The 72089-nt window shown below is 34.3% G+C and overlaps 1 protein-coding gene, 1 long non-coding RNA gene and 2 pseudogenes across 2 annotated transcripts; 2 read left to right on the forward strand and 2 right to left on the reverse strand.

The window, feature by feature from the left end:
• The first annotated feature begins 5303 nt into the window (after positions 1–5303).
• Positions 5304–7048, forward strand: LOC116112598 (annotated as a pseudogene).
• A 6942-nt stretch (positions 7049–13990) lies between these two features.
• LOC116112599 lies at positions 13991–15873 on the forward strand (annotated as a pseudogene).
• Positions 15874–16439: 566 nt separating this feature from the next.
• Positions 16440–24930, reverse strand: LOC116112600 (1,4-alpha-glucan-branching enzyme 1, chloroplastic/amyloplastic-like). The gene is made up of 7 exons (XM_031398716.1): positions 24696–24930; positions 23676–23774; positions 23249–23339; positions 22628–22756; positions 21166–21269; positions 20880–21031; positions 16440–16480 (listed from the first exon to the last, which is right to left on the reverse strand). The coding sequence occupies exons 1-7, from the start codon at positions 24905–24907 to the stop codon at positions 16440–16442; spliced, it is 828 nt and encodes a 275-aa protein (XP_031254576.1). The 5' UTR covers positions 24908–24930.
• Positions 24931–29545: 4615 nt separating this feature from the next.
• On the reverse strand, positions 29546–34357 carry LOC116112607. Its single transcript, XR_004125273.1, has 8 exons — positions 34296–34357; positions 34163–34216; positions 33992–34084; positions 32914–33152; positions 31199–31998; positions 30975–31017; positions 30305–30364; positions 29546–29827 (listed from the first exon to the last, which is right to left on the reverse strand). It is a non-coding gene; the product is annotated as an uncharacterized LOC116112607 (long non-coding RNA).
• Between the last annotated feature and the right edge of the window lie 37732 nt (positions 34358–72089).

Here is a 72089-nt window from a genome sequence, read left to right on the forward strand (position 1 = left end):
AAGAATAATACTACACCAATAATCATCTCTCGTAATTTTTTTCTTATAGTCTTGATGTATAGTTCGTAATTAGTTAATTTATAACGGATCTCACATAAATTTTGTATGAATCTCATTAATTAATTATAAACTGATCAATTATAAAATATCAAAGTCAAAGTTATGAAAAAAAAAATTGATTAGAAATATTTATTGGTGTAATATTTCTCTTCGAGAATATACACGAAGGGGAAGCCGTGTAAGATTTGGGTACAGAGTGTATGACAAATTTGGGGTGCAAATTAATATTACAATAACTAGTATTGATGGAAATAGAAATGGGGTTGGTAAAGTGGTACTTGGTCACGTTAGTTCCATCAATATCTTCAGAATGCACCCCATCTGTCTCCATCTGCCAGTTGTTTCTCACATTCTTTTTTTCTTTTACTCTTGTGCTTCCTCCCATTGCCACGCACCATGGCGATATTTTCTTTTATCTTCGTTGGTTTTAAATTTTACGTATTTTTAATTTTTTTGAAAGGGATATAATAACAGAGATATCTTAATTATTACATGGAACAGGCCTCAAGTTTAATGGTAAAGTGGTGTTATATATAAAAAAAAAAAAAAATACTAATGATACAGCAATCGCTAGCTTTCTTATGTCATGTGTTTAATACAAGTATAACATATATTTTATTTTATTAAAAATGGACTTGTAAGGCAATGAGAGCTAGCATATATAACATATAAGGAAATTATTTTATTATCACATCATTTATTTATATTAATTTATCATTTATTGAGTTGACTTTTTTACAAACTCATTTATTTATTCTGTGTTGTATGATGAATATGTACAAAGAATTGGAGTAACTAATTAATTGATTCATGTTTTAAATAATTATGAATAATACTAAATGAACAAACTCTGTTTATAAACTCATATTTTCAGTAAATTTATTATAAAATTTTAATAATTAATTTAATTAATATTTAGATTTATTGATTAGCTTTCATATTTTAATAAATAAATACCACTAATTTTAATATATACTACATATAATGATTAATAAATAGGAAAATATTTGTAAAATTTAATAAATACTTTAGAAATAAAGGTTTGAATTGTAATTAGCTCTCATTTTCCAAATTGAGCATAATTATTCGGGAATAATAAAATTATAGCGAATGATATAAATATTTAATTATTTATAATAAAACAAAATAGTTTGAGTATTGAAAAATAGTTTGAGTTATTATTTAGATGTTCAATAGGCACCAAAAAGCACACACTTAATACTAAAAAATCCCACATTTATCGATATAAATAAAATATTTAAAAAGCAATTTAATTTAATTTCAAATATTAAAAAGATTTAATTAGCTTTGTAAGTGAAATATAATCTTACTTTCAGACTTTCAGTGCTATATAGTATATAGTATGAGTGGGCATACTTGTAATTAACAAGAGATTTATGTGCATTTAGGTAAAGATAGTTTTGACAATTGAGTATTTAATATTTCTTTTTTAAAAAAGACAAAAAGACAAGCATGTATAAGTAAGATATTCTCGGAAGTTATAACAATGATTTGTAGGGACAATAACAAATAACAAAGTACACATGAACACAAAAGCTTCTTATGTAAATGCAGTTACCCACCTTAACCAATCTCTCAAAGTGTCAGGGTGATTGTCTAAGCTTATAAGCTAGTAAATTGACTTAAACTCTAAAATTAGCTAATTTATTTGTTTTAACTTTTTTAAACTTATAAACCAAAAAAAAAAATTGGAGGGGAGGTATTTTTTTTTTTTTTTTTTTTTTTTATGTGCTTATAAGCACTCTGCTATAAGCTAGTTTAACCAAATATATTACCACATTATCCTTGTTTAATTTTAAAATTTCATAGTATACCATTGTTAATATAGTTCCCTTTTTAGTCAGTTTATAATAAAATGTACTTATAAACCACATTTTACCAAACACGTCAACTATTTATCAATCACTTATAAGTATTTTAACCAAACACGTAATTACTTAAAATTTCAATGCTTATAAGCTAATTTTCATAAGCTCAGACAAACAACGCATTAGATTTGTTGGTCGAAAAAGAGTTTTAATGACCATCTTTATTAGTATATAAGAACTTGAATTCAGGATTCCTATGGGATGATTAAATTTCATCTCTCAAGTTTGGTCTAAGTAACGCAGTCTTGTATAATTTCTTAGTAAGTTTTGCTATTTCAACTTCCATCTAAGAATAATTCCATCCCTATAGTTGGGTAATGAGTATGACGGTATGATAGGAACCAAAATGTTACACCAAAATGTTACTATTTTTTTTTTTTTAAGTCTATAATTCACTTAAGCCAAACCTTAGGTACAAAATTTTGTTTTCCCTATTTGTAGCTCACAAAGTAGCTTGAGCCGAGCCCGAACTCTAACAAATATTTTAAAAAATAATGGATGCGTTTGGTTTATTATTTTGGATATGATTTTGGGAATACTATGGATAGTTGAATAGGGGAGTATTACGAGGTAAAATTTAAAATTTTTTAAAAAATCCCCTAGGTTTTCTAATTTAACTAAACATCCCAATATATAAATTTTTTATAAAATGACAAAAACATCCCCACCACCTACATGCCAGATTCCGGCCACCACCGCCAGAATCTGGTCGAAAAATTACATTACGACATAAACCGTCAGATCTGTGTTGTAACGTGTCGATATGGCCTTTTTCGTCCAAGTCCACCACGGTCTGGCCAAAAAGCTAGATCGAAGGCCAGATGTGGCCGTCGACGGCCAAAGATATAGCCGTCGTTGTCGGTCAACGATGGCCAAGATTTGTCGTCGTTGACCGTCAACGACAGCCATTCTTTTGGTCGTCGCTGATGACCAGTCGGTGACTTACCGGCCGTGGTGTATGCCTTTTCCGGTTGTAGTGTAGGCCGTTGTAAGATTCTGGCTACCACCAACGGTGGTTACCGGAATCTATCAAGTATGGTTTAGGGGGTTTTTTTTATTACTTTTAAAACTTTTTTCTGGGGGTATTTAATGAAATTAATAAACTTAAGGGTCTAAAGAATTAAAAAATACAATATATTTCTCAAATAATGTGTCAAACAAATTTGGGGAATAAAATTGGGAATATGGATAATAATATGAACCAAACACACACCATATTACTCAACCCAAATATTTATCCTGAATTTTACATCCTAAATAATGTTAAATACATGACTATTATCATATCATTCAATACTTCGTCGCTTTATTTACAAGTCAGTGCCACATATTGACACATTAAGATATAAATTGGATAATTTGTAGAAAATTAATATTATTGATTTTTAAATGCATGAATAAATTATATCGTTATTTCACCGTCAACTTTATGCTACCATGCATGTTAACACGGAATTTCTTGACACACACTATAAACATGCATATTAAAATAATTAAAAAGTAATTTTTTTTTTTAAATCTTAGTAGTATATTTATTTATAATAGATACATTTTTAGTTTTTTATATTATCTAAATTATATAATTTGTATAAAATTAACTTGTCTCATTGAATCTAGTATATTATTATTTAACATGTTATGGTGTCTAAGTTAATCACCTAACTGAAGTCATAAGCTTATAATTAAGATAAAATTGAAATTATACATTTTTTAATTGTTTATATAATGGGTGTAAAGATAATATTGTTCTCTCAAAACTTTCCTCAATTTGAATAGCTTAAGTGCATAACTATGAGAATAATGATGAATTTATTAAAGTGATATGGTATCAATTTACAAGATACAAAGATGTAAAATAACACGAAAATTTTACTTAAACTAATTTAAACCTTTGGAATCCTATATTAAGTCCTTTAAATGATAATATTTTATGTAATGAAACACATGGAGAGAGATTATGTTTAATATGTCATTATTTAAGTACAATTTTTTGGTTTAACAAATTATCATAGGTTCCTTCACTATTTATTTTAATGATACATATATAACAACTTTAAGAAGATCTGTGTCTAACAGAATTATGTTAAGTGGGTTCAAATCATATTGTATTTGTATTTATATATAAGAATGCACAGTTAGTTAGTTAAGACATCCCGATTTAAAAAAAAAAAAAAAAAAAAAAAAAAGGGTGATTTTATAAAGCTATTTTATATTTCACCTAAACCCAAACGAATTATGTTAATTGAATTATGATCCATAGATATTTAAGTTATCAACTTTTATGAAACAAAAGGAGAGAGTATAATATTTATTAAAATATGTTAAGAATGGATCCCAATGAGAGAAATTATTCTCTCATCTGGAATTTTGACAATCGGGGAGTGCAGTGTGATTTGTCGTGAATCCTCTCAGAAACTGCACAGACAAATGATAATAATCTGAATTTGAAACTGCACTGTCGGTTCCCTCTCTGCATTATCTTCTGCAATGAATCAATTCATATTTAATTTAATTAAAAAGATTTAAAGAAAAGAGTGAGTGGCCCCCTAATATTATAATAAATTGGTGTTATTCAGAATCATTTATAAAGAGTAAGTCAAGCATGACCCATGTTGTTGCTTCTCTCTCAAATGCTATTTTCAAGGCAGAGGCACAGAAAGACTGCAGGTTTATTTTATTTATTTTTATAATCTCTACTAATCTTCCATCTTTTTTTCTTTTTTCTTTTTAATTATTATAATTAATTTGTTAAGGGTTATCTTTTTTTCTCTCAACTGTCTTGTCTGACTGTTTTTTTCTCACAGTACCCTAAGCTCTCCCACTGGCCATAACAAACTTTGCAGTGTTTTATGTCAGAGTAATACATCCCCATTATATTTCTCTTTCTCCACTCTGGCTGTCAGTGGTATACTGGTATCTGCCCATTTAAAAAGAACCTACGGAAACTCATGTAGAAAGCTTTTTCCAAACTTTCCCTTCACAGTTCACATTCATTATACCCAGTCATTAACCAAAACCAAAACCAACCACCAACAAACTTACATAATTTTGATTCTCTCTCCCCCATGGAATTGCATCTGAAGCAATGGAGAGACCACCAGCATGAGTCAGAACAACACACAACCTTCTGCAAAGATACCAAACTCTTTCTTGAGTTACCCCGAGCCTCAACACATCACTCATCTGCTCTTCCTTTGTTTGCACCTAACCCACCAGTAAAGTCAGCAACTTGTCATCATTTCCAGATTCCCCACTAATTTCCCAGTATATTTTGATTTGATTTTGTTCCTTTACAAATAACCCTTCTTTGCTTTAAGTTGTGTGTAAATGAGTTATTTGTTTTGGATGTCAGAGATGGGAAGTTACTTTAGCTTGACTCAATGGCAGAGCTTGAGTTGCAGGCTTTGATCTACAGATACATGTTAGCTGGTGCTGCTGTTCCTCCGGAACTTCTTCACCCAATCAAGAAAGCCTTCTTCAAATTCCTTATTTTCTTCATCACCTCTTCAACATCATTATCCTCCTTATCACCAGCTGCTTGTAGTTCTGTTAGTAACTCTCATTTCATGTACTTGATGAATCAATATGACTTCATTTAACGATTAATCATTGCTGCAATTCTCATTTCGTGTTCTTGATGAATAAATATGACAACATTTAACTATTAATCAGTTGCTGCAATATTTTTAAGATTCACATGCTATTAGTGTGATCAGTGTTGCAATCAGGGTACTGGGAAGGGGCGCGATGGATCCAGAGCCGGGCGGTGCAGGAGGACAGACGGCAAGAAATGAGGTGCTCAAGGGACGTGGTGGCTGCCATAAGTATTGCGAGCGCCACATGCACCGCGGCCGCAACCGTTCAAGAAAGCCTGTGGAAATCCCCACGCCCACGCCCACTACTACTTGTACGGTTGGTTTTGCTGGTGCAGTTGGGACTCTCAACAACACAACAATTTTCTGCTTCTCCACTCGGCCTGGTGGCTAATGGGCCTAATTTTGGTCTTTCAAGACCTTCACCTTCTGTTGATCTTCTTCATTTCAATCAAGGTAAATCTTGATCCATGCTTTGTTTCCCAGATCTTAGTATGAATTTATGCTAGGACTACATAAAATAGCTTAGTTAAATCATATTTTTGTGGAAAGCGAAAAATAATTTTTTTTTTAAACCAATTTGATATAAATTTATAAATAAAATTTTTTGTTTTTGAAAATAAGAGATAACAAAAAATTTGTGAAACTAGTTTTAGTAAAATATATTAAAATGTTTTAAAAATAGTTTTTCAATACAATCTTGTAAAATAAAAATGCAGAAAAATGTTTATCGTTTTTTCCAGTTTTAGAGTTCTTAATCTAAAATCAATGTTTGAGTATTATATGAAACATATAAGCCTCAAAAATTGAAATGGTATAAAAATTATGTTCAAATCATAAATCAATCTGAAAATTTTATATGTAACTTTAATGTTACAAAAGAATGTATCTTTGGTTGGTTTTAAAGAATCTTTTCATGGAGAGCAGAAATTATAGACTGACAGATTCTTGGTAGGACCCAAGAGAAAAGAAACATATTTCATATCCGGAACTGGAAGAGCCTTAGATTTTACAAACCGACCCCAACCACTCTTTTATTAAAATATGATCATTTCTTTTCCTTATTTTTTCTCTCTTGTCCCTTTGTAGTGATTCGACATTCAACCTGTAACAAGGATCTCTTTCAACGCCACAATGGGTAATAATAGTAGATCAGATGGCCATTTTAAGGCATTTTTTTGATGATTGGCCGAGATCACTTGAAGAACCCAACAGTGCTTCAAGCAATGCCAGCACTTGCCTCTCCATTTCAATGCCTGAAAATTCATCATCAGATGTCTCCTTGAAACTGTCAACCGGCAATGGAGAAAACAGATCACCAACACCAACGTGGTGGAAGAGTGGAATCCCAACTGAATGTGCCACAGGATGACCACAAATCAGGTGGCTTCAAGGGGAGCCCCACTGGCAGAGGCTCTGCATCCGCCACATCAATCTTCACCAACAAGCGTTCTTCATCAGTTGCCCAGGAGCTCTACCTCTGAGGCTAGTTTCGTTAGCACCTGAATTTAATTGTTTTTTAACTAAAATAATCTGTTTAATTTTCTTTTTGATGACTCTCTCGCATAAATAGTGTGCACGGGTGTTATTTATTTCTTAGTTAAAAATTCGCCTTTTATTCTAGTAGATGAAGACACAGATTTAGATATAGAAATTATAAATACAGTACAATCTCTGCTGTATGTCCAAGAAACACTTAGCACATACATATTAGCTAGCAAGAAACATTTACACAACTCCCAACTTGGATGATGCTTTGCTTTACCTTGGGCTCATCTTTTACTTGTACGTTGCCAGACAGCCAATGTAATTTGGCGTAGATCTTTCACTACATTTTTTGATTCTCTTACATCATCACGTGTTAGATATCAACTGGCAGATTCCATCATTCTCTACTTGAGCAGTCCCAATTCATTATCTACTAGTGCATAACACACACTGTTCTACTCGGTGCATATCACCAGAAGGAACGAGGCCGGTCTCATACCACCCTCCTGCACAAGCACCATTGATCATAAAAAGTAAAAAGAAACAGATGATTTAAAAATAGAATAAACTACATTATATGGTAAAAGATGATGGGGTGAAAGTTTAATTTTAATTTAAAATCAACCAAATCATATTTTGCCATAGAAATTTGTATGTACTATGTAGTATCCTCCCCAGTGAAATTTCTTACTGAGCTGAAGTACTCGGCATTATGGTCAAGCCTGTTAAAGCCTCCAAATACTGATCATCTGAATCCAAGACAACCTGGAAAGAAGAAAACAAATATAATTTAAATTACAACATTACATAGAATAATGACAATAAATTTAACCATTCTAAGAATATATACAGTATGAAGTTTTAGTTTAAAGTACTTTTGTTTGATATAGAGTACTTAATAAAATACAAAATGTGGGGCTATTATAAAAGCATAAATTCAAGAAGCCTAGAATTTGCGCATGGTTTCATGAAATTTAACTTGTTAAAATACTATTGAACCGATTTTTGAATACATTTCATTGATTTATTAGAATACACTACACCCTAATAGTAAAACAACATCTATAACTAAGAGAAAAGTGAATCTAAGATTAAAACTTTCTATTTAATTGGATTATTACAAAAAAATAAAAAAAAAAATAAAATTTGGGTAAGAAAAAATAACCATATGCATAAATATTTTAAAGTATCAAAGCTAAAAGATGAAAAAGTGAAAAAAATTAAATGCTTACCTTATACTTTCCTGGCTTTAAGCAGCCGATTCGGTAGTCAAAATAGCTGTTACTCCAATGAAAATTGAAGACGAAAACAAGGTTTCCCCTCTCAAAGACAATAATCCTGTCTCCTTCATCTTTACGTGATATGTATTGATGCTCAGAAGTCATAAACTACATCAACAGTTAACTAGTAGATCAATTTTTCATTCTAAAAAGACTTAAAGGTGTACTGGTCATTAAAATAAACCCTATAATTTGTGAAAAATAGCATGAATATATTATAATTCCCTTCATATAACTCTTCGAATACCAGAATAAATATTTAATAGATAAAAATGGATAAATACCATAACATTAACATAATTCCAAATTTTTTTGATATTAATTATACAAGCAAGAAATTTAGTTCAATTAGAACTTACAGTATACTTCTCTTCAAGATGGTGCATCGCCCGATCAAATTCTTGCATTCCGTGATATCTTAAATATTCCGCATCCCCCTGGTTGTCCAACACCCAACAATATATAGTTATTTTTAAGAATTATATAGATGGGCATGTTTGACTTATTATTTTTACCCATATTCCCAATCCTATTCTCCAAATAATGTTTGGCACATTATTCCAGAAATATTACCCTATTTTTTAATTACTTTTAGACCCCATAAGGTTATTAATTTCATTAAATGCCCCCTGAAAAAAGTTTAAAAATTAGCAAAAACACCCCCGTGACCCATACTTGCCAGATTCCGGCAACCACCGTCGGTAGTAACCGGAATCTGTACAACGGTCTACCTGTCGACCAGAAATGGCCGGAAGTTCACCGATCTGGCCGTAACGACGGCCAAAGAAATGGCCGTCGTTGACGGTCAACGACGGCCATATCTTTGGCCGTCGCTAACGACCAAAGATGGCCGTCATTTTGGCCTTTTCCAGCCATCACGGCCACGGCAGGCCGTGGGTCTGGCCAGAAAAGGCCATAATGACGCGTTACGACACAGATCCGACCGGTCTGTGTCGTAACGCAATTTTTCGGCGGTGGTGGCCGGAATCTGGCATTGCAGGTGGTAGGAGTGTTTTTGTCATTTTATACATTAGGGTGTTTAATTAAATTAACAAACCTAGGGGCTTTTTCATAAATTTTTAAATTTTACCTCGTAATACTTCCCTATCCAACTACCCAATATTATTCCTAAAATCTTATCCAAAATAATAAACCAAACACACCCATAGATGTAACCTGTGAAAGTTACTATTACAATGCAAATAAGTTATGTCATAAAAAGAAAAAAAAAGTAACTTCTAATGAAGATAGAATATGTACATCTCATGACAAGCCAATCATATAAATTAGATGACAAAACAATCATATGAATTAAAACGGTATGTTAACTAAGTGATTAGGTTAAATGTAAAAGTAAAATGACAAAGGACTGATAAGTTGAAATAAAATTATAAAAGCACTGAGAAGTTGGAAAGTAGATTAATGGGTTTTGGTTCATAGGAATCCATGGGATAAGGAATTGGATTTCTTTCTCCGAAATATTAAGGATCCCTTCTACAGTTTTACTTAGTCTTGGGAATAAGAACCTTGAGTCCTTACCTTATAAGCGCATTAACTACCAAAAATACCTCATATATTTATGAAATATTAAGATATTTTATATTAGCTTAAATATTAAATATAGATTATAATTTGCAATTCCCCATATGAAAAGATAAAAATATCAAATATTTCTGAGAGAGTGAGCTTGTCCAAATTATTTATGATTTACCTTTTTCCATTACAAAGTTTATGATGTAACCAAATTATGGAAATCTTATTCTATTACTAAGTATCTTCTCATTCTCATTCTCTTCCATGCCATTATACAACCTTTTTCTTTACTTTTCCTTTCCACCAACCAACCATGAGCTAAGAGAATTCATATACACTTAAATACAGTATATAGGTCCATGATTCTTTTGGCACCATATGGTCAAAGAAGGTTTCCATAAGAAGATTTAAAACTCTTTTTCTCCTCATTATGATCAAGAACCATAGCTTGGCCAAGTAATCTTATTTAGCAAACTTTGCACGTGGTTTTCTTCATCATAATATATTCACTGAATTTTTCAGTTATAGTAAGCCTATTCCTGCTAATAATAGATTTAGTGCCTGTCAAATTCATCTATGTCTACATTAAAACTTACGTGCAGGTCATTAATTTAATGATGCCAACATGAAAGTACGNTGTGCTTATAAGCACTCTGCTTATAAGCTAGTTTAACCAAATATATTACCACATTATCCTTGTTTAATTTTAAAATTTCATAGTATACCATTGTTTAATATAGTTCCCTTTTTAGTCAGTTTATAATAAAATGTACTTATAAACCACATTTTACCAAACACGTCAACTATTTATCAATCACTTATAAGTATTTTAACCAAACACGTAATTACTTAAAATTTCAAATGCTTATAAGCTAATTTTCATAAGCTCAGACAAACAACGCATTAGATTTGTTGGTCGAAAAAGAGTTTTAATGACCATCTTTATTAGTATATAAGAGAACTTGAATTCAGGATTCCTAGTGGGATGATTACAATTTCATCTCTCAAGTTTGGTCTAAGTAACGCAGTCTTGTATAATTTCTTAGTAAGTTTTGCTATTTCAACTTCCATCTAAGAATAATTCCATCCCTATAGTTGGGTAATGAGTAATGACGGTATGATAGGAACCAAAATGTTACACCAAAATGTTACTAATTTTTTTTTTTTTTAAGTCTATAATTCACTTAAGCCAAACCTTAGGTACAAAATTTTGTTTTCCCTATTTGTAGCTCACAAAGTAGCTTGAGCCGAGCCCGAACTCTAGACAAATATTTTAAAAAATAATGGATGCGTTTGGTTTATTATTTTGGATATGATTTTGGGAATACTATTGGATAGTTGAATAGGGGAGTATTACGAGGTAAAATTTAAAATTTTTTAAAAAAATCCCCTAGGTTTTCTAATTTAACTAAACATCCCAATATATAAATTTTTTATAAAATGACAAAAACATCCCCACCACCTACAGTGCCAGATTCCGGCCACCACCGCCAGAATCTGGTCGAAAAATTACATTACGACATAAACCGGTCAGATCTGTGTTGTAACGTGTCGATATGGCCTTTTTCGTCCAAGTCCACCACGGATCTGGCCAAAAAAGGCTAGATCGAAGGCCAGATGTGGCCGTCGACGGCCAAAGATATAGCCGTCGTTGTCGGTCAACGATGGCCAAGATTTCGTCGTCGTTGACCGTCAACGACAGCCATTTCTTTGGTCGTCGCTGATGACCAGATCGGTGACTTACCGGCCGTGGTGTATGCCTTTTCCGGTTGTAGTGTAGGCCGTTGTAACAGATTCTGGCTACCACCAACGGTGGTTACCGGAATCTATCAAGTATGGTTTAGGGGGTGTTTTTATTACTTTTAAAACTTTTTTCTGGGGGTATTTAATGAAATTAATAAACTTAAGGGGTCTAAAGAATTAAAAAAATACAATAATATTTCTCAAATAATGTGTCAAACAATATTTGGGGAATAAAATTGGGAATATGGATAATAATATGAACCAAACACACCCAATATTACTCAACCCAAATATTTATCCTGAATTTTACATCCTAAATAATGTGTAAATACATGACTATTATCATATCATTCAATACTTCGTCGCTTTATTTACAAGTCAGTGCCACATATAATGACACATTAAGATATAAAATTGGGATAAATTTTGAGAAAATTAATATTATTGATTTTTAAATGCATGAATTAAATTATATCGTTATTTCACCGTCAACTTTATGCTACCATGCATGTTAACACGGAATTTCTTGACACACACTATAAACATGCATATTAAAATAATTAAAAAGTAATTTTTTTTTTAAATCTTAGTAGTATATTTATTTATAAATAGATACATTTTTAGTTTATTTATATTATCTAAATTATATAATTTGTATAAAATTTAACTTGTCTCATTGAATCTAGTATATTATTATTTAACATGTTATGGTGTCTAAGTTAATCAACTAACTGAAAGTCATAAGCTTATAATTAAGTATAAAATTGAAATTATACATTTTTTAATTGTTTATAATAATGGGTGTATAAGATAATATTGTTCTCTCAAAACTTTCCTCAAATTTGATATAGCTTAAGTGCATAACTATGAGAATAATGAATGAATTTATTAAAGTGATATGGTATCAATTTACAAGATACAAAGATGTAAAATAAATAACACGAAAATTTTACTTAAACTAATTTAAAACTTTTGGAACCTATATTAAGTCCTTTAAATGATATAATATTTATGTAATGAAAACAATGGAGAGAGAGATTAATGTTAAATATGTCATTATTAAGTACAATTTTGGGTTTAAAAATTATCATAGTTCCTTCACTAAATTATTTTAATGATACATATTCTTAAAAACTTTAAGAGAAGATCGTGTCTAACAATGAATTATGTTAAAGTGGGTTCAAATCATATTGTATTGGTATATATGAAGAATGACAAGTTAGTTAGTTAAGACATCCCGATTATAAAAAAAAAAAAAAAAAAAAAAAAAGGGTGATTTTATAAGCTATTTTGTATTTCCCTAAACCAAACGAATTATGTAATTGAATTATGATCCATATATTTAAGTATCAAACTTTTATGAAAAATAAAGGAGAGAGTATTAATATATTATTGAAAATATGTTAAGATGGATCCCAATGAGAGAAAATTAATTCTCGCATTGGAAATTTTTTGACAATCGGGGAGTGCAGTGTGATTTGTCGTGAAGTCCTCTCAGAAACGCCAGACAAATGATAATAATCTGAATATTGAAACTGCACTGTCGGTTCACTCTCTGCATTATCTTCTGCAATGAATCAATTCATATTTAATTTAATTAAAAAGATTTAAAGAAAGAGTGAGTGGCCCCTAATATTATAATAACTTGGTGTTATTCAGAGATCATTATAAAGAGTAAGTCAAGCATGACCATGTTGTTGCTTCTCTCTCACATGCTATTTTCAAGGCAGAGGCACAGAAAGACTGCAGGTTATTTATTTTTAATAATCTATACTAATCTTCCATCTTTTTCTTTTTCTTTTAATTATTATAATTAATTTGTTAAGGGTTATCTTTTTTTCTTCAACTGTCTTGTCTTGACTGTTTTTTTCTCTCAAGTCCTAAGCTCTCCCACTGGGCCAAATAAACAAACTTTGCAGTGTTTTATGTCAGAGTAATAATCTCCATTATATGTCTCTTTCTCCACTCTGGCTGTCAGTGTATACTGGTATCTTGCCCATTTTAAAAAGACCTACAGGAAACTCATGTAGAAGCTTTTTCCAAACTTCCTTCACAGTTCACATTCATTATACCAGTCATTAACCAAAACCAAAACCAAAAACCAACAAAACTTTACATAAATTTGATTCTCTTCCCCCCATGGAATTGCATCTGAAGCAATGAGAGGACACCGGAATGAGCAGAAACAAAAACAACACCTTCTGCAAAGATACCAAAACTCTTTCTTGAGTTACCCCACTGAGCCTCAACAACATCACTCATCTGCTCTTCGTTGTTTGACCTGAACCCACCAGTAAAGTCAGCAACTTGTCATCCTTCCAGATTCCAACCACTATACCCAGTATGATTTTGATTTTGATTTGTTACTTTACAAATAACCCTTCTTTGCTTTAAGTTGGTGTAAATGAGTTATTTTGGTTTTGGAGTCAGAGATGGAAGTTACTTTAGCTTGACTCAATGGCAGGAGCTTGAGTTGCAGGCTTGATCTACAGATACATGTTAGCTGGTGCTGCTGTTCCTCCGGAACTTTTCACCCAATCAAGAAAAGCCTTCTTCAAATTCCTTATTTTCTTCTCACCTCTCAACATCATTATCCCTTATTCACCAGTATGCTTGTGAGTTTGTTAGTAACATCTCATTTCATGTAATTGATTGAATCCAAATGACTTCATTTTACGATTATCAGTTGCTGCAATTATCATTTCGTGTTCTTGATGAATAAATATGACAACATTAAACTATTAATCAGTTGCTGCAATATTTTAAGATCACATGCTATATGTGTGATCAGTGTTGCAATCAGGGGTACGGGGGAAGGGGCGCGATGGATCCAGAGCCGGGCGGTGCAGGAAGGCAGACGGCAAGAAATGGAGGTGCTCAAGGGACGTGGTGGCTGGCCATAAGTATTGGAGCGCCACATGCACCGCGGCCGCAACCGTTCAAGAAAGCCTGTGGAAATCCCACGCCCACGCCAAACTACCTTGTACGGTTGGTGTTGCTGGGGCAGTTGGGACTCTCAAAACCACCACAACAATTTTCTGCTTATCACAGGCTGGTGGCTAACTGGGCTAATTTTGGTCTTCAAGACTTCCACCTTCTGTTGATTTCTTCATTTCATCAAAGGTAAATCTTGATCCATGCTTTGTTTCCAGATTTAGTATGAATATTATGTAGGAAATACTAAAATAGTTAGGTAAAATCATATTTTGTGGGAAAGCGAAAAATAATTTTTTTTAAACCAATTTGATATAAATTATAAATAAAATTTTTTGTTTTTGAAAATAAGAGATAACAAAAACTTTGTGAAATATAGTTTAGTAGAAATATATAAAATGTTTTTAAAAATAGTTTTCATACAATCTTGTAAAATAAAAATGCAGAAAAATGTTTTCGTTTTCCAGTTTTAGAGTTCTTTAATTAAAACAATGTTGAGTATTATATGAAACATATAAGCCTCAAAAATTGAAATGGTTAAAAATTATGTTCAAATCATAAATCAATCGAAAATTTTAGATGTAACTTAAATGTTACAAAGAATGATCTTTGGTTGGTTTTTAAGAATCTTTTCATGGAGAGCAGAAAATTATAAACGACAGATTTGGTAGGACCCAAGAGAAGACGAGAAGAGAACATTCATATCCGGAACTGGAAGAGCCTTAGATTTTGTACAAAACCGACCCCAACACTTCTTTATTAAAATGATCATCTTTTCCTTATTTTTATCTCTGTCCCTTGTAGTGATTCGACATTCAAACCTGATAACAAGATCCTTTCAACGCCACAATGAGGTTAATAATAGTGATCGATGGCACATTTAAGGCATTTTTTTGATGATTGGCCGAGATCACTTGAAGAACCAACAGTGCTTCAAGCAATGCCCCGCACTTGCTCTCCATTCAATGACTGAAATTCATCATCAGATGTCTCCTTGAAACTGTCAACGGCAATGGAGAAGAACAGCTAACCAACACCAACGTGGTGGAAGAGGGAATCCAACTTAATTGGGCCACAGGATGGACCACAAATCAGGTGGCTTCAATGGGGGCCCACTGGCAGAGGCTCTGCGATCCGACACAATCTAATCTTCACCAACAAGCGTTCTCATCAGTTGCCCAGGAGCTCACTCTGAGGCTAGTTCGTTAGCACCTGAATTAATGTTTTTTAACTAAAATAATCTGGTTTGAATTTTCTTTTTGTGATCTCTCTAGCATAAATAGTGTGCACGGGTGTTTTTAATTCTTAGTTAAAAATTTCGCCTTTTATTCTAGGTATGAAGACAAGATTTAGATATAGAATTATAAATACCGTACAATCTCTGCGGTATGTCCAAGAAACATAGACACATACATATTAGCTAGGCAAGAACATTTACCACACTCCCAACTGGGATGTATGCTTGCTTTACCTTGGGCTCATCTTTTAGCTAACGTGTCCAGATCCAGCCCATGTATTTGGGTAGACTGCTTTGCACTAATTTTTTGATTTCTTAACTCATCAAGTTAGATATCAACTGCAAGATTCCAACTTCATTCTCTATTCGCAGGTTCCAATTCATTATCTACTAGTGATAGACAACAACTGTCTCTATGGTGCATTACCAAGTAAGGAACGAGGCCAGGTCATCATACCACCCCTCCTGCCACAAGACCATTGATCATAAAAGTAAAAAGAAATCAGATGATTTAAAAATAGAATAATACTACATTATACTGTAAACGATGATTGGGTGAAAGTTTTAATTTTAATTTAAATCAACAAATATATTTTGCATTAGAATGTTTTATGTATATGTTAGTCCTCCCCAAGTGAAATGTCTTACTTGACTGAAGTATCGGCATTATGGTCAAGCCTGTTTAAAGCCCCAATAACTGATCATCTGAATCCAAGACAACCGCTGAAAGAGAAAACAAATAATTTATAATTACAACATACATTGGAATAATGACCAATAATTTACACATTCTAAGAAATATACAGTACTGGTTGTGTTTAAAGTTACTTTTGTTTGATATGAAGTACTTAATAAAATAACAATGTGGGGCTTTATAAAGCATAAATTCAAGACGCCTACGAATTTGCGCATGGTAGTCATGAAATTTAACTTGATTAAAATACTATTGAACCGATTATTGAATGACATTTCATTATTTATTAGAATAACAGAACCCTATAAGTAAAAACGAAATTATACCTCCCCAAGAGAAAAAGTGAATCTAGATTAAAACTTTCTATTTAATTGGATTTACAAAACAAATCCACAAAAATAAAAATTTGGTAAGAAAAATAAACCATATGCATAAAATTTTAAAGTAATCAAAGCTAAAGATGAAAAAGTGTAAAAAAATTAAATGCTACTATAATATCCTGGCTTTAAGCAGCCCGATTCGGTAGTCAAAATGAGCTGTTTACTCACAATGAAAATTGAAGAGAAAAACAGGTTTCCCCTCTCAAAGAACATAAATCCTGTCTCCTTCATCTTTACGATATGTATTGATGCTCAGAAGCAATAAACTACATCAACAGTAACTTAATCAATTTTTCATTCTAAAAGATCTTAAGGATGTACTGGTCATTAAAATAACACCTATAATTGTGAAAAAATAGCATGAATATATAATATTCCCTTCATATAACCTTCGAATACCAGAATAACATATTTAAATAGATAAAAAATGATAAATACAACATTAAACATAATTCCAAATTTTTTTGATATTAATTATACAGAACGATATTAGTTCATATAAGACTTCAGTATACTCTTTCAGATGGTGCATCGACCGATCAATCTCTTGACATCCCGTGATGATCTTAAATATTCCGCATCCCCTGGTGTCCAACACCAACAATATATAGTTATTTTTAAGAATTATATAGATTGGGCATGATTTGACTTATATATTTTAACCATATTCCTCAATCCTATTCCTCCAAAAAGTTTGGCAATTATTCCAGAAAATTACCTATTTTGTATACTTTTAGGACCCATAATGTTTATTATTTCATTTAATGCCCCCGAAAAAAGTTAAAAATTAGTCAAAAACACCCCCGTGAACCATACTTGCCAGATTACGGCAACACCGTCGGTCGTACCGTAATCTGTACAACGGTCTCCTGTCACCACGAAATGGCCGGAAGTTTCACCGATACTGGCCAGTAACGCGGCCCAAGAATGGCCGTCCGTTGACGGTCAAACGACGGCCATATCTTTGCCGTCGCTAATCCGCCCAAGATGGCCGTCATTTTGGCCTTTTCCAGCCATCCACAGGCCCGCAGGCGTGGGTTGGCCAAAAAGCCATAATGACGTCGTTACGACACAGATCAGACCGGTCTGTGTACGTAAACGCAATTTTTCGGCGGTGCGTGTGCCGGAATCTTGCATTCAGGTGGTAGAGTGTTTTTGTCATTTTATACATAGGGTGTTTAATTACATTACAAACCTGGGGCTTTTCATAAATTTTTAAATTTTACCTTCGATAATCTTCCCTATCCAACTACCCAATAGTATTCCTAAACTCTATCCAAATAATAAACAAACACACCCATAAGATGTAACTTGAAAGTTACTATTACATGCAAAATAAAGTTATATGTATACAAAGAAAAAAAAGTAACTTCTAATGAGATGAATATGTACCTCTCATGACAAGCAACTCATTATTAATTAAATGTACAAAACATCATATGAATTAAAACACGGTATGTTAACGAGTGATTAGGATTAATGTACAGTAAAATGACAAAGGACTGATACAGTTGAAAATAATATATAAGCACTGGAAGTTGGAAAGTAGTATTAATGGGTATTTGGTTCATAGGAAATCCATGGGCATAAGGGAATTGATTTCTTTCTCCGAATATGTAAGGATACCCTTCTAAGTTTTACTTAGTCACTTGGGAATAAGACCCTATGTCCTACCGTTAAGCGCATTAACTACCAAAAAATACCTCAATATTTATAAAATATTAGATAGTTTATATATTAGCTTAAATATTAAATATAGATTATAATTGCATTTCCCATATGAAAAGATAAAAATATAAATATTTCTGAAGAGTGAGGCTTGTCCAATATTTATGATATTGATTTTCATTACAAAGTTAATTATGAAATCTATTACTATTACTAAGTATCTTCATCTTTCATTCTCTTCCATGCCATTATACAACCTTTTTCTTACTTTTCCTTCCACCGACCAACCATTAGCTAAGAGAATTCATAACACTTAAATCAGTATAAGGCCTGAGTTTCTTTTGGCACATAGGGTCAAGAAGGTTTCCATAAGCAAGATTTAAAAAACTCTTTTTTCTCTTCATTATTGATCACGAACATAGCTTTGGCCAATAATCTTATTTAGCAACTTTGCACGTGGTTTTCTTCATCATAATATATTCACCTGAATTTTTCAGTTATAGTAAGCCTATTCCAGCTAATAATGAGTTATTGCCTGTCAAATTCATACTATGGTCTACATTAAAACTTACGTGCAAGGTCATAATTTAATGATGCCAACATGAAAGTACAAATATTTTAGGTATGCCCTTTCAAACACTCTGCAAGATATTGTTCAAAAATTCTAATCGCAGGGGAAACTTACAGCATCAAAACCACGCGTCATATCATAACTGAAAAATTTGTTCCAGGAATACTGCCAGTAGGAAGACGCTGCTGACTCTTGGAAATCAATCCACTCTTATAATTAACAGCAGATAAAGAATAACACAAATCATTTCAAGAGCTTATCAGATTAACACTCAACAAGTCCAAGTCAATGATGGTAGAAAGTCTCAAAGCCATAAACGCAGATATTAATAATCAATTGCACCCAGGATTCCCAAATTCATTGACACTAAAGTCAAATATCCTTTCCGCCAGTCCATATAATTGAGCTGATCATTTGTGGTAATGCTTTCCACGATCTTAAAGCGGGTTGGGTCTGTCCAGTAGCCATGAATCATACATATCCTACAGAAAGGACAAATGCAGATAATTCTGAAAAGTTGAATGAAATCAGCTATTGTATCACATACACAACATTTTTCCTCAATGATTTTATAAAATGACACATGTTACTAAGATTAACGTCCAAATTATGCTACAACAAGAAGAAAATGACAAATCAGAGAGAATGACCACAATTGAGTAGATTAATGACATCAAGAATGATGACTCCATCTACCTGCCCTACAATCATTTAAATTATCAAGGCGACCAAAGTGATAAAAGCTACTAATGACCAATTACCCTAACTCTGTGTGGGAAGATTAAAGATACAATAGGATACAAAGTAGTTTAAGAAGAGAATCAAGACTCTAAATCATCATCCCAACCAGAACCATGTTATCTTTTCAATAAGTTAGTGTAGGGAGAATTTGGTAATTATTTCCGAAAGGAAAAAAAGTTAGACAAAATCAAATCTTACATTTATGTGAAATATTTGTGAATAACTGTTGTATCACTAATTTCTAGTTAGTAATGGTTGAACCATAAAACCTAGGATTGATAGCTTTACAATCAATTAGGAGTTTGACAGGGCTGTTCCCTAAAATAACTTGTAACCCCTCTTATTTACCAGAAAACGAAATAAGAGTGATAAAGATTCTCTTTCCAGAACGTAAAAATTATTGCATTCATATCCAACAACTTTAACTACCATTCAATTTTCTCACTAAAGTTTTCTCATGCAAGTGGTACCAACTGTGCATCGAAAGAAACATATTTGATAACATGCTCTATAATTATTTGAATGGACTTTTAAGAAGAGATATAATGAGGGAATAGGCTTGTAATTTAAATTTCATTAAAGAAATAGTAGCAGCTTCATCAAATAAAGATGTTGTGCAATGCTTATGTGGAAATTAGTTTGTATAGCATAAATAACAAAATTAGTTTGTCAAAACACAAAAAAGCAATGAACTACAGAGCAGAGAGGTATCTGACAATAATTTCATTTAGACATATCCAGTAGCAGATCTAGAAATTTTTGTTAGGGTGGGCTAAAATAAAAACTAATTACACATTAATATTTTTGTTTATTAATATTTTTGTTAGGGTGGGCCAAAATCCAAAAATTATATATATTAGTATTTTTTAAAATAAAATTGAGGGTGGGCCAAAAGTGGGCTGGATCCGCCCCTGGACATATCCAAAGCTGTTATTCTAGAACCAAAAAGCATTTCTATGGCACACGTAAAGGTGTGTATGCTGTGTCCTTCAACGTGAACAATATGTTGATAAGTAAGAGTACGGCTAAGGTCTATGGTATTTTGTATGCTATAAGTAGTAAGAATACAACTAACCTTGTCCATCAACCAGAACGCAATTGTTTTGTCACCAACTAAAGCTTGGTCGTGACTTTCAGCATAAGAAACACATTTTTCTAACCACCTTCTGTTGGTCAGTGTGTGAACAATGTCACCCATTTGCCAGTCTTCATCCCTTTTCCTACACAGTACCAAGACAAGGCACACATATGTATGCCAAATGCATTAATTAAAAAAAAAAAAAAAAAAAAAAAAAAAATTAGCTTAAAGTTTGTTGAACGGGTAACAAGTTTAAGACTCCTAATAGGAACATACTTAAGGAGCTCGATCCATTTATCAGCAATGGCCATTTGTAGACGATAATCAAATCCTACACCACCATCTTCAACAGGAATGCAGAATGTTGGCATTCCACTAACCTGCAAGGAAAAAATTCCATATGTTTAACAGGATAAACTCAGGGCAGAGAGTTGGCATTTTATCACAAAAAGAGAAGTATAAGAATCTTAGCTTGACAAAAAATAAGCTTCCAATAAAGTTTAATCATTTATACACAGGTAGGTTATTCTAACTGAAATTTGTAATACAAATTCTTGGCCATTGTTCCAATAGACAAAGAAAAAGAAGATAAAAGAAAAAGAAGATAAAGGTAGTCATTTTTAATGCCAACTCAGAAACTTCTAAACCATTGAACTGCATTGAATTAATGGTTAAGAATTTGTAGCATAAATTTGAGTTAAAATTTTGTCACAATAGCTTGACCCTTACTTTTTCTATATACTGGCACTCTAGTTTGCTCAATCTTCAGGTCCTGATTATTATATGGATTTTTTGTGTAAAGTGAATATTTTCTATCACACTCTTGTAAAACATTCCAGAAAGGGTTTTCCTTTAATATGGATTCTGACAAATGCTATACAAGAATTCGAAGTATACATAATTAAAATAATAAAAGGGTTTAGTCACCTTCAGAATAGGATGAGAAAGACAAGGAGATTTACTAGGAGTAAACAAACTGTTCACAAAAAAGAAAGACCAGCCCTAGATAACCAAAGGATTCATACAAAATGTGGCATGCGCACAGACATTGTTCAAAACTAGAACAAAATCAAGAGTAAGATTTCAGAGTTTCTTATCAAAAGAATAAATAGATCAGTTGTTAGACAACAAACACTTCCAATCATATAAGGCAGGAAGTGATATAACGTTTTACTGTAGGCCCAAAATACAGAGTTTTACAGCATATCTTGAGACATATTCTAACCCTCGATTAATTTATGGAGATAAACTGTACTAATTTCTAATAATCGGAATTGCAGTTTTTAGTGAATGGAGTTTTCACATTTTTCTTTATATGAAAAAGGTTAATTTAATTTGCGACAAGCACTTAATTATTTCCTGAATATGTTCCACACACAGACTATTATAACTATGTCCCTAATCTATCTGAAAGGTCAAGTAATTTAGTTTTCAGGTGCCCGATGCGAAATTGAAATGTTACAACTTGCAAAATATAATTCAAGAAACTCACTAATTGTCCAAACAGAATATTGGTGAGGGAGGGAACATAGGCAAACACACATATTCTATGATAATATATCATGCATGCAACCTTTTCTGAGAACAATATTTTCATATGATGAAAAAATCATTTAAATTGACTTATCCTGAATAAGAAATAAAATCTTATTAAATTGGAATCCATTCTCCGAAGAAGAAATAAAGTCCTAGAATTAAAAGATGCTCAATATGAATTAAAGGGAACTGTCTAACATACATCTTCTCCAATGGTAACAGCCTGAGGGAAGAGTCCATGAATCAAATCATTGACCAGCATCAGAAAAACAACAGCATCTACATCAGTTGCAAATCCAAAGTACTCATTGTAATTTCCAGTAAATGCCATCTGCAACACCAAACAAATCAAAGAGCCATTGTAAAGGCAGAACGCCAAATAATGTAGTTGTTAAAAATACAAGCTGTTGCAATTCAAGCTTCATGTAGATATGATGCAGTAGTATATTCACCATCTCTAATAATAATGTGCAAGAAGTTTTTTTATGCTATTTTTAGAATAAAATGTAAGAATAGATCTTTTCAAATGACAGAAAAGAATTGACAGTATAAGTGGTGTCTGATTGGAGGAAGAAACAACTACTTTCAGTTTGGGAAAAGAAAGTATAGAGATGAACTCAACTCTTGCTCAATATANACAAATTTTCACCCCAGCTTACATTGTTGATCAATACTTGATAAACCTACATGCTATTTCCTAAATTTGCAAAAATATAAAAGTATTAGTATTAACAAAACCGCAGATGATATCCCTATATGAACACAAAAGGAATGCAAGCGTAGGCCTCTCTATCTTATGGCCAGAATCTGTCACTTTTTTAACCCATGGAACAGCTAGTATTGGCTTGAGCTTAGTCAAAGCAGACTCCAGGAAAAGTAAGACATATCTGTTGACAATGGCCCAAGCAACAAAGCTACAATGGCCAGAATTGTAATTAGTAATGCCAGCTGATGAGTTTGAAAATATTAATTCAAACTCCAGTTTCACCACAGTTTAAATAAGGTTAAGATGTAAAGACTTGATGAAGAATTTTCTATCTTGTTTTCTCTACATAGCATGAGTATTACCTCCATATATTTATTTCATCTTATAATTAATTATTTATTTGCATAAAAAAAAGAGTAATACACATAATAGCACATTGCACTGTGATCACACACAAAGTCACAATCTTATATTTAAACTGTAAAGATACTAAAGATAGAATAATCAAGGAAATCAACCTGTAGAAATTCAAAAGGTGTGATACCTGCGTGTGAAGCCTAACTTTTCATAGCCACGAGAAAACAACTCCAAACCACCTTCATACCTGTCAATATCCTCACGCATTTTTTTGTATTGTCCATACCTGCAATAGGAACAAGACTTTCACCAACCTCAGACAATAAGTCAAGAAAGTGACATTAACAGAAAAATAATACATTAATGAATATATTTTTATTCACAGCATAATAATAAAAAGATTTACTAAGAATAAAATAATCAGACTATAAAAGTTTGTATCATAAATCTATCTTAGAGTCAAACATTTTGGATAATAAATCTTAAAGAACACACAAATATAGACACACAGAAGGAGCGTACACAAGAGAATTTTGTATCCATGTGAGTGAAATGTGTGCTAGATTTTTGTATGAGTTAAAACTAGGGAAAATAAGGAGTTGTTGAAAAACTTAGTTTACTCCTTCATTGTATGCCATATCAGAAACTATAATAGCAAGATTTCATGAGGGAATGTACTTATTAAACTTACAATTAAATTAGAAAAATCCCTATGAAGATTCCTGAATTTGTAATAGATTTAAGTGTTAAAAAGGGTTGTTGTTGTGTGATCAAAAACTGTCAAGAAACTTCAGAGCTCTTATGGATATGGGACTTGAATTCAAGCATTATTATTAACTAAAGGTATTTATTTAACCATAGTATAAAAGAAAAAATAGAGCCATAGGTTGATTTGTTCAATCCGACATAAACATTAGGGAGAAAAAACAAGAAGCACCATCTTCGTAAGCAAGCTATTTATGTCTATTAAGTTCAAGCTAGGATGGAGGATAGACTCAAATTACTGCATTCTGATAAACAAAAGTGAGGAAAGAACGTAAAAACACAATAGGAAGAAGCCCACTAAAACTGACCAGAATGCATCCATACAAATATCAACTAAGAGAAAGAAATTAATTTGCTCCCACTACTTTTAGAGCCCAGGTCACTGAGTCATTCAAACAAATTCTCAGTGTTCATTGTGTAACAGAATAAAATATTATCTCACCTGTAATCAAGATGTTGACGAAAACCTGTCAAAGTTGGATCTATCTCATATATTCTCTGCCCCCTACCAGGTGGAGGAATGGAACCTGGTCTAACTTCAGTTTCAGCTTCACTTTCTTCAGTACTTACTTTCTCTTGTAAAGGGAAAGATGGCTCTACAAACGTGGAAGCAGACACTGTCTCTTCAATCTCAACCTTCTCTTCATCTTCCATTTTAAGACAATCTACATCATGAAGTACCTAAAACAAGAGCATAAAGGTGCAAGAAGCAACAGTGTTAAAATAAGCACTCAGCAGAAAATTAACCTGTCATAAGAATATACAGAAAACAGATAAAAACATGTATTGTTCAAATATAAGATGAGCAATGATAGAATATCTGTCATGACACTTGAGCGATGGTTATTTTAGTCTAGTCAAGTCAGGCCTACAATAAGCATGGCTCCTGATGAGAACCCACTCCCAAAACTCAACCAAAACAGTAAAATAATAACAACCAACAGCCAAGAAATAGGAAGAAAATAGATATGTGTATTAATATTGAACAAACTGATAACAATTGCAGCAAAACAACAAAATATACCCAGCACATCAACCAAAAGGACAAAATCAAAATATGACAGGAAAAACAATGCTAGACTTCGAGGGCTAGCTCCTCCCTAATTGCTAACTCCGAGGGTTAGCTCCTCCCAAATTTCCCTATATTCTTCTCTGCCTCTAATCTGCTCTCTCCCTCTCCTGTTATCCACCAGCTCTCTCTCTCTCTCTCCCTAACTGAATTCCTTTGCTGTCCCAACCCCTATTATTTTAGTTTAGTTATTATTTATTTATTTATTTAATATAGATATAGATATTTTTTTTGTTTTTTTTTACAAACGTCACAAAAACGGTTTTCGTTAACCGTTTTTAATTTTCTCCGAACCTGTAACCGAACCAAAATTCGGTTTTTTGAATTTTTCGAACATAACCGCACCCGTTTTTTTTCGGTTAACCGGTTTTTCGTTCGGTTTCAGTTTTTGCATTTTTTGAACACCCCGCATAGCAGGATACAATGGGAATCCTCACCGATTTAAACAACTCCATCACTCTTCTTAACCCAAATTCCAGGTTACTACTTTTACATAAATTGCCGCAATTGAACCCAGTCTTACAACAGTCCTCAGATGACTCACACATTCAACGCCAGGCCTCTGTAAAACAATTTCTAAAAAGCATAACCTTGAGTCATGATGCCCTTGGTTGGCACATAAAGCAACTGCTTTATGTTTGAATCACATTTCAACAGAGCATCCTCTAAAATAATGATTAGCAGAAACCTGCGAGAACTGTCTCAAGAACAAGTACTTGGACAAGCCAGCTCAGACAAAAGATACATTAATTTACGTGGACGAGTCCATGAGTCTAATATCCTATGAAAAGCCTACAGGCAAAACTGTACAAAGTTTTTTGATGCACAGATAGCCAGAAAGGCTAAATTCAATGCCTGGTAAACTCTACATGACCCAGGTTTCAGGCATAAATGGTATTTTTAGTTAAAGAGAGAGAAAAGTCATTCTTTAAAGCAAGACGGCACATAGAGGAATAATCATTCGTAGGAGCATTCCTAGAAAAATGTCGTAGTTAAGTTATTAGCACTAACCAAATTAAGATTCCAACACTCAAACTCATGTAAAGGGCCGTAACACGCGTTATTTTTTTTTTTTTTTTTTAGTCTTCTTTTTTTAAGGTAACACTGGAGCGGCCTTTTCCAGTGAGCGAATCTGAATACAAATCTAACAAGTAACAGAACTTAGCTATTAACATAGGCAACCCCATAAAACCAATTTATTCTATCTTAGCTCCGCATAAAACACCATATTTTCTTCCAAAAAGATCAAGACTTCACTACAGCAAGTTTGCTCTATTCTCTGTGCAAATGAAAAAGCTCCCAAACTCACAATGTAGTGCAATTAAAGGGCCAATTTGCAGCTCAGTAACTCTGATTTACAGCAAAGAAGATAACTGACCCGGGTATGATATTGCATTGGTATTCAGTTATTGAAGTTCCATCAAAGCATGCTGACTGAAAGAGTAAGCATTACTCTATAAACCCCCCCCCCACAAAAACCCACCCCCCAGACAAAAAAACTAAACAGTTACACAGATTTTGACACGTCTATTACCAGGATTTATCAAACTAATACAATAAGGGCACAAGTTTGAGAAAAGCTAGTGTGAAGGATTTTTGACTGTGAAACATACACAGCTGTCCGTTATCTCGTAATTACCACTAGTAAGGAGTAAACTTGAAAGGGATAAGAGCAGATCGAATAAATAAACTGTCCATGTTCTGATCAATTCCAAAAAGAGTCACAAGCAGCTATACAATGAACTAACCACTTTTAGCACAAAGTATAGGAAGAGCCTTTTCTTTTTTTAAATGAGAGATTAGAAAAGTATTGAAGAGGGCTTACTTCATTCTTCTATTTTTCACGTATCACATAGAAAAAGTATTGTAACATAAATTCCAGGAGAGTTCAGCAGGAAACATACAGGAAAAAAATATTGTTTTCACATAGAGGCACAAAGATTTATGGATCATATAACCATCATACAACCTCTATGGACTATCATCACATTTGAAAATATGTTAGCCCATAACATCCATCCTCAACAAGAGGTAATGAGATCAACAGTTAAATCCTGGAGTAAAAGATCAAACAAACACTTAGCTCCGGCGCCCACTCTCTATAGTTTACCTGTGGCACTGCAAACCAATAGGGACAATCAGCAACCACAACTTCTAATCTTTTAATTACTTTTTAAGTAGATAAACACTTGATTGGAACAAAGAGGCCACATAAAATTTTGACTAGATGTCATTTCAATTTCAGAAAAAAATATGCACAACTAGAAAAACACCCACAAAGAGAACATGACCTGAAAATGAGTAGAATACAACTATTATGCTAATAACACATAGAATGCCAACCAAAAACAAAGTAAACGTTCTATAGGCTGGTACTTATAATTACGGGTGCTTCATTCTTGGTATCCTAACTTAAATAGTCAGAATTGAACCAAGATCAAATATGCAAATAAAGCCAAGTCAAATGTCTAAGCTGAATTTAAGCTTGATTTATATTTGAGTGAAGTAATCTGTTGGGCCTTTAACTATTAACTTAAGTATTTAGGTTAAGTGGTTAACTAACATAGTATTAGAGCTGTGTTGACCAAGTGCTCCTGTGTTCTAATCCATTTATTGTGTTAATTAAATCATAGCATGTTGTGTATGCAGAAATTGTTGTATTTATTGCTGTCATCTGTAGTTATGGTTGATTAATAACTAGATGAATGTTAAGCAACTGGGAAGTGCAAAGAACCCTCAAACACTGGAGATCTAGCAACTAAAAAGATTGTTTCCTCCCCATTTCTAATTCAAAAACTCCTAGGCTATATTGGACCTTAGTATCTTCATAGAGGACTCAAGAAGGACAGCACCAACAACTTTAGATGAACCAGTAAAAACAACCTTTACCTATAAGCTTAATCTTTTGTGTTAAACTGTTATCTAAATGGTACCCAAGCCAATCATATATTTGAACCCTGCTATTAAATTAATTAAATAATAATATGTTGTGTTTATGGTTATGATTACGTTCCTAGTAATGTCTAATCAGGCAGTTAGAAAGCTGCATAGCGTAGGGGTGTTCAAAAGCGGTTAACCGGTTTCCAAACCGAACCGGATTTTCGGTTCGGGAATTTATAGCGTAGGGGTGTTCAAAAGCGGTTAACCGGTTTCTAAACCGAACCGGATTTTCGGTTCGGGAAAATTCCCAAACCGAAACCGAACCGATTTTAGGGAAAACCGGTTAACTGTTTTAAAAAAGCGGTTAACCGGTTTTGAACCGGTTTTCCCCTTTTTTTTAATAAAACATTTTTTTTTTTATTTTGTCCTAAATTAAATTGTAAATATAGACAATACATTGGGAACTAAGAAAAAAAATTTGGGTTGGGATTTTAGATTGAGTGAATTAGGCATNCCAGTAGATATGGGCACCAAAATTATCACTCCAGTCAAGTTCAAGCACTGCTTGAACTTGCTGCATATCAAGTAATCAGGAGTGATAAAGAGCTATGACAGAATGGGAAAGGGCAAGCTACACAAAGAGTCTGTTTCCAATGCTTCCAAGGTGGAGATTGTTAAATATGGAAGCCTGAAACAGCGTCGTTTAAGTAACACTAATACGGCGTCATTTTAGGCATATTAACTTGGGAAAAATTCAGACCACAGGATGCATTTCAGATTGAACGGCCAGGATCACTCAAAGAGTCAAACCATATATAAGCGTATGTTCATTCAGTTTTGACAGAGAGAGAAAACGACAGTGGCTAGGGTTATTTGAGTCGGTTATTTTTCTCTGTGTTAGGGTTGAGATTCTACATTCCAGATTGTGAGTATCAGTCGAGTGATTAGGGGCTTTAATCATTCAGGTGAGAGTGTTGTTCTCTCGGGTTTGGGATATTCAGAGGGTATCTTGTAAGGCTGATTGCTGTTGTAAACGGGTAGATCTGGTGAGTGTTGAATCTGTGTAATCTTGACGCTTTTCTGGTAATCGAAGTGCAGCGAGCTCATACCGTTCTTGAGCTCAACGTGGATGTAGCTTATCCATAAAAGGATAAGTGAACCACGGTAAATCGTGGCTTGTTCTGTGTGTTTGATCTTTGTGGTATTCTTGTGTTTCTTGGTTTGATTGTGGTGCGTTGTTAGATCAGTTTTTGCTATTAAAGTATAACATCACAGATGTATATAACTTCCAGGATTATAGGGATCACATTGATCTTGTGTCCTAATAGAGATTGATCACCTACCTAGTTTAGAACACAACAAATGTATATAAATATGTATCATTTTATTCTATGAATAAGAAGTGTGTGAATATTCATCCCTAATACGTTTTACAAGTTAGAATGTCATTTCTTCACTGCCTAGAAAACTAATGCTACAGTAAGTAAAACATTCTCGACAGAAAAATACATAAAATGATAGCAGACATAGAAACATATAACATTAAGTTGAGGCTCAGTTGTTACTTTTTCCAAGACCAAGCTGTCCATTGGAGTTCTTTCCCCAAATGTAGAGCTCCTCATCCACTACAACAACAACAGCAAAAAAAAAAAAAAAAAAAAAGGGAATAGAATGCTTCAGAAAATATATTAGAAAAGATTAGGAATATACAAGGACATCATAGACATGTATATACACTAGCATATATTCTTTTAACCATGGATCATACCCTACAGACTTAGCTCAGATCCCAAACTAAGCATGGATCATATGTTAGAAACCATGTATTTTATGAAGCAGCCTAAGATCTCCCAGATCCCAAACTCATTCTGCTTACAGACTTAGCTCTATCTAACAAAGTAACTCAGTAAAACAATTTATTCTATCTTAGACTGCTTCATAAAATACATAGTTTCTTCCCAAAAAAAGAAAAGACTTCATATAAAGCAAAGTTTGGCTTTATTTTTCTGTCCAGGATGAAAATTTCAACTCACAATGTCAGTGCAATTAGAAGAGGCAATTTGCAGCTAGAACTCTGATTTACAGAAGCAAAGATAACATACCCAGGTCATGATATCTGCATTGGGATTCCAGTTTTTGAAGTCTCCAATCAAAGCTGCTGACTGAAAGAGTAAGCAATTAACATATAAGACAAAAAATAAACAGTACCACTAGATTTTAAACGTCTATTACTAGTATTTATTCAAAATAATCCAATAAGTGCACAAGTTTTAGGAAAAGCTAGTGATGAAGGCATGTTTCACATTTGAAACCATATACATGGTCCAGTTATCAGTAATTACCACCAGAAGGAGTAAACTTGAAAGGGATAAGAGCAGATAGAATAAATAAAAACTGTCCATGTTTGATGATCAAGTCATGAAGGTCACAAGCAGCATACATATAATCTACCACTTTCAGTACAAAAGTATTTAAGAGCCTTTTCTTTTTCTTAAATGAGAGATTAAAAAGTATTGAAGAGGCTTGACTTCATTCTTCTATTTTTATGTATCAATATAAAAAGTAATTGAACATAAATTACAGGAGCGTTATCATGATAGGGAAATAAATGTTTTCACAATAGAGGCACAAAGATTTAGTGGATCATAATAACAACATAAACCAGTATAGATTATCATCACATCAAAAAATTGTTAGCCCAAATAACACCATCCTCGTCAAGAGGTAATGAGATCAAACCGTTAAATCATGGAGTAAAAGAATCAAAGAAACCTTAGCTCCCGGCGCCCACTCTCTATAAGTTATACCTGTGGCACTGCAGAACCAATAGGGACAATATTCAGCAACCACAACTTCTAACCTTTTAATTACTTTTTAAGCAGATAAAACTTGATTGGAACAAAAAGGGACCACATAAAATTTTGATTAGAACTCAATTTCCATTTCAGAAAAAAATATGCACAACTAGAAAAATACCCACAAAGAGAACATGACACCTGAAAATCAAGTAGAAGACAACTATGAGCTAATAAACCACATAGAAGTGCCACCAAAAAGAAGAAAGATAAACTGGTTCTATAGGCTGGCACAAATTTTCACCCCAGCTTGCATTGTTGATCAATACTTGATAAACCTACATGCTATTTCCTAAATTTGCAAAAATATAAAAGTATTAGTATTAACAAAACCACAGATGATATCCCTATATGAACACGAAAGGAATGCAAGCACAGGCCTCTCTATCTTATGACCAGAATCTGTCACATTTTTAACCCATGGAACAGCTTGTATTGGCTTGAGCTTAGTCGAAGCAGACTCCAGGAAAAGTAAGACATATCTGTTGACAATGGCCCAAGCAACAAAGCTACAATGGCCAGAATTGTAATTAGTAATGCCAGCTGATGAAGTTTGAAAATATAAATTCAAACACCAGTTTCACCACAGTTTAAATGAGGTTAAGATGCAAATACTAGATGAATACTTTTCTATCTTGTGTTCTCCACATAGCATGAGTATTAACTCATACATTTATTTCATCTTACAATTAATTATTTATTATTTGCATCAAAAAAAGCGTAATACACATAATAGCACATTGCACCGTGATCACACACAAAGTCACAATCTTATATTTAACCCATAAAGATACTAAACATAGAATAATCAAGGAAATCAACCTGTAGAAATACCTGTCCGTGAAGCCTAACTTTTCATAGCCACGAGAAAACAACTCCAAACCACCTTCATACAATCATATCTGGCAATATCCTCACGCATTTTTTTGTATTGTCCATACCTGCAATTGGAACAAGACTTTCACCAACCTCAGACATTAAATCAAGAAAGTGACAGAAACAGGAAAATAATCCATCAATGAATAAAGGTTTATTCACAACAAAATAATAAAAAGGTTAACTAAGAATAAAATAATCAGACTACAAAAGTCTGTATCATAAATCTATCTTAGAGTCAAACATTTTGGATAATAAATCTTTAAGAACACACAAATATAGACACATAAAAAGAGTGTACACGAGAATTTCGTATCCATGTGAGTGAAATGTGTGCTAGATTTTTGTGTGACTTAAAACTAGGGAAAATAAGGAGTTGTTGAAAAACTTAGTTTACTCCTTCATTGTATGTCATATCAGAAACTATGATAGCAAGATTTCATGAGGGAATATACTTATTAAACTTACAATTAAATTAGAAAAATCCCTACGAAGATTCTTGAATTTGTAATAGATTTAAGGGTTAAAAGGGGTTGTTGTTGTGTGATCAAAAACTATCAAGAAACTTCAGAGCTCTTATGGATATGGGACTTGAATTCAAACATTATTATGAACTAAAGGTATTTATTTAACAATCGTATAAAAGAAAAAAGAGAGCCATAGGTTGATTTGTTCAATCCAACATAAACATTAGGGAGAAAAAACAAGAAGCACCATCTTTGTAAGCAAGATATTAATGTTTATTAAGTCCAAGCTAGGATGGAGGATAGACTTAAATTACTGCATTCTCATAAATAGAAGTGAGGAAAGAACGTAAAAACACAATAGGAAGAAGCCCACTAAAACTGACTAGAATGCATCCATACAAATATCAACCAAGAAAAAGCAATTAATTTGCTCTCATTACTTTTAGACCCCAGGTCAGTCGTTCAAACAAACTCTCAGTGTTCATTGTGTAACAGAATAAAACATTATCTCACCTGTAATCAAGATGTTGACAAAAACCTGTCAAAGTTGGATCTATCTCATATATTCTCCGCCCCCTACCAGGTGGAGGAAGGGACTCTGGTCTAACTTCAGTTTTAGCTTCAGTTTCTTCAGTACTTACTTTCTCTTGTAAAGGAAAAGATGGCTCTACAAACATGGAGGCAGACACTGTCTCTTCAATCTCGACCTTCTCTTCATCTTCCATTTTAAGACAATCTACATCATGAAGTACCTAAAACAAGAGCATAAAGGTGCAAGAAGCAACAGTGTTAAAATAAGCTCTCAGTAGAAAATTAACCTTTCATAATTATATACAGAAAACAGATAAAAATGTGTATTATTCTCATATAAGATAAGCAATGATAGAATACCTGTCATGACACTTTAATGATGGTTATTCTAGTATAGTCAGGCCCACAATAAGCATGGCTCCCTATTTACAACAAGTACTCAATAGGTGCATGCAGATATTACAAGCTCTCTCACCTTATGGAGCAGTCAAGTTAGGCCAGCACTGGAAAATTTTGTGGGGCAGTAATAATGGTAAAACTTTATGGGTTTTGGGATTTCAACAAAAATGATGGGTATCTAAAGAAATTAATATTTCAATTTTCTTATATCTTAATGTCTGTTAAACATGACACTTTTGTGCAAGCGTAGTCATCTTAATATTGTACTCTGTGTTAGCATATCATATGTTTGTACATATTGATAGAATACTTACATACTATTTATTATTTAGTACTTCTCTGTCACCTTAAAAAAGAAAAAGAAAAACATATAGAGTTGCCAAGCATTACATGCAGTAAACCCTTAAAATAAATTCAAGCACCAGGAAAAATTCCTTATGTTGGGTGTACCTATTAGGTCATAGTCAATGTAACATTGAATCAAATTTGTCAAGCAAAGAAACACCATGACGACACGGAAAATGAATATATACATGTTTGTACTAGCCAAGAAATCGTACAACATTTCTTTTATAGGCATTCTCTAAAAAGTCTCTCAAATGCTAGGAACCTGCCTTAAGCATCCAAACTATGCGGTCCAAGAAGGAAAATCGAATCAAACCTTTATCAATAGTTGTGTGACATCCTTCATTGTGCATACATACTCCTCTGTCAAATTTTCAACATAAACACCAGATTTGACATCTTCTCTTATCTGGAAGGAGAAGCAAAACAGGGTCAAGGAAAACTGAATTTATGTAGGTCTTTTACTGGATGTGAGTGCTTCTGTCACCTGAAGATTTCTTTGGCTTGGATCCAACAAATCTGTGATTTGTTCATTGTAAATCTGCAATAATATGTACATATATTAGGACATGCAACTTAAATTTCACAAGACAAAAAGGGTTACTGTCCAGTCACAAAACCTCAAGAAAAGAACAACAACATTGGTAATTTAGCTGCTTTTCAGCATGCTTGATTTGCTCCTACAACGAAAGTACAAGGGGATAATATCATGAAAATACAAAGGATTAATGCATCGACAAGTTGACTCCTGAAAAACTTGAACCTCACCTCATTTATGCGGGAAATGAGTTACTAAAAAATACAGGGAGTTAAGCCTTGTTGATCACTTGAAAAATTTTCTTCCAACAAGGCATTAGCTGGTCCCCACATGGTATAAGTCTTTCCACTCCCTGTCTAGTGTAATCAATTTTTCAGATACACGAAGAAAGCTAATGGCATAATTACATGTAAAATAAAATATGAGTGGAGAGGAATCAAAAGCAAGATAAAAGGTACCTGCCCATAGGCAAACACTGAACTGATAAATCCAGCTGAACAATTTTCAATGAGAGGGAGTCCAACAAGCTGGAAAACATCCAGCTGCAAACCAAACCTATATTTGAGCACCTTATGGTAATAATGCAAATAGTCAAGTAGAAAAGAGATAATACATGTGTGGAATCAATGTCAGCAACTGAATCAAATGTGACTGTCTGTCCATTAATTTTCAAAGCATCATTGCCAACTTTCTGTACTATCATCTCCCCTTCTTCCTCTTCCTTATTTACAGGTCGCATTCAGACTATCACCTAATCCACACCATCCAAACAAGAGACATTAGAATCTACTCTGTATACAGTTGGGCAGTAAAGCTACTTAATAACATTCAAGAATATCAGCAATATATAACCTAGTCATCCTTTTATTTTTAACCATGTACGCAAATTTCCAATTTATCTCTCCCTTCTAATACAGAACCAAAAAAAAAAAAAAATAATAAAATAGAAACTCAACAATTTCTCGCTTTTCCTCTCAGCAACAAAACAGAAGCTAAACAAAACTTTAAAATTTACATTTTCTCAAGCTTGAGTCACTTTTTCCCCCAATTATCTTAAAATATAAAAAAGATAATATCAAATAACCATTGAAAAGAAGAAGATCGAAACAATTACTTGAACACTCGAGTTGAGGACCCCAACCATTATGTTCTCGGGAAGTGTATCAGTGGCAAGCTTGCACTTGAGTGGATTGGGCGGGCGTGGGGAAGCGGACTTTTCATCTTGGAAGGTGCCGGAGAAGGTGGAAGAAGTGAGTTCAGATCTGACAGCAGAGCATTTTCTTTGGATATTTTGCTTCCGCAATGACTTTAATTTTGAATTAGGGTTTGGAGAAGACGAAGATGGCGACTCATTTGAGTAAGTCTCTCTCAAGATTGTGTTTCTTGGCTGCATGAAGTGCTTCATTCCGATCAGTAAACTAAAGAGATGCTTCATTCCGATCAGTAAACTAAAGAGAGAGAAGAGAGAGTGGGGTTTGTTAAATTGGGCAAGATTGCTGAGATTGAGGGCATTGGAGACAAGAAGAGGAGAGGAGAGAGAGAAACGTACCCGTTAGAGACACAGAGTTTTGAATTTTGTAGGTAGAGAAAGAGAGTGATTACTGATTATTCACATTTATTTATTTTTGCTTTTCTAAGTGAGTTTAGGGTGAAAGATGAGAAAATTTAACTCCCGGACATCCCAAGTTTCTATTTAACAAAATGGTCCTGAAAATCTTTTTGATTTAGAAAAGCTAACGTGGCATAGTTAGGATTCATTAAACATGTAAAATAGGTTAAACTGAAAAGATTTAAACATATGTGGGCAAAAATAATTAATGAAAGTTATTTAAAATTTGAAATTTAAAAATGAGCCCCACCCATTCAAAATTGCTTAATCGAATGTATTAGGCAAAAAATGACCGACGAACCCTAAACCCTTTCTCTGCCATTTCTGACGACTACAGTCCCACATTCCTGCAAATTTTCGATTCATTTTCAATCCTAAAGCTTCCTTACACAAAACCATGGCTGACATTCACAAAGAGGAGGAAAACCCAACGCCACTTCGAATCCTAGACTCTGGCGGTGCCAGTAGTTCAATGGTTGCTCTGGTGGATCATCCGATCAGTGAAGGTGGTCCACAGGTAAAGGAGACGACAACGGCATAACAACAGAGAGAAGAATTGCAAAACGGTTCTGAAGAGGAGGACGCCGGCGAAGAAATGGTATCTATTTTTACTTGTTTTTTTTTTTAATTGGATGAGAAAATGGATTGATTTGTGCGAATTTGGGGGAGATGTGGTTGTGGCATTTTGTCGAGCAGTTGGCAGGCATTGGTGGAGTGACTTTGTTTGGGTTCCAGCGGATGGGGGAAGGGAACGGAGGCCGTAGGGAGGTTGTTTCAGGGAGTTTGGTGGGCTGGGGATGGTAGGAGGTGGCCGAATTTGGCGGGTTGGAGGGCTGCCTTGCATATTGGCATGGTTGGCCACGCATAGTGCACGTTGTGCGAGGGGTTTCAGAACATGGAATTTTGTTGGCACACCCTCTTCGGACCGAGGGGTTTCAGATTTGTTAGAAGTGTTTTATTATGACAAAGCTATTTTCAGTGAATCTCTTTATTTTGTGCTTCATAATGCTTTAGTTGCATGGAATTTTGAACTAGAGCTTCATAATAACTACTTTTTTTTTTTTAATTTTCTGTGGTTTTAGAACTTAAATGATATTTTGGTTGTTACCTTTTGCAATTACTGGTTCCTTAATTGTGTCAGAGCCTATTTTGACTCTTATATTTTGTGGTTAATTCTTAAACACCTTTACTTGTGTTAATCAAGCTTCAAAACATTGCAAAAAGAATGCCAATATTTGACTCTTATATTTTGTGGTTAATTCTTTAAGGCCGCAATGCTGATGTGGGTCATTTTGGAGTCTCGTGTCTCAAAGGATGTTTGTGCAATAAATGCATTTTAGGTGGTGAGAAAAGCATGTTGGCATTTGACATTTTTCACAGAGCTAACAAATCTATGGTTTAGCTTGATTTTAGCCTAGTGTTGTTGCTTTGGTCATTGGCATTTTTTGAGGGGGATTATGTTGCCTAATTGTTAAGTTTTAGAAAGTGAAGTTTGTTATAAGTGGGAGTGGGCAACTATTTTTATTCAAAGTTGTGGTTTGTGATAGGCGCTTTCCTTGATTTAGTTACAGACAATAAAGTAGGTATGTTGCTGTTTACAGTAGAAAATCGAAGGTGTGGTTCTTTTATATTTAGGTTTAAAACACAGTTACATGAGTGGAAAGGGTTCATTACTATTATTGTTAAGGTTTACAATTTGTTTTTAGTCTCCTATGGTGGTTCTTTTCTTATGTTGGTTGGCAAACTTCTTAATGAGATCCTCCCAATTGCAACATTATATCTTATGTTTTTTGTGTTCGCATTTATTGGACGCCCACAAAAAAGCAAGTATACATTACATTCACGTTACTTTTCCTTTAATTAGTGTCTATAATAAAGGCATTTACTTTTGATAGTGTAATGAAATGAAATATATATTTAAACTGATAGATAAGTGTCCACTCTTGCAGCTGCCATTTTCAGTTTCCTGGAAGCTCTTTCGTGCAGAGATAATCCCAATTTGGGTAATGTTAGAGCAAATTTGTTAATCTCTTGTCACGTTAGTTGAGAAAATAATGTGAATGTTTCAAGGCTTTATAAAATTGAACATGGCTGGTTTACTTAAACTAGAAACCAAGATTACTTTCTAGACTCCCTTAATTGAAAAGTTGGTACTTTTTTCTTATAAAGTACTGCTCCGATGAAACCAAAAAAAGGCTTTTTTTTTTTTTTTTTCCATACACATGAAAAGATTAGTTGAAAAGTTGATTGTATGATACTTTTTCTTTGTTTACAAAGTATGTTGGCAGCCTATTAGTTGTTTTGGTTTATTTTTTTTGCTGATATTTTGTTTATATCGATTGTGCAGATTTTTCGGAGCGTAAACTATAAAGACTACGGGTTGGAGATTGTAAGCGATAAGGTACCGTACTTCCCTGTAAGGGTGACAATAAGGTCAAGTTGGGAAGTTTTTAGGAGAATAAGGGGGATTTTACAGGGAGTAAGGAATGGTGAAGACCGATTCAAAGAGACTTGTTTGGGTCATTTTTTAAAGATTGGAAAAAATTGGAAAAAGGCGTTCTGGGGGTTGGGAGTGCATTATATGTTGCTGCACTCAGTAAAAAGCAAAAAAAAAAGAAAGAAATGTGGTTTTTGGTGGATGGAAAGCCACTATGTTTTGGGATGATGGAATATGCCTTGGTGATAGGCTTAAGATGTGGGGAATTGTCAGATGCGGTTGAGCAAAATAAAATAAAGGAGAGTAAGGCAGCCTAAAGCTTGGCTAACAAGGTTTTGGGGGAGCAAGCATTTATTACGGGACGCAATTTATACGAGAGGTTAGAAGAAGGTGGGTTAACCTCTTTAGAGAAGTTCAAAATTTGCTTGGTATTGTTCGTACATTCGATCCTAATGGTTGCTGACTCAACAAAAGTCGTTGATATGGATTGGGTGATGCTTGCAAGCAACTTGGACTTCTTTAATGCTTATCCGTGGGGACGGGTATCATTTAAGCGAACCATGGAGTCCTTGCAACTAAAAGACATGGCGTTAAAGCACTCTCAATGGGTCGAGAAGAATAGACTGAGCACGTACAATTTGTTTGGCTTCCCATGGGCAATGCAGGTAAATATTAATAGCTTTTTGTTATATTTTTTGTAATATATGTGTTTGAATTATGATATGGACTATTTTTTTTACAATGTAGGCTTAGATGTATGAGGTCATCCCTGTCCTCGCTAAGGCGGGGGGAGGATGAAGATTTCCGATGAGCGATAACAATTTCCTAGGATGTTGTAGTGACACGTTGAGAAGTGTACCCATTGGGATTATGACAAAATAGACATTGAAATTCAAGCGGCTTGGGTAAGATTAAAGGATTAAGCTTTTGAATATGCACTTGCTTTAAAATATAGCTTAAATCTGATTGATTTTGTTTCTTATTGCAGGGAGTCGTCCGTCCGTCCCTTCCTCACCGCTACTAGGGGTGAAGCGGAAAAGCAGTATGTCACATCTTTCCAACCACTGGAGGATGAACCAGATGAAGAGATAGACCACCTAATGTGGGACCTAGAAGGGGTCACGCATGTGAGGGCAGTTGTAGGGCCACTGCTTGAGAATGTGGTTGATGCCGAGAATGATGAAGCTCCAATCGGCGGGAGGGATGATGAGGAGGAGGGGGAGGAAGAGGTTCGTATGCCTCCACCCAAGTGGCGAACTGATACAACAAGTACCGCTTTGTCGAGGCATTGGGGTCGGGAGAATGAGGTGGTTGACCTCATAAACAATATGTTTGAGAGTTTTACAACAACCGTTTATGAGAGGTTTGAGAAGATGGAAGAGTAGATGAAAAGGATGGAGGAGAAAGTGAATAAGGTGGCAGAGAAAGTTGGTAGGGTGGAAGAGGAAGTTGGTGGAGTATTGAAGGCGGTTGAAGTGCAACTTAGGCTGAAAAGAGAGAGCCGAAAGAGCAAGTTTGTCAAATTGCCTTACACCATAGTAACACATGGAAAGAAAAGGAAAATGAAGAAACAAATTGAAGAATAAGCAAAAATGGAGGAGGTCAAGGAGGTTGCTGGAGGAAGTGGGGTAGTGATAATGGAGGAGGGTGAGGCGGGAGGCGAAGGAAGCGGGGATGTACAAATGGAGGAAGGGGGAGGAAATGGGCAAGCGAAAATGGAGTTAAAGGTCGATTTGTATAGGCCAATAGAGGAGGAAAAGAAAAAACTCTTTTATGCCTATTACAATGAATCTGGAAGTGATGCCCATGTGAAGTGTAAGACCGGGGATTATCCTCGGGATTGGTTTGAAAAGATGTTGACAATGGGTAGGTGGCTTGACGACTCGGTGAGTTATTTTCGCTTAATTTTCCTTATTTTTGCTTATGTTTTCCATGAGATATTGTATACTTATCATAATGTTTTTATTTGATGCAGCACATCGATGAGGTATTGGCACTGATGAGGCTATGACAGAGCAGTAATGGTGATCTATTGTATCCCGATTGTGCCATCACCGATGTGGCCTTTGGTCAAACGCTAGTAACGACATATCACAGTTTAATGAAAAAGGCCATTGGTAGAGGTGCCGCAAAAGGAGCCAAGCGAAAAAGATTGGGCACAGAAGACTTGGACTACGTCCTTGATGATTTTCAGTTTGATGATAGGATCATGCAGTATGTACGGGGGGAAAGGCCCAAATATGGTCACAGTTGGGCAAAGGTTAAAAGAGTCTACTGCATCATCAACATCAAGGATATGCACTGGATAGTAGTCGTCGTGCTTCTAGAGGAGGGGTTACTGAAAATCCTTGATTGTAACCCAACTATTTCTCGAGACAAGCAGTTGGAGACCAAGTTGGAGCCACTGTCTGTGTTGTTCCCACGGCTGTTGTGCGACAGCGGGATGTTTGAGCACTTCGGTGATCAAGTACTGACGGGAAAGTGGCCACTCAAGCGCTTTCTCGTCCCAACAAATGAGTCAAGGTAAATTTTGTATAAAACTAACTTACATAATATAATTGTTCTATAAGTTGATTCTAATGCTAATGTCTTCTTCCTTTTGTAATGCTGATTGTGGGGCATATGCCTTGAAATTTATTGAGTTCGACTTGACCAACACTCGATGGACTGCTTGAATGACAAAACAATGAGCAACTGTAGGGAGCGCTGGGCTGTTGAGTGCTTCCATGGGCATATGGATCCCGTTTGAGTGACCAGAATCCAATCAAAAGGTATGGAAGTTGGACTTTGAATTTTGTAGTTTATGTGATGTTGATGTTGATGTTGATGTTGATACTTAGGTTGTGGTCCTGATGCTGCAGGTGTCATGCTTATATAGAGCTTTACAAAAAGAGACGGACTCAGTGAACTTCAATTTTGTACTCCATAACTTATCCTCTTTGGACGCAAACATTTTACACAATAAAAGCTTCTGTTTCGGTTTCCCTCTGTTCGTGAAAGCGAGTGAGACTCCTACTTTAAGCTTAGTTTGGTTAAATAAATTAACAAATGGTGAAAACAACAGTTGGGTTCGTGAAGAGAGAAAATTTAACTCCCCTGACATCCCAAGTTTCCATTTAACAAAATGGCCCTGAAAATCTTTTTGATTTTTTTTTTTTTAATTTAGAAAAGCTAACGTGGCTGCAGGTGTGCTGGATAATTTTGTAGATTGCTAGCAAACAATGAGAGGAAACATCTCAAAGTGGCCTGGGGTGTCACAATAGGCTGTCGGCAAGGCATCTACTATCAAGGCTGCTGGGGAGGAGGAGGTATCTGCAATCAAGGTTGTTGGCAAGGCATGGTACCAAACAGTAATCTCAGACAGTGATTATACAAAATTCGAAAACTTCTCAAAATGGCTTAGGGTGTCACAGTAGGCTGCTGGCAATGAGTAGGCATCTGCAATCAAGGCTGCTGGCAAGGCATGGTACCAAACAATGATCTCAGACAGTGATTCTACAGAATTCGAAAACTTCTCAAAGTGGCTTGGGGTGTCACAATAGTGTGCGTTTTTGGTATTTGAAGTTTATCGTAAGACTATATTTTGTTAATCCTTTTTGTTTTGCTGTTGGAACAATTTTAGTTTGCATTGAGTCATGGATGAGAATGTATGGAAGGGAAATGAGAGGAAAAAATGGTACTTGGAATTGGGTTTTTCTTTGCAACTTTTTTTTTTTTCTCAATTGTCTGGGTGGAGGAAATTTTATTACAATTAGAACTGGAGTTAAATGTCTTAGGATTTATTGTGTTTTGGCACTATTATGGATGATTTTAAGTTTAAACTTTCAATTACATTGATGTCTCTTATATTTTGATTTGTGATGAATTAGCTTGATATAAATTACTTAATTTTGCTGCTTATTCTTTCCGGATTTGGGAGGAATTTACCGAGTACTTGATTCTTCTGATTTGGTGCCTAGTTCCAATGAATCATTGTTATTCATTGTTGGCTAACGTATCTTTGTCAAATTTCCTTAATTTTATGTTGTGCGGAATACTCTGTTGTCAGTCTCGAATGCACCGATTTCATCGCAATAGTAAGGAAGTAGAATCAAATGTTAATTGATATCAATACCACTTATGAAAATGAGTGAGGTTGAAATGTATCACAATCACAATAATTTAGAAATTAGATCTGTAAAGAGAGATTATTACATAATTTAGGAGAAAACTAGGAAAAATCTATATTGCCCATGATCGCTTAAGCAATCTATGAGCGACCAAATATAGTGCTTAAGCGACCAAGAGTTTTCCAGAAAGGATCGCTTAAGCGATCACCTAAATGGCTTAAGTGACCAAGAGTAAAAGCGAAGAATCGCTTAAGCGATATAAAAGATTGCTTAAGCGATCGACCATGTCCAAGGCAAAATCAACATCTGCCCAGATGCAAGATCGTTGAAGTGACTAAGTGTATCGCTTTTACCAAGGGTAAAAGCGATACACTTAGTCACTTCAACGATCTTGCATCTGGGCAGATGTTGATTTTGCCTTGGACATGGTCGCTTAAGCGATCTCTGATCGCTTAAGCGACCAAGACTAAAAGCAAAGAATCGCTTAAGTGATACAAAATATCGTTGAAGCGATCTTGCATCTGGGTAGATGTTGATTCTGCCTTGGACATGATCGCTTAAGCGACCAAGAGTATAAGCAACGAATCGCTTAAGCGATACACTTAATTGCTTAAGCGATCTTGCATCTGGGCAGATGTTGATTATGCCTCAGACATGATAGCTTAAGCGACCAAGAGTAAAAGCGATGAATTGCTTAAGTGATCTTGCATCTGGGCAGATGTTGATTCTACCTCGGACATGATCGCTTAAGCGATCCGAAATCGCTTAAGCGACGAAGAGTAAAAGCAAATAATCGCTTAAGTGATCTTGCATCTGGGCAGACGTTGATTTTGCCTCGGACATGATCACTTAAGCGATCTGAAATCGCTTAAGCAGTCAGGAGTAAAAGCGAAGAATCACTTAAGTGATATCCTTAATCACTTAAGCGATCGTGCATCTGGGCAGAAGTTGATTCTGCCTCGGACATAATCGCTTAAGTGATTACAAATCGCTTAAGCGACCGAGGTTAAAAGCAAATGATCGCTTAAGCGATCGTTCTTGTGGGCACTTATGTATTCTTTGTTCGTGATTGCTTAAGTGATCGTAAATCGCTTAAGCGACCAAGTGTAAAAGTGTAGAATCAGTTAAGCGATATCATAAATACCACCAGATCTCTTAAGCCACTAAGTCTAAAAACACAGGATCACTTAAGCGAGAAATGAAATCTCTTAAGCGATCCTGTGTATTCAGATTATTTTTATTGTATTTCACAAGATCGTTTAAGCGATGAACACTATCTTAAACATATAAGGTGTACGATTCGTTCAGTGGGCCATGACTGTTATTATATTTTAATTAACTTAGTTCTTTTACGTCTATATTAAACATATATGGTGTAGAATATTTACATCCATATTAAACATATGTCCATAAACTTGGAAAAGAAATATTGAAGTAAATTACTGGCGTGCTGTCGCAGGCAACCAAAATTAAAATCTAAGAATACATGTAGTAGTGCGAGTAAGAATCGTTCCCACGGAGAGTGTCTAGCCTAGTTTTATGCTACGTGAACAAGGATGGGGGAGGATTTGAGTATGACGAAAACAATTTCAAGAAAAATAACTAAGGGACAATTCAAATTAAATTATCGAAATCAATCAAAAGAACAAACCTTGGTCTAAGTCAACATCCACCATCAAAATTTTACAACTGATCATCAATGCAAGTATATATCAATTCATACTTTGAATATTCACCGTTGGAACTATTTTCCTATCTCTCCTTAGTTGCAGTTAATTAGGAAACAAGCGATCTAATTAATCTTACTACTAAACAACCCAAGACAAGCACTATAGGTTTAATCTAGTAGTAGCCTTAAGAACTAGAGAGATCAATGAAGTTGAACAATACAAACACAAACGGTTGTATTTAATTTAGTCGAGCGTTCTTCCTAAGATTTAATAACTCCTGACACAGCAAATTCTTAACTCTTATTTACTCACAAATAAGAGGGATCAAACAATTATGGATTTGACATCTAATTTAGCGATAGATTGCAACAAATAATAAACTAGTAGGCCTCCTAGTAATTAAATGAGACAATCATGAAAATAGGCATAGAAGAACATCCAATACTCAAAACATATATTGAACACTAAACATATTAGATCTCACAGTTTTATTGATTCCGAGGCCTCCGTTTCCTTCGACCAAGTTATGAAAATCTAGTCGCTCATGGCCATCATGAAAACTCAAAAGGAGAAGAAGAAGAAGAGGGGCAGAAGAGGCATGTGTTGTATCTCCCAGTCTGATCTCTCTCCCCCTCTTAAAAATATCCAATTCAAGTCTTTGAATTCTACTCAATCTCCTAAAAATACTCTAAGCTTTATCCTAAAATAACATTTATCCAAATCTGATTAATTAAAAATAAAATAAATTCCTAATATAACTAGGAAAGTGGTGTTTCCAGCTGTAAATTTCGTGCACCAGATCTTCAAAACTTCCAATAGTAAACTGCATATTTGAATTGCATGATAAGGTAGAATGTTCCAGAACATTGGCAATGCAGGTGCATCAACTTGAAGCCCAATTCCAACCTTGATCAAGTGATTATCTCTCCAAACTCAAAACATGAAAGTTGTAGATTTATTTCTTGGTGTTCCACAGAATTTTGAATCATCTCAATCGGAGCTCGGATGAGAGAGTTATGCTCAGATTACGAAGCAATGTTGAAACTGTCCGAATTCACCTAATTAGTTTCGTTTTGCATTTAACGCCTCCATTTGCATCCTAAATCAAAATAAAATATTAATAAGTACATTTAGGCACCAAATAAGTATAAAATACTAGACATTAAGGGGGGGAAATATGACATTTTGTATTCTCATCAATTACCCTTAATCACTTAAGCGATCCTACCTATTTAGCCTTGGTCGCTTAAGAAGGTTACAATAGTTATGCTGAAAAACTTATTGTGATAACAGGAGCCGTTGTTCATAGTGAAAAAGTTTCTGAAAAATTCTAGAACTCTCTTGGTCTACAGAGTGCAGAGCATATGGTTGCGGAGTTCAATTTTATATTAATATTATATTTTTTATATATTACTTTCTTGCCAAAAATTAACAAAAATAACAGAATAACAATAGATCTTTTAGTTTTATGTATGGTGCTGACCGACAAAGACCGAAGTGGTATTTTCACATTCTATTGAAATGAAAAAATAATTAATAATAATAAATATTAAATAAAAAAGGACTAACAACAGTAATGGAATAACTGTAGATAATTTAGGGTTCGTTTGGTTAATTATTTTCCACCCTATTCCCAATTATATTATCAAAATAACTGTTTGTTTCATTATCTAGGAAATACTATCATATTTGATCCAATTACTTTTAGCCCCCTTAAGTTTATTAATTAAATTAAACACCCCAAGAAAAAGGTTTAAAAATTAACAAAAATACCCCCACCCACCCACATTGACCAGATTCTGACGGCCAACCGCCGAAATATGGTCGAAATCTGGTATAATGACACATTACCGACTGCATCTTACCGGTCGTGCGCCAATCTATAATTTTTCAGCCAGATCCACGGCCCAACATCTGGCCATTGACGGCCATATCTTTGGCCATAACTGGTCGTCAACGACGGCTAAGGCCATCGTTGATGACCAAACATGGCTACATCTAGCCGTAGATCTGGCCTTTCTGGCCAGATCTACCATGGATCTAGCTAGAAAAGGCCATCTCGGGGTACGCCCGGCCAATTTTAGCCTGTTGTGCTTCGATATGGTGACTCTGGCAACCCTTCGATAGTGGTGGCTAGTTGTCAGAATTTAATGGGTGAGTGGGGGTGTTTTTGTAATTTTAATGTTTTCATTACATGGGTGTTTAGTTATTTAGCAAACCTAGGGGGTGTTTTGTTAATTTTCAAATCTTACACTTGGTCTGGCTTAAGCGATGATTTCTTTGCGTTTACACAGGGTCCCTTAAGCGATTTTCGATCGCTTAAGCAATCAAGTCCGAGGCAGAATCAATATCTACCAGATGCACGATCGCTTAAGCGATTTACGGTCTTGCTTAAGCGATTCTTTGCTTTTACACAGGGTCGCTTAAACGATCAAGTCCGAGGCAGAATCAATATTTTTCCATGTGCATGATCGCCTAAGCGATCAAGTGTATCGCTTAAGCTATTTGTCGCTTTTACATACTCTTGGTTGCTTAAGCGATCATGTCCAAGGCAGAATCAACATCTGCCCAGATGCAAGATCGCTTAAGCAATTAAGGGTATCGCTTAAGCGATTCATTGCTTTTACTCTTGGTCGCTTAAGCAATTTCAGATCCCTTAAGTGATCATGTCCGAGGCAGAATCAACATCTGCCTAGGTGCATGATCGCCTAAGCGATCCGTGATATCGCTTAAGCGGTTCTCCTCTTTTACACTTGGTCGATTAAGCGAGCGTAGATCGCTTAAGCGATCATGTGGTGTGCAGAATTAATATCTGTCTAGGTGCACGATCGCCTAAGCGATCCATGATATCGCTTAAGTGATCCTTTATGAAAAACCTTTTGTCTCTTGAGTGATATACCTAGTCGCTTAAGCGATCATGGGCAATACATACTTTTCCAGCTTTTTGCTGAATTTTGACAAACTAAAATTACCAACACATTAATTCCATACTTTCTTCTCAATTTGGCAACCTAATTCCAAACTAAAATCACCAACACATTTTTAGGCCATGTAACAAGAATACTAAATATAAAGAATGATTTATTCAAGGTAACAATAAAATTTAAAACATCAATAATTGAAAACAATAACTCATCAACGGTTGGCCTTGACAACTCTCTCAATTTCATCCTTCTTCGAACCTAATTTTTTGGATCATCTGCATGTGATTGCTTCTAGCAACTGCCTCTCTTGTGGCCAGGTTGCTTGCAAATTGAGCACTTATTCATCTTTCGGGGAACCTCAGAGGCTGATGGAATACGCTTAACTCTTTTTCTCCCCTTTGCTGTCTTATTGAATGGCGGATGGATGATAATGTAAGCCAACTCTGGCGACACTACCCACTACTCTTCTGGAGGCACTGGATATATCGTTTCTGAATAAGCTAGCATGTAGTGATTTGCCATATAGAGAGGGGAGCAAAGTTCCATGTAAATTCTTGAACCAAAATTCGGCTTCCGTTGGTGTTTCAGTGCTGCTAGTGCATGAGGACAAGGTAAACGTTGAATGTCAAGCACTTTACAGCTGCAAGTTTTACTAACAAGGTTAACTAAGGCATTCGGACCATAGCCGCACACAGTAAACTCTTGTGCATTAAGAGGATAGGCAAACAGTGCATTTGACAGTTCCATATGTTCTCGCAATAATTTTTCAGTTGATGGAACAAAGGTTGTAGTAAAATTATCTGACTCTGTATGACGCTCATGGAACCACCGTGACAATATCCTCTGGATTGCATCAAAAAGTGCAACTATTGGAAACTCTCTTTCTATTAACAACTTCGAATTTATGGACTCAGCTATATTCGTGGTCATGACATCAAACCTTCTTCCAGGAAAGTAAGCTCTACTTCATTGCTCGAAACCAACATCATGCTCAAGATACTTAGCAACTCTATCATCCTTGATTCGGATTTGCTGGAAGTGGTCCTCGAACTCATCAACCCGATAAGCTTTTGCTGCCATGTAGTATGCCTGAAGGAGGCCAGCACACTTAAACTTTTGTTTTATGTTCTCACCAAGGTGTGTCATTCAAAATCTGTGATGTGCTTGAGGGTAAATAGTGGCAATCACATTCTTTATAGAGTTATGCCTATTAGATGTTATACACAACTCGTCACTGTCAGGCACTATCGTACGTAATTGCTGAAAAAACCAAGTCCACGACTTGTCATTCTCAGAGTCAACCACATACCATGCAACAGGATATGTGTGATTCTCGCTGTCCTGTGCAGTGGCCACCAACAATGTACCTCCATACTTTCCTGTAAAAAAGCAACCATCAACAGCCAACACCTTTCTCATGTTTACAAAACCCCTTATAGTAGAACCATAAGCAACAAAAAAATATTTAAACATCATATTTATGTCCCACTTCAAAGTTGTCTTGCTACTTTGGTTTGTCAACTCAAGTATATAACGGTACGCTTCTAATACTACGTACCCGTGCTTCGGTGTGCCCCTCGCAAAATCTTATGCATGTTGTCTCCCTTTCCAGCGTTTCCGGTAACTAACAGCACATCCCAACTTTGTGCGCACAAGTCTCTGAATGTCTTTAGGAGATGGACCTTTCCCTTTAACGAACTGACTTTTGACAAATTCTCCAATAACATCAACGGAGGCTTGTCGATGCTCACCTGAAACATGTCCCAAACCACATGTGTGCTCACTGGTATATGTGCTAAGAATAAATTTTTCAGACTCCGCCAACCTTCTACAATAAACCCACCATTTGCACTTTAGGTCACGACATGCAACCGTCACAACCGATGAATTTGACTTTTTGGTGATGAACTCAAAATTACCTCTCACGGCAACAAGTTTTAGCTTCCTCACCACTTCCTCTTTGTTGTCAAATAAATACCCTATGCACAACTCCGATCCATCCGTAAAAACATGAACTGATTTACTACTACCTGCAATTGCCCCCTCTGAACCTGCATAAACGACCATAGTGTTCTCTTCCTCACAAACTACATTTTTTGCATAATCTGTATTTAAAGGAATCTCTACATCTGGGGGCACATGTATGGGGTCCTCCTCCTTAACATTTTCATTCTGTCGCCCATGACCAACCTCTTCTACAGTGTCCTCCTCACCACCCAATTCACCGTCTACTCTTGATTTTTCAACTAACAAATCAATGCCCCCGTAGTTCAAATTAAAACTAGGCAAATCTCCGCCAACTTCCTTGTTATCCCCTTCCTTTGAACTAAATTCCAACAGTTTTTCTACAAAAGAAACCCTTAAAATCAGCCTCGAACCATTATCGGCCACATCAATCATATATAACTTCACACTTTCACCCAACTTTAATATAGCATGAGGTACCTTATAATGTTCAGAAACTCTGCTTAAAACATACTTCACAACTATATCACTACGTGAGCAACTCAAATCACCTCTTCTAATTATTTCATCAATCAACTCATAAAAACTAACCTCTGTGCTCACAGCAATTGGTATAACTTCTTTGCTCTTCCCAATCCACTTACAACAACTTTATTCATCCACCAACTCACCAAAAAATTCAAAAACCAAAACAACTTGTCCCATGTCTAATAATAGCCAAGTACCTATAATGCAAGAAAAAAAATATTATTAACTGATGTACTAAGGGTTGAAATATTTTAAAAGGCATCTGCACAGTCGCTTGACAGATTGGTGCATCGCTTAAGCGATCTGATATATCGTTTACTGGATCACTTAAGCGATCCAGTATAAATAAGCATGATCGCTTAAGCGATCTTATGCCATTTACTGATCGCTTAAGCGATCTGCTGCTATACACTAGACTTTTAGCAGATCGCTTAAGCGATCTTATGCCACATACATGATCGCTTAAGCAATCTATCTACTGCATTACCAGATGATCTTATGCCACATACATGATCGCTTAAGCGATCTATCTGCTGCATTACCAGACGTACCAGATTGCTTAAGCGATCCATCATATCCAAAACACATTTTCAATCATCTCTACCTACAATCGGTGCTACCACCCCCAGCTACCCACAATGCAATAAAATTTTCAACAAATTTCACTCCTTTCAACTTCCATTACATAAAACACAAACAAACAACCTAAACAACTAAATCAAAATCATAACCCAAACCCAATCCATCATTAAATCTTTGTAAATCGAAATATAAAATCGAAAGGGGAGATACACATACCTGGACAAAATGTCAGGAGGAGGAGAAAGAGGAGGAGGAAGATCTTTGTTGGAGAAGATGTTAATGGCAGAGGAATGCGTTAATGTGGCAGGAGGAAGAAGAAGAAGGTGTTTGGGTTTGTTTGAAAGAATTTCGACTCTTTAGGGACATATTATCATTTTTAAAAGATTACACAATTATTCATTAATCCTAATTAACCCCTAATCATGTTTAATTAAGCTTAATAAAAAAAACAAGGCTATTTAGTTAACACTTATAAACTATATAGCCTTTTAATTAAATTTTAACTTCAAATAACCTTTTAATAAAATCCCCCGTGAAAGAGTGATAGAGTTAGGGTGTTTAATTTATGTTTTTAAATCTGGGTAATTAATTATCACCCCTGAATTTTAGTTTAATTTCCATAATTACTACCATAGTTTGAATATTATTAATTTCGCCGATAAAAGTGGAGAGCTAATATAAGGGGTTTAATTATCTACCCCCTTAAGATATTACAAACGTTGAGCATACCCAAGATTCTTCAAAAGTATTATATACCTCCCCAGATTATCGTTTATCCCTTTAAAATTTCATTTACCCCTTGCCATTATCATTCACCCTTCAAATGAGTGTTGGATCTGGAGCGTTTTGATGGAGTTTGGACAAAGATGACGTGTTGTGCAACCAAAGTCCTACTTTGATTAGCTCCACGGTCTTGATTTCCTTTTACTTGTAGAACCTAAGTATGTCCCCCTTTGATCAGTTATACGGTCCTGATTTCATTTCAGTTATAGTTACCAATCATGTACCTCTCTTATGGTAAGAATGTAATAGAAAACCTTATCCGTGCCCACACATATTTTAGGGCCTGAAAAATCAGGCTCAGGCTCAGGCTCAAAGTATACCAAGGCTTATTAAAGCCTATGCCCCCTAAAAATTACAGGTATAGATAACTCTCTAAAATCTTGGACTCGGGCTAGGAATTTTTAAATGTAACTTGCGCCTAACCTGAGCAAGCCCCACCTGGGCTTGGGCATTTTCGTCCCTATTCAATAGGAAAAAATGGATGAGTGGATATAGGGAAGGGATTTTTAACTCATATTCAGTTGATCAGTATCCCCCACTACTAAATACATCTTTCCTATAATTAAAAAAAAAAAATGTTTTTTAAACCTCATTTAATACTAAAAATAGCCCTAAGGTTAATTAGGTTTATTTTCCCCAATTTCAAACATAATTATGGTTTTTGGTTTTATACCCTTTTTCCCCAATCTTAAACTTAATTAGGTTTTTTGTTTACAAAAATTTTCCCTTAATTTCCTAATGTCAAATTTGAAACTTACTTTTCCTTTTACAAATTCATATTCATCTCATTGTGTGATTATTTTTCCAATAGTTTTAGTATTATATTTTCATCAAACAATCAAATATTTAAAATAAAACAATTTTTTTTTAATGATTATGAAAATTTAGGGTTAGGGTTTATGTAAGATTAAATGTTAAAAAATTAAAACAAAAAAAATAAAATAGAGTATAAGTGTATTTAGAAATTATAATTTTATTTCTAGTAATTTTAATTAAAATTAAACTTGTCAAAAGAAAAACTAAATTTACAAGTGAGAGATAATGATAAATTAGATGGGGTAAAAATCTATTATATTGGCTCTCCTATTAATGAGCTAACGAAACTCCGCTTTTTAATAACTTTTATAATGTCAAATTTATCACTATATTAAATTATCAAAATAAAGTTTAATTTCTAATTCTTTACAAATACTTTTGACACCCCACATTTATCTTATTTAATTTCTAATAATTTAATCAAAATTGAATTAGAAAATAAAAAATTATCCAAATTGCAGTTAATATAACAAGTTTACCCTCTTATAATATTCATAATTGAACAAAGAAATTACTTATTTACCCTTACTTTTATATCTTAATACTGTAAGCCTAATTTCCATCTAATAGATAATGAAGACTTTTCAACTTATATTTTTATAAATTTAGTCTTTATATGATGAATCTAATCCATCAAATAGTTGGGCAAGTTTATTATCCAAGTTCTTGAAATTTCTCAACATGATATTCTTATCTCTAAAGGAGTTTTGATTTCCTTATTGTTAAGGGGAATCGTTATTGCCTCTAGATCATCATTACAACAAAAAAGGCTTTTAGCTACGATTTTGTTAGAGATGGTTTCAAAATTCGTCGCCAAAGGTAATTATTAGCGACAAAATATAAAATTGGTTGCCAATAGTTTTGTGGACTTTCTAATCCTTGCACGAGATGGAGGGAAGCAAATTGGCGACGAACTAAGCGATGACATGTTTTTGTCGACGGAAATACAAAAAGTGTCGGCCAAGTAGTTTCCCAATGTAATTATGTGTTGCCGTGGATACTTTTAAGAGACGAAAATAATATAAAACGAAGACAAAAATAATATAAAATGTAGCCAAAAGTATATAGTAAAGCAAATGCACGACACCATAAAATGTTTTTGGCGACAAAAATATATAAAGCGATGCCAACGAAGTTTAGCTACACAACAAAAGGCCCATCATAACACCTTTTTGGTGACGAAAATATAAAAAACAACGCAAAATTCATTTGGCTACACAACAAATTGTGCGTTGGGAAACGTTTTTGGCGACAAAAATATAAATATAAACAACGACGCAAAATCCATCTAGCTATGCAACTAATTGTGCGTTGGGAAACGTTTTTGGCGATGAAAATATAAACATTAATGGATGGGGGTTCATATGGTAATGGACGGCCGTTAACAATGGTTTTAAAAAATTAAAAAAAAATTAATTGACAAGAAAGACAGAATCGCTAGAGGAAGAGAACCGAGAAATGAAGGAGAGAATTAAAAAAACTAACTATTGAAATTGAAGGAGCTGAAGAAGATAAGAAAGTTTTCGAATCAATTGTTGCTCGAGCGGTTGAATTGGAAACCGAGGTTTCGAGACTCCAACATGACCTGATCACTGTGACAAGCGAATGGGGATGAGGCGAGTGCTGAGGTGGTAGAGTTAAAGAAGAGTCTGGGAGAGAAGGGAGTGAAATTGGAGGGATTAGAGAAAGAAATTGATGGGTTGAAGAGTGAGAAAGTTGATAGTGAGAAGAAAGTGAGGGAGTTGGAAAGAAAAGTTGGGACTTTGGAAGTGAGGGAATTGGAAGAGGAGAGTAAAAAGCGTGAGAGTTGAAGAGGAATTGAGGGAAAAAATTGATGACAAAGATAGGGAAATTAGTGGGTTTAAGAAGAAAGTTAATGTTTTGGAGTCTGAATTGGATAAGTGGGTGGTTGAGAAGAAGTCAGTGGAGGTTCAGGTTTTCATAGCCACGAGAAAACAACTCCAACCCTCCTTCATACCTGTCAATATCCTCACGCATGTTTTTGTATTGTCCATACCTGCAATTGGAACAAGACTTTCACCAACCTCAGACATTAAATCAAGAAAGTGACAGAAACAGGAAAATAATACATCAATGAATTAAGGTTTATTCAAAACAAAATAATAAAAAGGTTAACTAAGAATAAAATAATCAGACTACAAAAGTCTGTATCATAAATCTATCTTAGAGTCAAACATTTTGGATAATAAATCTTTAAGAACACACAAATATAGACACATAGAAGGAGTGTACACGAGAATTTTGTATCCATGCAAGTGAAATGTGTGCTAGATTTTTTTGTGAGTCAAAACTAGGGAAAATATGGAGTTGTTGAAAAACTTAGTTTACTCCTTCTTTGTATGTCATATCAGAAACTATGATAGCAAGATTTTATGAGGGAATATACTTATTAAACTTACAATTAAAGTAGAAAAATCCCTATGAAGATTCCTGAATTTGTAATAGATCTAAGGGTTAAAAAGGGTTGTTGTTATGCGATCAAAACTTTCAAGAAACTTCAGAGCTCTTATGGATATGGGACTTGAATTCAAACATTATTATGAACTAAAGGTATTTATTTAACCATCGTATAAAAGAAAAAAGAGAGCCATAGGTTGATTTGTTCAATCCGACATAAACATTAGGGAGAAAAAACAAGAAGCACCCTCTTCGTAAGCAAGATATTAATGTTTATTAAGTCCAAGCTAGGATGGAGGATAGACTTAAATTATTGCATTCTCATAAACAGAAGTGAGGAAAGAACGTAAAAACACAATAGGAAGAAGCCCACTAAAACTGAGCAGAATGCATCTATACAAATATCAACCAGAAAAAGCAATTAATTTGCTCCCATTAATTTTAGACCCTAGGTCACTGAGTCATTCAAACAAACTCTCAGTGTTCATTGTGTAACAGAATAAAATATTCTCTCACCTGTAATAAAGATGCTGACGAAAACCTGTCAAAGTTGGATCTACTCATATATTCTCTGCCCCCTATGAGGTGGAGGAAAGGACTCTGGTCTAACTTCAGTTTTAGCTTCAGTTTCTTCAGTACTGACTTTCTCTTGTAAAGGAAAAGATGGCTCTACAAACGTGGAAGCAAACACTGTCTCTTCAATCTCAACCTTCTCTTCATCTTCCATTTTAAGACAATCTACATCATGAAGTACCTAAAACAAGAGCATAAAGGTGCAAGAATCAATAGTGTTAAAATAAGCTCTCAACAGAAAATTAACCTTTCATAAGAATATACAAAAAACAGATAAAAATGTGTATAGTTCACATATAAGATAAGCAATGATAGAATACCTGTCATGACACTTGAAAGATGGTTATTCTAGTATAGTCAGGCCCACAATAAGCATGGCTCCCTATTTACAACAAGTACTTAATAGGTGCATGTAGTAGCGGATCCAGAAATTTCTGTTAGGGTGGACCAAAATAAAAACTAATTGTACATTAATATTTTTGTCCATTAATATTTTTGTTAAGGTAGCCAAAATCCAGAAATTGTAGATATTAGCATTTTAAAAGAAAAAAATTGAGGGCTTACCCAAAACTAGGCTGGATCCGCCCCTGGGTGCATGCACATATTATAAGCTCTCTGACCTTATGGAGCAGGCAAGTTATGCCATTATTGGAAAAGTTTGTGGGGCAGTAATAATGGTAAGACTTTATGGGTTTTGGGATTTCAACAAAAGTGATGGGTATTTGAAGAAATTAATATTTCAATTTTCTTATATCTTAATGTATGTTAAACATAGACCTGGTAAAACAGGTCCAGACCTGCGGGTTGACCCGTACCCAGGTAAAAATATAGGGTACAGGTCTAATGTATTGGACCCCTTTTTTTGGACCTGTACCCAGCCTGGCTGTATTACCAACAAGTTATACGGGTAAACCCGCGGTTACCCGTTTATTGTTCAAAAAAAAAAAGGGGATTTGAAATCCCTAAATCAATTTGACTCTCAACTCTCATCTCATTCTCATCCCAGTTCCCATCGTCGCCATCTCAGATCTCCTCTCTCTCACCTTCGCCACTCGCCATCTCCTCTCTCTGACCGTCACCATCTCCTTTCTCTCACCGTCACAACTTGCCATCTCCTCTCTCTCACAGTCGCCATCTCCTGTCTCTCACCATCACAACACTCCTCTCTCACTGTCCCACATCGTCACCGTCGTCGTCAACATCTCCTCTCTCACACCTCCACCATTGCAGATCAGTGAGTTTTTACCAAAGATTGTATCAAGCGTAAAGTATATAAACCCCTTTTAAGCTTTGATAATTTGACTTAAAAGTAGGTAATGATTTGGGATTCATTCATCAAATATCCTCTTCAATTATTTTAACAATTTTGCTTGTAAAATAATAGCGCCCTATAAGCATGTTTCTTTTTTCAATCAAGTTAGAGATTCTATGTTTACATAACAACAAGGCGTTATTTAATCTAATACATATCAAAACAACAAGGCAAAGTGTGTGTGTTTGTGAGTTTTGTTTTTTTATTTAATTTTTTAAGTCTATGGCTTGTAATGCTATATGCGTGTTTGGTGTTTGTGAAAATGTCTGTGTGAATTTTATGGCATGAGGTTTTGATTTTGAAGTAGCTTTTTATTTTAGGTGTTACTGGTTTTGCTTTATGTTTTACTTTGATGAAGTTTTGTTGATGGAAAAGAGCTGCAGAGAAGAACATGGGAAGTGATTTTGTGAACATTAGTGGCTTTTCAAGTTTTGTTTTATGCGAAGATAGTTGATTAAGTTAAGTTTGTTATTGTAGTTCTAAGACTGAAGGTTTTAGATTTTTGGGAATCTTAGCATCAGTTGGCTTTGACAAAACAAAGAGAAAAATAAGTGGAGAAAATCTATTGAGGCTAGTGAAAGATATTGTGATTGAGCTAAAGTGACAACACTAGAGCTACTCTATTATGTTTTTGTTGGAAATTGGGATGATGAGAAGTTTAAAAACAAGTGTTGCACTTAAACAAGAGGAGTCCACTTTTAGTATTGGCAGTAAAGTACTCAACAAATATCGAAACTCACTTCGACCTAAAAATGTAGAATCTTTGATATGAACTCGGACTTGGCTATATGAATATGAGTTTACAGGTAACATGTTAACATAATATTTCATATATTTTATTATTTACATTTATTAATATTTGTAGTTGATCATTGTTTTGTAGATGATGATGTGAATGATAATGATCTTGATGTGCCATTAATTAATCCCGGGACTGTGGAATCAAGAGACTCAATCACCCGCACTGTGGGATGAACATTTGCTGCCCAAGAATATTTTTTGTTGAATATTTGATTCTGTATTTGTTTATTTTAATTGGTATTTGTAGTTTTGTATTTTACGTTATTGACTTATTGTGTTTGTTTATGTGTATTAGTAATTATGTATTTGTTTATTTTGATTGGTATTTGTAGTTTTGTATTATATGTTATTGACTTCTTGTGTTTGTTTATGTGTATTACTATTAGTGATTATGTATTTGTTTATTCTGGTTGATATTTATAGTTTTGTATTATATGTTACTGATTTATTGTGTTTGTTTATGTGTTATTTGTTTATTTTGGTTCCTATTTGTTTATATTCTAAATTGAATTGAATTTAGAGTAGTTGATTTTGGAGGTGTAAATGTAAAAAATTAAAACTGCAGGAATTTTGGGGGTGTAACTGTCATAATTGAAAACTATTGGGGGTGAAAGAAAAATTAAAACCTGGAGAGAATAAAAAGTGCACCCGCGAGTCCACCTGCACTTGCATAGGATAGGGTACGGGCCCAATATTTTGGACTCGTATATCTCGAACCGTATTGGGCCCGTACCCGTGACGACCCAAACCCGGCCCACCCGCCCATTTTGCCAAGTCTAGTTAAACATGACTCTTTTGTACAAGCATAGTCATCTTAATATTGTACTTTGTGTTAGTATATCATATGTTTGTACATATTGATGGAATACTTACATACTATTTATTATTCAGTACTTCTCTATCACCTTAAAAAAGAAAAAGAAAAACAAATAGTGTTGCCAAGCATTACATGCAGTAAACCCTTAAAATAAATTCAAGCACCAGGAAAAATTCCTATATGTTGGGTATACTTATTAGGTCATAGTCAATGTAACATGGAATTAAATTTGTCAAGCAAAGAAAAACTATAACGACAAGGAAAATGAATATATACATGTTTGTCCTAGCCAAGGAATCGTACAACATTTCTTTTATAGGCATTCTCTTGAAAGTCTCAAATGGTAGCAACCCGTCTTAAGCATCCTCACTATGTGGTCCAAGAATAAAAATCAAAGCAAACCTTCATCAGCAGTTGTGTGGCATCCTTCATTGTGCATACATACTCCTCTGTCAAATTTTCAACATAAACACCAGATTTGACATCTTCTCTTATCTGGAGGGAAAAGCAAAACAGGGGCAACGAAAACTAAATTTATGTAGGTCCTTTACTGGATGTGAGTGCTTCTATGACCTGAAGATTTCTTTGGCTTGGATCCAACAAATCTATGATTTGTTCATTGTAAATTTGCAATAATATGTGGATATATTAGGACATGCAACATTAAGTTTCACAAGACCAAAAGGGATACTGTCCAGTCACAATTCACAAAACCTCAAGAAAAGAACGACATTGGTAATTTAGCTGCTTTTCAGCATGCTTGATTTGTTCCTACAAAGAAAGTACAGGGGGTTGATATCATGAAAATGCAAAGTATTAATACCTCGACAAGTTGAATCCTGAACCTCACCTCATTTATGCGGGAAAAGAGTCGCTCAAAAATACAGGGAGTTAAGCCTCGTTGATCACTTGATAAGTTTTCTTCCAACAAGGCGTTAACTGGTCCCTACATGGTATAAGTCTTTCCACTGGTGTAATCAATTTTTCAGATACAGGAAGAAAGCTAATGGCATAATTACATGTAAAATAAAATATGAATGGAGAGGAATCAAAAGCAAGATAAAAGATACCTGCCCATAGGCAAAAACTGAACTGTTAAATCCAGCTAAACAATTTTCAATGAGAGGGAGTCCAACAAGCTGGAAAACATCCAGCAGCAAAACAAACCTATATTTGAGCACCTTATGGTAATAATGCAAATAGTCAAGTAGAAAAGAGATAACACCTGTGTGGAATCAATGTCAGCAACTGAATCAAATGTGCACGTCTGTCCATTGATTTTAAAAGCTTCATTGGCAACTTTCTGTACTATCATCTCCCCTTCTTCCTCTTCCTCTTCCTCTTCCTTATTTACAGGTCGCATTCAGACTATCACCTAATCCACACCATCCAAACTAAAGACATTAGAATCTACTCTGTATACAGTTGGGCAGTAAAGCTACTTAATAACATTCAAGAACATCAGCAATATATAACCTAGTTTTCTTTTTATTTTTAACCATGTACGAAAATTTCCAATTTCTCTCTCCCTTCTAATATAGAACCAAAAAATATAGAAACTCAACAATTTCTCGCTTTTCCTATCAGTAACAAAAGAGAAGCTAAACAAAACTCTAATATTTACATTTTCTCTAGCTTGAGTCACTTTTTCCCCAAATTCTCTCAAACTATAAAAAAGATAATATCAAATGACCACTGAAAAGAAGAAGATCGAAACCATTACTTGAACACCCGAGTTGGGGACCCCAACCATTACGTTCTCAGGAAGCGTATCAGTGGCGAGCTTGCGCTTGAGTGGATTGGATGGGCGTGGAGCAGTGGACTCTTCAACTTGGAAGGTGCCAGAGAAGGTGGAAGAAGTGAGTTCAGATCTGACGTCAGAGCGTTTTCTTTGGATATTTTTGCTTCCACAATGACTTTAATTTTGAATTAGGGTTTGGAGACGATGAAGATGGCGACTCACTTGAGTGAGTCTCTCTTAAGATTGTGTTTCTTGGCTGCATGAAGTGCTTCATTGTGATCAGTAAACTAAAGAGGTGCTTCATTCCGATCGATGAGAGAGAAGAGAGAGTAGGGTTTGTTAAATTGGGCTAGATTGCTGAGATTGAGGGCGTTCGAGACAAGAAGAGGAGAGGAGAGAGAAATGTACCCGTTAGAGACAGAGAGTTTTGAATTTTGTAGGCAGAGAAAGAGAGTGATTATTCACATTTATTTATTTTTGCTTTTCTAAATGAGTTAAGGGTGAAAGAGTGATCGAGTTAGAATGTTTAATTTATGTTTTTAAATTTGGGTAATTAATTATCACCCCTGAATTTTAGTTTGATTTCAAAAATTACCACCATAGTTTGAATATTATTAATTTTGCCGATCTCCTATACAAAGTGCATAGCTATATAAGGGGTTTAATTATCTACCCCCTTAAGATATTACAAACACTGAGCATGCCCAAGATTTTTTGAAAGTATTATATACGTCCCCAGATTATCCTTTCCCCCCTTAAAATTTCCCCTTGCCATTATCATTCACCCTTCAAATGAGTGTTGGATCTAGAGCATTTCGATGGAGTTTGGACAAATATGACGTGTCGTGTAACCAATGTTCTACTTTGATTAGCTCTACGATGTTGATTTCATTTTACTTGTAGAGCCTAAGTATGTCCCACTTTGATCAATTCTACCATCCTGATTTCAGTTTAGTTATAGTCACTAATCATGCACCTCTCTGATGGTAAGGATGTAATAGAAAACCTTATCCGTATCCACACATATTTTAGGGCCTAAAAAATCAGGCTCAAGTTCAAAGTACACCTAGGCTTATCAAAGCCTATTCTCCCTAAAAATTATAGGTATAAATGATTCGCGTTTTAATATTTTTATTAGGATTTCAATTTATTGTCTTAGCATTCGTTGCTGCAATTAGATAAAAAGAGAAATGAAATAATCTTGAGGATGATAGTATAAAAATACAAAAAGTTATGTACCAAGAAATTCTAAATATGCTTGAGAAGTTAGAAATATTTTAGTTTCAACAAGAACGTATACATGATAATGAGTTATTACGTAGCTGTAAGTTAAAAGATATGATAACAAGAATTAAAAAAATTATAACTTATTACAATGTATAGTTTATTCTTATTTATAACTGTCTCAAGTTAGGACTATAATTTTTTATTACTATATATAGGTTATTCTTATATAAAGTATTGCTATAGAGGGGTTTTACTGTAGAATATAATATTGAATTATTTTAAATAATACTATATACTTGCACTGAAGGTAAAAAATTTCCATCCTTGATATTATTGTTTTTTAATTAAATTTATTGCAACTAGACTAGTATAATTTCTCTTAGGGTCTGTTTGGGAGTTTTTTTTTCACTGGCTTTAGGGGGTTTTTAATTAGACTGGTTTTGAGGTTTTTAAAAATCATTACTTGTCAGATTTTTATGGACTGGTTTTGACTAGTTTAAAAACGTCCCAAAACCAGTATAATGTATGTTTGAAGGGTTTATAAAATACCCAAAATCGGGGTATTTTGGTTGGTTTAAAAATTTTATCCCAAAAAAACCGTTTTCCACTGTTAAAAAAAAAGTCACACAATAGAGGAGCTAGTCATTTCTACTTTTACAAAAGCTAGATCTGCCCTTGTTGCTGCTACAAAGTAGATATTTTTGTCAGGTTTGGACATGTTCCATACATATTCACGAGGGGATCCCAGATTGTACATTTATGTGCATGTCCAAATACATTTTTAGGAGTTACTCTTTTCTATCTACATGTTTTGCTCCGCAAAAATTGGTGCTCGAAAAGCTATGTTCTACTTTTTATTTTCATGCCACTCTTTTTCATCATGCTAAATTACTCCCAAAGGTGCATGATCTGGAATATTAATACGTGTTAAATCTTCAATGTTTCTTTAATTGGTTGTTTTTGAAAATTAGAGTGCATGGATGCTTCAATTTTGGTTCCTTATATTCAAACTATTTATTTTTCTGAACAGTTCTTTTTCAGAGTTTGCTGTTCTTGGATATGAATTAGGTTATTCAATGGAAAACCTGAACTCATTGGTAATGTGGGAAGCTCAATTTGTCTTCTTTTGCATATATTTTTAGCAAATCTAGTTGTTGAGTGGAAGTCAAATTACCAAGTATGCTAATAGTGTCAGCATAACGAATGTCATCAACTAAATTACATATTTTAGTGAGAACATACAAATAAATTAAATAATATACAATGAAAGAACTTACAAATAAATTAAACTTGGAAGGAACTTTGATACTAAGTATTAGTAATTGAAAAAACAAAACTCTCAAGTACTGGTTGAAGTTGGGGTATTTTTATAGGCATATATGTAAATTTATCATTTTAAAAAACTGTTAGAACCGCTAGAAAATAAACTCTCAAGTACAGGTTGAGTGTTTTAAAAATTGCTACTAAAAACTCCTTAAAACCGCTACGATGGTTTACCCTCAAAATCGCTATGATGGTTTACTCTTATAACCTCTACCATAAAACTCCCAAGCAAACCCTTATAGTCAAATACTTGGAATCGATAAAATGAAGTTTGATTTCTTATTGGATCTGAATGAATACATAGCTTTGTATAAGCTTGACAGTAATGAGATAAGAACTCTTATCAATTTTTAACAACATTATGTGATTTAATTTCATGAATATGTTATTAAAAAGTATCTAATTTGACTAGGATCCTAAATAAAATGGCTTCAACACCGATCATTGATATTAATCTAAACACATACTCTTTTCACAATTCTAAAATTGTAATGCATAATATTGTTTGATATTTTTATTAAAAAATAAATTTTAATTCTATCATTCAACATAATTGTATTATAATATGTAAAAAAAATAATTAAAAAAAATTAGTCCCAACTTGGGATTGTTATAAATAAGAATAAATTCCACAGTGTAATAATTTATAATTTTTCCAATTCCCATCTCAAGAAAGTTGCCTTCACATAATAATAATTATATGTATATTGTAAAAAAAAAAAAAAAAAAATATGCTATGATACATTAAGGGTCTGTTTGGTTAGTATTTTAAAATAACATTCTATGTTGAATAGCATTTTTTGAAAATATGATAGGATTCTGAGAAGTTTTTGGTACATTTTTGAAAAATATTTTCTAAAAATATTTAAATTATTTTAACCCCCTAGGTTTTGTTAATTTAACTAAATAACCCCCATAATAAATGTTTATAAATTGACAAAAACATCCACACTTTCCCACATATTGCCGACAGCTGGCCACCACTACCAGAAGATAACTAGAATCTGCCAGAATGGCTCATGAACCCCTGGATTTGGCTAGTCGTGCACCAATCTAGCATTTTTCGACCAGATCCATAATAGATAGAGTAGGAAACGACCAGATCTACGACCATAGATCTGGTTGTTGTTGACAGCCAAATGTTGGTCGTCGTTGATGGCCAAGATACCTGGCCGTCGTTTGGCCGTAGATCTGGTCGTTAACGACCAGATCCATGGTGGATCTGACCGAAAACAGAAAGATCGGTGCAGGATCAGTCAGATTCAACCAGTCATGTGTCGTTACAACGCCAGCGATGGTTGCTGGTAGGTGATAGTGGCTTGGGTGGTTGAGGGTGTTGTTAATTTAAAAAAAATTTATTGAGAAAGGTAGTTGTTAATGTTTTGAGTTGAATAGAATAAGATATTTATCTAAAATTCACTACAAGAAAAATGCCTTTCGGCGTCTAGCAAAATTAGATGCAGAAAGTCACATTTAGACGCTAAGCCATTTTTCGCGTCTAAATTTGGTAGTCGCCCCTTAGTTGCAGTATCGCTATCGTAGATTGTTTGCGCGTCTAAAATTTTGTTTAGACGAGGAAAGTGTTTCTTTTTTTTTTTTTTTTTTTTTTTTTGTTTTTTTGCGACTAGCAAAAAGTCGCTAAATGCTGGTCAAAATAGTCCCCCAACTTAGACGCTAAAAGTTCAAGGGTAATTTGGTAAAATTGTATAACGACTAATCAATTAGTTGCAAAATATACCTTTTAATGTCTAATAATTTGTTGCGAATCCCACAAAAATTAGACGCCAAAGGTGTAAGGGTAATTTCATAAAAAGTTTTCGCAACTATTTTATCAGTCGACGAATGTATCTTTTGGTGACCAAAATTTAGTGGTTAATTGTAATACTTTTAGACGCTGAATGTAGAATCCAAATGATTTTCGTGACTATTTTATTAGTGGCCGAATGTATCTTTTGGTGACCAAAATTTAGTAGTTAATTATAGTTATTTTAGACTCTGAATGTGGAATTCAATAGGTTTTCGCGACTATTTTATTAGTGGCCGAATGTATCTTTTGGTGACCAAAATTTAGTAGTTAATTATAGTCATTTTAGATGCTAAATGTGGAATCCAATAGGTTTTCATTACTATTTTATTAGTGGCTGAATGTATCTTTTGGTGACTAAAATTTAGTGGTTAATTATAATCATTTTAGACGCTGAATGTGAAATCCAATAAATTTTAGCGACTATTTTATTAGTGGACGAATGAATCATTTAGTGACTAAAATTTAGTGGTTAATTGTAATCATTTTAGACGCTAAATGTGAAATCCAAAAGGTTTTCGCGACTATTTTTTAGACGCTGAATGTGGAAGCAATTATACTAAATTACTTTTTGCTACTAAAACATTAGTTGCAGAATGTGTTTTTTTAGAGCATTTCATATTGACCTTAAGCGGAATGCAATTATGCTAAATTGCTTTTTGATACTAAAAAATTTGTTGCAGATGTGTTTTATATATATATATATATATATATATATATAGTCCATACATGGATTTTTATGCATGATGAGCAATAAAAATCCAAAATGCAGTATTACATGTGCATAACCCAAAAGAATAGCATGCACCCACATTTTCCCCATTACCTATCTATCTGTGCATAACTAACAAAAAAATGTCCACCCCATGTACACCATCTAACACATATGCAAACAATCCTAAAAAGATGATTCTACCCCCATGTCAAAATATCTACTGCCCATACAACAAAAAAATAACCATCAATACCGTTAGCATGTCAAGTGTCACCAGTTGCGGTATTTGAAATAGCTGTAGCTGATGAGGACGAGTCTTCATCAGTTGGAGATGGCAATGGCTGTTGAGTTGGAGCTTTATCAGATTGTTGTAGTTCAAGGGCTATAGTTCGCTGCTTCATCATCTCCAACAGGACAAATTATTGGTGTTCAAGGCCTTTTATTTTCTCTTTTTGTTGATCAAATAAGATGAGCTGCTCCTCCAACTGTTTAATCTTATTTTCTTGTTGTTGCACAATACACCTTTACTCTGCTTTTGCTGCAGTGGATTGATGCTCAATCTATGAAAATGCAAAATTCTAGTTAAATCCGGAAGCTTTACCCAGAACTTTCTCACATATTTCAGCTTCTATTTTTTCACTTTCCCCTGCTTGTGTTTCATCTTGTAGCTCTTATCATTTTTTCCTACCATCAATTGAATGCATAATCAATAAGTCAACCAACAAACTAAATAGCAACATAAAAGAATACTACAGCACCAAACAAAAATAAATTTGATGGAGTAGAGAAGCAAGTATCTCAAACATTATCAATCTTACACTAAAAGGCAAATTCTGACATAAAGTTTTTCTTATAAACATATAAGCAACAGATTTACAGTCACATATCCAGGCATAAACATGCTAAGTAATTGGAAAGATAAGGGCTGTTGCATTTTCTAAATATCATAAAAGTGATGTGACAAGGGTGTTATGGTGATACGGAATGGAAGTTGATTAGTTCAGTATTACTCATCAAGAAGTATAAATCTGTACATATGCATTTCCCATTTTCAAAGTGTTTTAATTCTCCAAGAGGCAAAACAAAGCCATGGTTCTCTGCCATTACTACCAGAGCTCCCAAGGACATACACTACCACACTGTAAAAACTCCACTAACATACATGATCTTCAGCAATCATGAAGCTGAATATTTCAAAAATAACAAAATTCATTTCACAAGATGATGTGCACAATTTTAAATCATTCTGATTTAAGTGGTTTCAATCAAGCTGAATCTCAATTTCATGGAGGAAGACTTCACACACACACACACACACACACACACACAAAATATAGAAAAAAAAAATCTAATCTCATCTGTCCAAGTTCAGCGATACGACATTCAGATTATATATTTAGACAATAATAATATCTAGATCATAAAATCCAAACTGTTAAGTTCAATCCAAACAGATTATAAACCATGAAACAAGTTTTTCCTACTAGAAGAAACTCCAACTTTCTGCTTTAAAAAATACAAACTGTTAAGTTCAATCAAGAGAAACAATATAACACAAGTTAAATTTCAGCCTTATCCTGCAATGCTTATAACATATCAATAGCAAACCACAGCAAAGTTATAAAAGTTTGGTAACACTCAGGAAAACTGAATGCCAATATCAAACAAATGCATAAGCAGCAACATAATTACAGGTGATCAAAAGATGACAGAGAAATGCAATGAGACTCAAATTAAAACAACAAAAGCATGGCAGTATGGAACAGTTATGAAAAAGCAATACATTTATACACAATTGAATGGTAAGACATTTCATATATCAATAATTGAAAGATGATCAACTTGCTTATAGCTCTCTTGCTTGTTCATTAATCCACCTTTTCTCTGCGCTCCAACGAGTGTCATGAAATAATTGTATAGGACCGACAGATTCCCCAAGTTGGTGCGCCTTAACAGTTCATATCGTCATTGACCATAAATTGAAATAAATTTAGTAAACAGGACAACAAAGTTGTATATTTGTATAGGTGAATCATATTAAATACATTTTCCTTTTTGTGCTGGATAAAGTTCTTGGAACCACCGCGGTGGTTACACCTCATCTTCGACTGGTTCTCAGAATAAGTTTTTGACCGTGCCTAACACCACAAAATCAGGAAATTAAAATACAATACATATATAATAACATTAAAAGCCATGTTGACCTTACCTAAAACTTTTCACTAGAAAAAAAGTCACAAAGATATATCCAATCATCGGGATCTTTAATTTCTTCTGGTCTATTCTGTAATGCTTCCTGCTTAGTAGCATATGCTTTGAATTTCTTGTGTAGGGCACTCCGGAAGCTGTTGAATCTCTTACACAATTTGTGCTTCAACCATTTAAGTACATGAGGCTCCGTGACATCAATGTCAAACTTGGTCTAAATTCATCAATAATATACATGCATTAAACTTATATGAGTATTATATATTATTTTCATAAGGAAGTATGACAATATGGATAATGATATTAAACTACATTACCATGATACGAGCAATCATTTGTTTTTCGACATCGCAGGGAACTTTCTTCCAAGTAAGCACTCTTACCGGGGGGCATAGTTCCCCGCAACTATTCCTCCCTCAGTACTCAACTTTGATGCATTTACTCCAGTAGGTACTCCATATTCTTTTTGAAAGTCTACATGCAACTTTGACTGCGCTATTTGTAAGAGTCTTTCACATCCAACTCCTCTACTTTTCCCTCTCACGTTCTTTGCCACAATATTCTCTACAAAATCAAAATAATGGATCAACAGTAAATACTATGTTATCACAAGGACGGTTTACATGTTGGTAAAGTAAAATGTATTCTTAAATATTAAACAAACATTGTACTCGATATCCAAATTCAAGTATATATTTCAGTATGCTTATATGGACCAATATCATAACTTTACCAGTGATTGTAGAAATTTCAGGTGTCGGTACAGGACTGATTCTGTGGAGCAACATTTGCACGTCTAGCTAGGGTCCTTCTTGTACCAAGAGCCATCTTCGGAATCTGCAAACACCAACATAAGAGAAAACGTACCAGGTAAGATATAAGTCACTTTATACAATTAATCTCACGAAATTAGATCATTAACTATATTTACACATTCAGAAAATAGTAAAGAGTACATATAATCATACAAGCATACCATCAGAAGTTGTTATCAGAATCACTCATTAAATCATTTTCATTATCAGTACAATAATCAATCAACGTATCATCTTCTTCTCCAACATCAACATTGACATCATCTCCCACTACTTCAGCTCTAACATGTGTAATTGTTGCATCAACCAAGTCAGGATCAACATCATGTCTAATGAAATGTCCCCTGTCAAACTTATCTTCTTGTACAGGAACAATATCCTCCTCTTCTTCATTTGTGTTATCCATCTCTTGTACATCCCATAGGTTTCTATGTTGAGCTTTTTGAACCACTTTCCAATTAGTCCCAAGTTAGTAATCATCAACATAGAATACTTGTTGAGCTTGAATGGCAAGTATAAAAGGATCATTTTCATACCACAATTTCCCAACATTAATACAAGTGAGATGATAATCTTTTTGTATCCTCTTCTTTTTTGCATCAGTGTCTAACCAGTTACACTTGAATAACATAACCTGAAACCCATTAACATAATTTAGCTATAACACATCACTTAATTCACCATAAAAATCAATTGGATCACCATCATGCTCCCCTGGCACCATCACTCCACAATTTTTATAACTCGACAATGTGATTGATCATTGTTATGGAAACGCACTCCATTGACAATACAATTGTTATAAAATTTAACACGAAAATTAGGACCACAAGATAAGAAGTACAGTTCCTTAGTTGTATCATATTGCACCTGTCAACATGCAAGGTGTTCATCTACACAAAAACATCAATTCCAAATCATTTAGCATAACCTAAAACATATTAAACATTGTTTTGTATGTTTTATAAACGATTAAGGTATACTTACACGATTTGCAAACCATTTAGGAAATAACTGTTCTCGTGTTTTGAATATGTTATCACAATTTAGGGCCTCCAACTCTTTTCAGTGTTCTTTGTTTGTTACATAAAGAAAAGAGACAGGACTATGTTATAAGGCTGAACTTATATACAATTTAAAACATTTGTTTGTCAACAGGTTTCAAACTAAACTTAAAAAGGGACTCACTCTAGAAAAGGTTGCAGTTCTTCACAATTGTTCAAGACGTACCAATGAGCCTTTTGCAATTCATCTAGTGGAAATTCGATTAGCTTCCTTGAACCCCATGGACGAGCCTTTTGACAGAAAACTGATAATACTCCTTTTGGGTGTCCATGCAAACTGTCATCATTTCTCTCTACTTGATTAAATTTAGTTTCAATTCCCCGCAGATACATTGAACAAAATGATAATGCTTCATTCACCAAATAACCCTCCGCAATAGAGCCCTCCGGTCTAGCTGTGTTTCTAACATATTTTTTCAATTTTCCCAAAAACCTTTCAATTGGATACATCTACCGATATCCAACTGGACCACCCAATTTAGCTTCCAATGGAAGGTGTACAATCAAATGAACCATAATATCAAAAAATGCAGGAGGGAAAACCATTTCAAGCTTACAAAGAATTAGGACTATATCTTGTTCCAATCTATTTAGATCATTTACAGACAACGTCCTAGCACATATTTGTTGGAAAAAGTAGGACAACTCAACAAGTGCAGTACAAACGTCTTGACGCAAAAATGGACGTATGCCTACTGGCGCGTTTTGTTTGTAGCAAGACATGACAATCAGACCTTTAACCCATGAACCTTGCCGTCTTTCACATTGACACTCAGGAGATATTACTTGCATACCTGTCTGGAAACTTCACGATTTCAGCAACTGGCAAAATTGTCTTCTCTCATCTAATGTAAGAGTATAACATGCTTGTGGTTTCAAATATCTATCACCATGAGTTGCAAATGTAACTCTTGAGTATTTCATATCAGCCAAATCCAGTCGAGCTTTCAGTATCTTTTGATTTCCCTTCAATGTTCAATAATGTGCCAATGATGTTGTCACATATGTTTTTTTCAATGTGCATCACATCAAGGTTATGGTCTGATTTTAAGTTTACACCAGTATTCCAACTCAAAGAAATACTTTTCTTTGTCCAATTTGATGCCACTATGACTATGTTTCCTTTTTCTACCTCTATCAACGATAATATATTTTTCCCGAAACGCACATCGTTCACATGAGATTTGTGTTCATGAATTTCATCCCCTGAATATATTTTTGGTGGAGATCTAATTTCTCTTTTCCCATCGAATTGTTTGCTTCGCTTCCACTGATGATCGGAGACAAGAATCGCCGATGTCCCATGTAGCATATTTTACTTCTCAACAATTGGGATGAAGTATTCTCATTACATACAGGACAAGCCTATAGCCTTTCCTTCTCCATCCAGACAAATTGTCTAAGGCGAGAAAATCATTAATTGACTAGTGACAGCGGCATGTAAACGAAAACTTTCTCCCCAAGCTGTACCATAAGTCTGTACACCATTAACCCATAACTCTTTTAATTCTTCAATCAATGGACGCAAATACACATCAACATCTCTTTCAGGTGCTTTAGGCCTTGATGAGCAATGACATCATAAAGTAAGGGTCTTTATACACTTCCATGGAGGCAAATTGTAAGGGACAAGTACCACTGGCCATGCTATAAGATAGACTCATGTTCCAAAAAGGATTAAAACCATCAGTTGTAATACCCATCCGGACTTTCGAGGATCTTGTGCAAATGAAGGGTATGTCTTGTCAAATTCTTCCAAGATTCAAATCACGGATGCCTCAACTATCTTCTGTATTTAATCATTTTTCCTTATGCCAATCATATCTTCAGCTGTGTGCCTTGACAGAAGAGTCGTTGGAGTCTAGGTTTCAATGGGAAGTAACGTAGAACCTTATGTGCATTTTTTTGCTCTTTCCATCATTAATCTTTATCTAGGTTCATCACATACGGACATTTATCAGCATTCGCATGCTCCTCCAAAATAATGCACAATCAAACCTACATGCATTATTGATTCAAGCCTAAGCCTAATTGTTGCATAATTTTTTCTAGCTTCGTAGTAGGATTCGGGGAGATTGGATCCTTTAGGCAACACACTTTTTACCAATTGTATTATTATGTCACATGATTATCAGTCATGTGACTGATGACTTTTATATGCAACAATTTAACTATGAACTCTAGGATTGACATGTTGGTGCATCCTGGATACAATTCTTGTTGAGCATATGCAAACATGTCATCAATTTCTCATAGTCTACACTCCTAAGATTATCGGTTGTACTACCACCACATTTGATGAATCCCATCCATATGCATGTTATCTAGACCACAAGCATCATTAAGCATTTCCATGAGTCATCATCATCTTCATATTCATTGTCCACTTCATCGCTAGACATGATGTCAATATGGTTCCAACATTCATGTTTCCCCGTGAAAAGTCCATACATCATAACTTCTTGAAAACCCATGTCTATACAAATGTAGCTGAATGGTGTAATATATGTGATCTTGTATTCAAACAAGTTCTACATGGGCAGCGGGTCTTACCCTCACTATCCAAATTTGTTTGCAATGTCTATGAAATAGTCATTCCTTGAATATATTCATCGTACACCACTATTAGACAACCAAATCCATCTTCTATCCATTGTGACCTTCCAGGTTCGCAACAAAACATAAATTCAGTGTCATAAACATGTTCTATCACAAGACAATACTCAACCCAAATAAACCACATTCATCCATACAAAGAATATAGTACTAGTGATAATGTAAATGGGTATAACGATCAATAAATTAATTAATTATCAATTTACGTAACTTATACCTTTGTTTTATGGTTGAGTAGCAGTGGTGCCCGCACTCTTCTTAGCCTCGGTCTTCAAGTCAACTTTAAGATTCTTAAATACGTTTTACAACAAAATAATTGGGTTATAATTTTATAATTTATCAGAATATGTCATTTTCCTTATATGAAAGAAATACCCACTCTAAATTAAATGAATCAGCAGGAATGGCTAAAATTAAGTCGGAACCTGACCTGCAAATTATGCTTAATTTAAATAATCACCATGAAGGGAACCTAAATTAGAATATTTGAATCACTTAATAAAATTTAATAATTTATAATTTATAAGCTTAAGTTGAATAAGTAAACCCTAATATAAATAAAACCTTGCAAAGAAAGGCTACCTTTCTTGTTCTGAAAATTGTCTCTTGGAAAAGCCATATCAATGCTTTCTTTCAACTTGAGATCAAGAAATCAAATTAAAACTCTTTTTATTTAAACTAATTTAAAACATGTAAAATAAATTACAAATTAGTTTATTTATTTATTTATTAATTAATAACAATCATCTTTTTTCGTTGTTATTTCAGCCTTAAATAATTGTGTTGTCGTGGCTCTATCTCGTTAAAGTAAGGGTAAAAACAATAAAAAAAAACTAAGAGTACAAAGACAGAGGTCAGGTTCCATCACATTCACATTTTGATGGAACCTGACCTGCAATTACTCAACACAGCAAGAATCTGTCCAACAATCCACAATCAAATCCAGAACCAGAATGAATTAATTCTCTATATTGATACAATAGAACATTACATCCAGAAATAGTATGTCCAGACCATGT

Source organism: Pistacia vera, unplaced genomic scaffold (assembly GCF_008641045.1).
Source record: "Pistacia vera cultivar Batoury unplaced genomic scaffold, PisVer_v2 Contig664, whole genome shotgun sequence".
Taxonomy (NCBI): Eukaryota; Viridiplantae; Streptophyta; class Magnoliopsida; order Sapindales; family Anacardiaceae; genus Pistacia; species Pistacia vera.

What these genes read in the sequence shown, in the direction of transcription:
- LOC116112600 (XM_031398716.1), bottom strand. Translation starts at nt 24,907, where the DNA reads ATGGAAGATGAAGAGAAGGTTGAGATTGAAGAGACAGTGTCTGCTTCC. An exon ending in AAATGGATCGAGCTCCTTAA is followed by an intron (nt 21,032 to 21,165) that starts GTATGTTCCTAT and finishes GGTACTGTGTAG; the next exon opens with GAAAAGGGATGAAGACTGGC. An exon ending in GTTGATGGACAAGGTTAGTT is followed by an intron (nt 16,481 to 20,879) that starts GTATTCTTACTA and finishes TTTCTCTTTCAG; the next exon opens with CGGTTGTCTTGGATTCAGAT.